At 41.5% G+C, this 72,089-nt stretch overlaps 1 protein-coding gene across 1 annotated transcript; it reads right to left on the bottom strand.

Moving 5' to 3' along the window:
• Nucleotides 1-37,597: 37,597 nt before the first annotated feature.
• Nucleotides 37,598-70,672, bottom strand: NDUFA9 (NADH:ubiquinone oxidoreductase subunit A9). The gene is made up of 11 exons (XM_036908610.2): nucleotides 70,536-70,672; nucleotides 65,844-66,014; nucleotides 65,390-65,487; nucleotides 62,148-62,239; nucleotides 60,917-61,058; nucleotides 57,104-57,206; nucleotides 54,217-54,284; nucleotides 52,997-53,073; nucleotides 49,361-49,456; nucleotides 40,494-40,560; nucleotides 37,598-37,895 (listed from the first exon to the last, which is right to left on the bottom strand). Exons 1-11 carry the CDS (start codon nucleotides 70,582-70,584, stop codon nucleotides 37,725-37,727), a joined length of 1,134 nt encoding a protein of 377 aa, XP_036764505.2. The 5' UTR covers nucleotides 70,585-70,672; the 3' UTR covers nucleotides 37,598-37,724.
• Between the last annotated feature and the right edge of the window lie 1,417 nt (nucleotides 70,673-72,089).

Here is a 72,089-nt window from a genome sequence, read left to right as displayed (position 1 = left end):
CTTTTTCCATTTTTCTACCTGAATATGTCTTCTCTACTCTTAGCCTCCAGGTTAACTCCTACCTGTTTTTTACTATATATTAGTTATCTTCTTTAAGGTAGATTTCTTGATCTCAAGATGTTATATGTCATTCAGCTGGTCCATGATAGCATATGGGTATCTTATATTAAGTTTTCAGACTGTTTTAAAAATAATTTAATTAGCTAATGAAATTTAGAAATTGACATACTTCACATTCATACAAAAATCCAGATTTACATCTTCTTTTGAAAAATTGTATCTCATCAATTACCTGTATGTGTTAGACTAAAATGGCCAACATATTCTGACACTAAATAGAGTCACTCCCTTTATGAAAAACATACACACTCTAATTTGGCAAATTCCCCACCAACTATATTGTTGTATACCAGACCCCATCATCCATTACCTTGTCCCTTTAACTTTATAGTCACTGACTATATCTTATATATCCTATATAGTCATGACTTATATTGTGAAAAATTGCAGAAACCATTGGATTCAAGGAAAAGGGCCTTAAGAAGTGGCATTAATTGTGCCAGCAATACTGGTAATTTTATTAACAACCCTACACTGATTTTTTTCTATTTATGGTTGGGGTGAATTGAACCTCTAATAACATAAATAATCTTCCCAAGATCAGACAACTAATAGGTGATAGTCTTTAGTCAAAATTCAGATATATGTAAATCCAAAATATATAATCACCCATCTATACTTGGCTCATTTCAATAACACTTCCACAAAAATATAAAATAATCTCTGTCTCCCTCATAGAAATAAACAAAGGAAAAGAAGAAAAAGATTCTTTATCAATGTAATATTTCTTTTTCTAAACCAACCAATAATGCTAATGTTATTTCTAGCAAGATATGAACAGATATGTGAAGAATGTGTTGTCAAATCTGCTCTGAAACTTAGGTGGATAGGAAAGATCTGAGATATTTTAGGAAGGTGTGAACAATGTAAGACTCAAAATCTTTTGATATTTAGTGTCCCATAAAAGAAGGTGATCTCAAGATTCTCTGAAAGAACCTTGAATTTGAATCTAAGAGATAGTTCTAATCTTCTTATACCACAAATTAAATGTATGGCCTTTACATAACTAGTAGTCCAACTTCCTCATACAAATAATGAGAGGTTAGAATAGACCATCTCAAGTTTACTTTTTAGGTATTGTGTTTTCTGTACATTTTATAAGACATTTTTAATTAGTATTATGACCATGTTCTCAAGTCAAAACATTTGTTTTGTGTTAAAGTTAATTTTTTCTGATATAACTATTGTTTCCCCAGACATTTTTCACTTTCATTTTTGTTCATACTAGCTTTAAGTGATTGATCTACTATACTTACTATATGTTTCCTTTTTTCACATAAATTTTTCCTTTCTGAATTTTCTTACTTCTAGTTATGGCCTTTTCCTTTCCACTTCCAGAAGTCTGTTCCACATTTCTTGTAAGGCCAGTTTAGTGGAGCTTAGAAACCCTCTAATATTTTTTTTCTTGGTCTGGTAAACTCTCTCTCTCTTTCACTTATGAAGGACAACCTTGCCTGGTAGATAATTCTTGGTTGTAGGTTTTTCCCTTTGGCATTTGAATAAATCATGCTACTGTCTTCTGCCTGCAAAAGTATCTACTGAAAAACTAGCTGATAGTCTTGCGGGGTTTCCCTTATATGTAACTAGTTGCTTTTCCCTGGTTGCTTTTACGATTCTCTTTTTATCTCTAATTTTTGAAATTTTAATTATTACATGTTGTGAGGTGGACCTCCTTAGATTCATCTTGTTTGGGGTTCTCTGTATTTCTCTGCACAGACCTACATGCCTGTTTCCTTTTCCTGGTTAAGGACATCTTCAGCTTTATGTCTTCAAATAAGTTTTCTGGTCCTCTCTCTCTCTCTCTTCCCTTTCTGGCACCTCTATAATTTGAATGTTCATACACTTCATGTTATCCCACAGGTCCTTTAACTTATCCTCATTTTTAAAAGTTATTTTTTCTTTTTGCTGTTCAGCTTGGATGATTTCTCCTACCCTGTCTTCCAGATCACTGATCTTTTCTTCTGCATCTTCTCACATGCAATTGATTCTCTCTAGTGTAGTTTTCATTGCAGATATTATATTCTTTAGCTCTGACAAGTTCCTTTTTATTTTCTATCTTTTTGTTAAAGTTCTCACTGAGTTCATCCATTCTTCTCTCAAGTCTGGTGAGCATCTTTATGTACATTAATTTAACTATTTATCAGGTAGATAACTTATTTCCATTTTGTGTAGTTCTTTTTCTGAGGTTTTGTCTATTTTTTTCATTAAGACATATTCCTTTGTCTCCTCATTTTGTCTAACTCTCTGTGTTTGTTTCTGTGTATTCAGTAGGTCGGCTATGTCTCCTGGTCTTGAAGGTGTGACCTTCTGTAGGTTTCCTGTGGAGTCCAGACACACCCATGGTCACCAAAGCTAGGCACTTCAGGGATCCGCTGTGTGGGCTGTATATGCCCCCCTGTGGCAACTGGGCCATCATGCTGCAGGCACATGGTGGGCAGGGCTAGCCTCCAGTGAAGCTGCTGAGAGGCCTGACCACAGTGCTGTAGGTATGCTGGTGAGTGGAGCTTGCCCCCTTCCAAGGCAGGGGTCACTTCAGAGAGGCACCAGAGAGCTAGGGCTGCCTGCCAGGGGTGGCAAGACTGCATTTGCTTTGGTGTGATGCTGATCCCAACTGAGCCTGCCAACTCGGTGTAGTATGGTAGGAGCTTCTTGAAAGGGTACCTGACTGGGTGGGGTACATCTACAGTGGGATGCCAGTGTGGGGTGGGGAGAGTAGTGCCAGCAAGGTAAATAGTAAGCATCAGAGCGGGCTCCCCCCAGCATCTGGCCAGCTACAATAAAGGAGAGGAAAAGGGCACTTGCCAGGCCTTTCATTCCCAGAGAAAGTTCCTACTGATTCCTGCCCCTCCTGCACACAACCCAAAATTAGCCAATAAATTTCCTTCATATATAACCCAGACGCTTTAGAAACTATTGCCTCTGTACTGGGTCTCAGGCCAAATGATGAAGAGCAGAGTCTCAGTTTACTGCAGGCTTCCAGTTCCCCTGGAGTTAAGCTCCACTGATTTTCAAAGCCAGATTTTATGGGGCTTGTCTTCCTTGTACAGGTCCTTAGGGTGGGGGCTTCATGATACGGGGCTTAACCCCCTAATTCCTCAGGGAGGATCTTCACCTGTGTGATGCCCATCTTGCTTGGGGCTTGCCAGGCTGGGGCTTTGGTTCCTGACCAGGTCTCTGCCTCTTCTACCCTTCTCAATATGACCCTTGTCTTTATATCTTTACCTGTGGAATGGAAGTTCTGCTAGTCTTCAGGTTGCTTTCAGAGTGACTTGAATTATATGTAGTCTTAGCACTGGTGTGTCTGTGGGACAAAGCAAGCTCAGGAGCCTCCTACTTTGACATCTTCCTTATAATCCTTTCTTTTCAGTTTTAACTTCTCATGGCGCATGCTAAAGTATTAATAATCTCCATTCTTTTTTTCTAATATATGTATTTAAGACAATCCATTTTTATAATGCAAACATTTAATGTTATATATAATTCATTGAAACATATGGTCCCCCATTTGCCAATGTTTTCATTGAATTAAAATCATGTAAGGATCTTCCAAATTTTTGTTAGTAATTTCTATTTAAGATCCAATGGGGTTAGAGAATTTGTTTTGATAATGGATATGTCCTAATCCATTTAAAAAAATGTGGCTACTGAGCAACACACTAGAACAGATGGACCTAATAGACATCTATAGAACTCTACATCCAAAAGCAACAGGATATACATTCTTCTCAAGTGCACATGCAACATTCTCCAGAATAGACCACATACTAGGCCACAATAAGAGGCTCAGTAAATTAGAAAAGACTGAAATTCTACCAACCAACTTCTCAGACCACAAAGGTATAAAACTAGAAATAAATTGTACAAAGAAAGCAAAAAGGCTCACAAACACATGGAGGCTTAACAACATGCTCCTAAATAATCAATGGATCAATGATCAAATAAAAATAGAGATCAAGCAATATATGGAAATAAATGACAACAACAACACAAAACCCCAACTTCTGTGGGATGCAGCGAAAGCAGTCTTAAGAGGAAAGTATATAGCAATCCAGGCATATTTAAAGAAGAAAGAACAAACCCAAATGAATAGTCTAACATCAAAATTATCAAAATTGGGAAAAGAAGAACAAATGAGGCCTAAAGCCAGCAGAAGGAGGGACATAATAAAGATCAGAGAAGAAATAAATAAAATTGAGAAGAATAAAACAATAGAAAAAATCAATGAAACCAAGAGCTGGTTCTTTGAGAAAAATAGATAAGCCTCTAGCCAGACTTATTAAGAGAAAAAAGAGAATCAACACACATCAACAGAATCAGAAACCAGAAAGGAAACATCATGACGGACCCAATAGAAATACAAAGAATTATTAGAGACTGCTATGAAAACCTATATGCTACGAAGCTGGAAAACCTAGAAGAAATGGACAACTTCCTAGAAAAATACAACCTTCCAAGACTGACCAAGGAAGAAACACAAAATCTAAACAGACCAGCAAAGAAATTGAATCGGTAATCAAAAAACTACCCAAGGGCAAAACTCCCAGGCCAGATGGATTTACTGCAGAGTTTTATCAGACATACAGAGAGGACATAATACCCATTCTCCTTAAAGTTTTCCAAAAGGGAATACTTCCAGACTCATTCTATGAAGCCAGCATCACCGTAATAACAAAACCAGGCAAAGACCCCACCAAAAAAGAAAATTACAGACCAATATCCCTGATGAAAATAGATGCAAAAATCCTCAACAAAATATTACCAAGCCAAATTAAAAAATACATCAAAAAGATCACCCATCATGATCAAGTAGGATTTATTCCCGGGATGCAAGGATTGGAACAATATTAGAAAATCCATCAACATCATCCACCACATCAACAAAAAGTAGGACAAAAACCACATGATCATCTCCATAGATGCTGAAAAAGCATTTGATAAAATTCAACATCCATTCATGATAAAAACTCTCAAAAAAATGGGTATAGCAGGCAAGTACCTCAACATAATAAAGGCCATATATGACAAACCCACAGCCAACATTATACTTAACAGTGAGAGGCTTAACATTGGGAACAAGGCAAGGATGCCCACTCTCCCCACTTCTATTCAACATAGTACTGGAGGTCCTAGCCAAGGCAATCAGACAACACAAAGAAATAAAAGGCATCCAGACTGGCAAAGAAGAAGTTAGACTGTCACTGTTTACAGATGACATGATATTGTAAATAAAAAATGCTAAAGAATCCACTCTAAAACTACTAGATCTAATATCTGAATTCAGCAGAGTTGCAGGATACAAAATTAATACACAGAAATCTGTTGAATTCCTATAAACTAATGATGAACTAGCAGAAAGGGAAATCAGGAAAACAGTTCCATTCATAACTGCAGCACAAAGAATAAAATACAGAGAAATAAATCTAATGAAAGAAGTGAAAGACCTATACTGTGACAACTACAAGACACTCATGAGATAAATTAAAGAAGATGCCAATAAGTGGAAACACATCCCATGCTCCTGGATAGGAAGAATTAATATTGTTAAAATGGTCATCCTGCCTAAAGCAATCTACAGATTCAATGCAGTCCTTATTAAAATACCAACAGGATTCTTCAATGAACTAGAAAAAATACTTCTGAAATTCATATGGAACCACAAAAGACCCTGAATAGCCAAAGCAATCCTGAGAAGGAAGAATAACCTGGGTGATTATGCTCCCCAACTTCAAGCTCTACTACAAAGCCATAGTAATCAAGACAATTTGGTAATAGCACAAGAGCAGAACCATAGATGAATGGAACAGACTAGACAGTCCAGATATTAACCCAGGCATATATGGTCAATTAATATATGATAAAGGAGCCATGGACATACAATGGGGAAATGACATCCTCTTCAACAACTGGTGTTAGCAAAACTGGACAGCTACATGCAAAAGAATGAAACTGGATTACTGTCTAATCCCATACACAAAAGTAAACTCAAAATGGATCAAAGACCTGAATGTAAGTCATGAAACCATAAAACTCTTAGAAGAAAACATAGGCAAAAATCTCCTGAATATAAACATGATAAAGTTTTTCCTGAACACATCTCCTTGAGCAAGGGAAACAAAAGGAAGAATGAACAAATGGGACTACATCAAACTAAAAAGGTTTTGTATAGCAAAGGACATCATCAACAAAAAAAAAAGTCATCCTACAGTATGGGAGAATATATGTGTAAATGACATATCTGACAAGGGGTTAACATACAAAATATATAAAGAACTTACACACCTCAACAAACAAAAAGCAAATAACCCGATTAACAAACGGGCAGAGAATATGAAGAGACAGTTCTCCAAAGAAGAAATTCAGATGGCCAACGAACACATGAAAAGATGCTCCACATCACTAGTCACCAGAGTAATGCAAATTAAAACCACAATGAGATATCACCTCACACCAGTAAGGTGGCCAGCATCGAAAAGACTAAGAAAAACAAATGCTGGCGAGAATGTGGAGAAAGGGGAACCCTCCTATATTGCTGGTGGGAATGTAAGCTAGTTCAACCATTGTGGAAATCAATATGGAGGATCCTCAAAAACTAAAAGTAGAAATACCATTTGAACCCAGAATCCCACTCCTTGGAATATACCCAAAGAATACAACTTCTCAGATTCAAAAAGACATATGCACCTCTATGCTTATTGCAGCACTTTTTACAGTAGCCAAGATACAGAAGCAACCTAAGTGTCCATCAGCTGATGAATGGATAAAGAAGATGTGGTGCATATATACAATGGAATACTATTCAGCCATAAGAAAGAAACAAATCCTACCATTTGCAACAACATGGATGGAGCTGGAGGACATTATGCTCAGTGAAATAAGCCAGGCGGAGAAAGACAAATGCCAAATGATTTCCCTCAATGAAGCAAAACTGAAGGAACAAAATGGCAGCACACTCAGAGACTCCAAGAATGAACTAGTGGTTACCAAAGGGGAGGGGTGTGGGAGGGCGGGTGGGGAGAGAGGGAGAAGGGAACTGAGGGGTATTATGTTTAGTACACATGGTGTGGGGGATCACGGGCAGAACAGTGTATCACAGAGAAGGGACATAGTGGATCTGTGGCATCTCACTACACTGATGGACAGTGACTGCACTGGGGTATAGGTGGGGACTTGATAATATGGGTAAATGTAGTAACTACATTGTTTTTTCATGTGAAACCTTCATAAGAGTGTATATCAATCATACCTTAATAAAAAAAAAGAAAAAAAGAAGTCTGCTGATAGCCCGATGGGGTTTCCTTTATAAATAATCATTTTTCTCTCTCTGGCTGCTTTAAATACTCCTCATCCCTGATCTTTCCCATTGTCATTATATGTCTTGCTGCTGTCTTGCTCGGGTTCCTTTTGTTAGGGTCTCTCTGTGATTCCAGGACCTGAATGTCTTTTTCCTTCCCCTGATCAGGGAAGTTTTCACCAATTATTTCCTCAATGAAACTTTCTACCCTTTTGTCTCTTCTCCTTCTGGTACTCCTATTATGCAAATATTATTTCATTTGGATTGGTCACACATCTCTCTTATCATTCTTTCATTCCTAGAGATCCTTTTTCTCTCTGTTCCTCAGCTTCACTGTGTCCCTGTTCTCTAATTTCCATCTCATTGACTGTCCCCTCTACTTGCAGTAATCTACTCTTAAATCCCTCCATTGTATATCTCATTTCAGTTACTGTATTCTTCAGCTCTGAGTGACTCTTTTTCAGGTTTCCTATCTCTTTTTGAAGTCCTCCCTGAGATCTTGAATATTTTTCTGTAAATCAGTGAGTATATTTATAACTTTTACTTTGAAATATTTACCATGAAGATTCATGATATCCACTTCATTTAGCCCTCCTTCTGGTGTCTTGTCCTGTAGTTTTGTTTGGAACATATTCCTCTCCCTCCTCATTTTGTCAGAGTTTCTGTGTTTCTTTCTTTGTGTTAGTTGGATCAGCTATACTTCCTGGCCTATAGAGTAATAGCTTTATGAAGGTGTCCTGTGGTGCCCAGAAGCTCAAGACTCTTTATTGTTCAGTGCCTGGTTCTACTTTCCAGGAGCCCCAAGTGCTGTTGATGTGCAGTATGTGGAGTCATCTTTCTGCTGGTAGTGGTCTGAGTCAGCAGAAGAACAGTTTGCTTCAGTCACCTTTATGATCCACGCAGAAGCTTCTTCTGGAATCACTGTGGATGAGCTGCCCTCTGCCTGCCCTGCAGTGATGGCCGGCTGCAGGGTAATGGGATGGGATGGGCCATTGTGTAGCTCTTGGGCAGGGAGGGATGAACAACGTCACTGGGCTTGGACACCTGCAGGGAGGAAGGTGCTCTTGGGACTGGCTCCTGCAGGCACCTCCCTGGTTGGGCTGGAAAAGAGCCAAGGAAGCTAGAAGAGTCCCCCTCTGCCTACCAGGTAGCAAAGTCTGATGCTGATTCTGGGCTGAGTGGGTTGGCTCACCAGCCATGCACACAGGGAGGCAGCTGGGGGCTGAGTTGCCAGAGAGAGGGTTGGAGCATTTGGTGCTCCTGAGAGTTCCTGACTTGTTTGGCTGAGAGAAGACTGGGGATAAGGCAGTGCCAACTGGTATCTATCTGCCATTTCCCCTGTGGAGAGAGTCTGTATAACCATTGCCCCTTTGGCACCCATCCAACTGCTGGAAAATCTTTCAAACTGCCACCTATGCTTTGGGTCTTAGGTCCAATGGCATGTGTCCATCCTCCACCAGCAGCTGGAGTCTCAACCTCCCAGAGTGTTTCACCTGTCCCTGGTATGCAGTCCTGCTAATCACCAGAACCCATTGTAATGTAGACCTGGGCTCCCAGAGCAGATCTCCAGGACCAGGTGTGCAGTGTGCCTGTGCTCCTATCCCCTCTCTGATCGGTTCCTCTTTAACCTGTGAGCTGGGGTGGGGAGAGGGTTTGGGTCCCTCTCATCACAGCTCTGCCACTTTACCATTTTCTGTGTGGTCTTCCTTTCTTTTCCAGGTGTTGGTGATCTGTTCTTCAGTCTTCAGGTTGTTTTCAGGTTGAATTGTATTTTCTGTATTTCTTCTTTTATGTGTTTTTGGAAGGAAGTTTCTGCCTTGCCTTCCTACTCCACCATCTTTTTCTCCACCCTTCTCAATAGCTCATTGATTCTTAGTGCTGAATAGTATTCCATAATTGGGTGTACTACAGTTTATTTACCCATTCATCTATTAAAGGACATTTTGTTGCTCTTAAGTTTTGACAATGATGAATAAAGTTGCTATAAACATGTTTGTGTGGATGTAAGTTTTAACTCATTTGGATAAATATCAAGGAGTGCAGTTGCTGGATAGTGTGTGAAGAATACATTTAGTTTTCTAAAAAACTGCCCAACTGTCTTCCAAAGTACCATTTTATGTTCCAACTAGCAATCAGTAAGAGTTTCTGGTTTTCCACCTTTTTGACAGTTTTGGGTGTTACTGGTGTTTCAAATTTTGGCCATTCTAATGGGTGTATAATTGTATCTTATTATTGTTTTCATTTGCAATTCCCTAATGCATATGACTTAGAACATCTTATCAGATCTTTATCTGCCATTTGTATATCTCCTCTGGTGAATTATCTGTGCAGATCTTTTGCCTCTTTTTGATAGGGTAGTTCATGTCTTATTGTTGCATTTTAAGTGCACTTTGTGTATTTTGGGTAATGGTTCTTTACCTGATACATCTTTTGTAAATATTTTCTGCTAGTCTGTGACTTATCTTCTCATTCTCTTCACATTGTATTTTTCAAGACAAAGTTTTTAATTTTAATGAAGCCCAGCTTATCAATTACTTCTTTCATGGATTTTTTGGTGTTGTATTTAAAAATTCATCAACAAACCCATGATCTTCTAGATTTTCTTTCTAGGAGCTTTATAGTTTTGGATTTTATATTTAGGTCTATGATCCATTTTAAGTTCATTTTCGTGATGGATGTAAGATATGTAATAGATTCTTTTTTACATACGGTTGGCCAGTTGTTCCAGTGCCATTTGTTGAAAACACTTTTCCACTTTATTGCCTTTGCTCCTTTCTCAACGTTCAGTTGATTATATTTATGTGAATCTATTTCTTGCCTCTCTGTTGTATTACACAAATATATTTTTTTGCCAATGTTACACTATCTTTACTAGTATGGCTTTATGGTATAAGGTAGAATCAGGCCTCCTACTTCGTTTTCCTCCTTCAATATTGTGTTGGCTAATATGGGTGTTTTTGCCTCTCCATAAACACTTTATAATCAGTTTATCAAATTTAGATTTTATTTTATTGTCTTTTTCTAGTTTCCTAAGGTGGAAGCTTAGAGTATTGATTTTAGACATTTTGTTTTGTGTGCCCTCAGTGCTATACATTTCTCTCTAAACACTGCTTTCACTGCATCCCACAAATTTTGTTAAATTCTATTTTCATTTTAATTTACTTCAGAGTATATTTTAGTTTCTCTTGAGATTTCTTCTTTTACCTATATGTTAGGTAGAACTGTGATGTTTAACCTCCACGTATTTGGGATTTTTCAGCTTTCTTTCTATTTTAATTCCATCATGATCTAAGAGTGTATATTACATGATTTCTATTATTTTAAATTTGTGAATTTTCATGGCCCAGAATGTGGTCTACTTTGGTGAATGTCTAATTAGCTCTTGTTGGATGAAGTATTTTATAGATTCTCTGCATCTGCCTGTCTGACACTTCAATTTAGGGGAAAAGGTTTGCCCTGTGACATCAATTCTCTGAAGGGTCTGAGAAGAGTTTATCTGATTGTTAGTTTATTCAGTTTTTTACTTCTTGTTAGGACTCAATGACAATTTCTAAATTCCTTCCATATTTTACCAGAAGCCAGGAATTTCACCTAACTTTGCAATTAAAATTTTGGTGGAACACATAAATGGATTGTCAATTGCTGCTTTTCTACTACAAAAGCACATTGAGTAGTTGTGACAGAGGCCATGTGGCCTGAATGCCTAAAATATTTACTATCTGGTCCTTTACAGAAAGTTTGCTGACCCCTAGGCTAGATGACAAAAAGACAAGGCTCAATAAATTCTGCTTCTAAGAGACATGTTTTAAATATAAAGACACAAATAGGTTGAAAGGAAAAGACTGAAAAAAGAAATACATACAACACTAAGCATGAGAAAACTGGCATGGCTGTGTTCATAAGACTTCCAAACAAGGAATATTATCAGAGATCCAGAGAATTACAACAATGAAAGTTGAATGGGTCAATCAGTCAGGAAGACATAAGAACCTAAATGCACATGAACCTTATAACAGAGCATCAAAATACATGAAGCAAAGATTGACAGAACTGAAGATAAATACTAGAGAGAATAAGTGATAAAACATTTAAAGCAAAAAGTATGTATATTAGTTTTCTATTGCTGCTTAACAAATTGGCACAAATTTGGTGGCTTAAAACAACACAGTTTTGTAGGTCAGAAGCCAGGATGGTCTTAAATGAGTTCTCTCCGAAGAGTCTCACAAGACCAAAATCAAGGTACCAGCTTTATCTGGGTTTTGTAGCTTCTGGAGAAAAATTCACTTCCAAAGTCATTCAGGTTACCTTGGAATTCAGCTCTTTGCTGCTGTAGGTCTTAGGTCTCTGTTTCTTCTCTGGCTGTTAGCTCAGCTCCTAGAAGCTACTTGAATTTCTTGCCACCTGGCCCCCTCCATCATCTAAACAAGCAATGTTGCATTACTTCTTCCTCATGCCTAAAATCTCTTTGATTTCTTCTTCTGCTACCATCCAGAGAAAAATGTCTGCTGTTGAAGAGCTCATACAAATGGAGAGGATCCATTAGGATATTCTCCCTATCTTTAGGTCTGCTAATTCATAATTTTAATTGTGCAGGTGAGGAAAAAACCTCCTCCCTCCACTCTTCTAAATTCTGGGGTCCCTATAACAATATACAGATTAATAAGAGAAAAACAAACAAGTTTATTAACATGTATAGCTCTTGGGGCAATACTCAAGAAAGTGAGTAACTCTCAAAGAGTGGCTTATAATTCAGGCTTATATATCATCTTTAACTGAAAACAAAGAAATAAAGGTGTGGCTAGGGCCAGTTTGCAGAGTTATCAGGAAAAATTCTAAATAAAAGTAAGATTTGTTACGTAGATTTAAGTTGATGCCTTCTCTCTTGTGATGTAGTCGTCCTCTTCCAGGTACAGAGAAGGAGTTACCCTTACAAAAGGAGATTCCATTTATAACTTTAAATTTCCCTTACAAAGGGTTAACTTCTTCTCTTCTGTTTCTCAAAACAATCAGTTCTTAATATGCCAAAGAAGCATACTTTGAGGTAGCATATTCTAGTCTCCTACAATTGCATCTGTAAAATCTTCTTTTGCCATGTAACATAATTTAATCATGGGAGGAACATCGGAGAATGGAGATCATAGGGCTCGTCTATGAAAAATTCATTTAAGTCACCTTGAAATGAAGATGAAGTTTTATTGAACCCAGCTGTGGACTTATATACCTAGAAACAATAACTCCTGTGAATAGGAGAAGTCTCAAGGAGTCCAAGGCATACAAATGTATTTGTATCCTCAGATAGACATTTGAATGAAAGACAAAATTTCAAAAGGGGTACTGTAATTCTGGGGAAAAATATGTTCCCAGCACAGGGCTAATAACCTTTGAAGCCAAAATTAAAGGGAGAAATAAAGTGGAAGAAACTCGTTTATTGCTTATGAGCAATCATCTACTTCTGCTTGCCCATGTCTGTCATGACCCAGCTGCAAAAAAAGGCCCCACCAAACCTCTCAGGTCCAGATATGCCCTCACTCTCCCAACTCTTGTAATCACCTATTGATATGGAGATGGGCTACTTCTCTCCACCACTTGGAGACACCTATTGATATGGAGATGCACTAAAACCAGACAAGAGATTCTGGAAATATTGCAAGTTTACCCACAGTCCACCCCTCCAGAAATCTCACCTCACAATCTACTCACTCCCCATCTTCCGCAATGGCCCCTGGGCAAGAAAACTGGAGCACTGTAACCAGACTAATAACATACAATAACAACAACAATAAAACCATGATAATCCTCAAGATGGAGGATTCAGCTAGGTTAAAAGTCCTATGCAGATTAAGTCCACAGCTCACCCATTCCACAGGTGTCCAGTAGCTGAACAGGTAGAGAGTTCAAAACAACCATCACAAGACAGCTGCAGCCATGGGCTGGTCCAGGCCACAGGGACTCTAGAATAAAATAATCTTAAAGGCAATAAGATACATGTTTTAATGACACCAGCATAGGCAAATCTTGTCCATCAGGTAGGATACATGACAGAGAGTGGTCCTGTGACAGGACAGTGGCAGGAATGGGATCTCATCCTGGTCTAGTGTACCAGACTTTCACCCCCCTCCCTGCGGGAATTACAGATGGGTCAATATATAGAGCTATGGGAGGTACGTGCACTGGCCATAAAGATAAAACACAAGTTCCCCATAAGATGCTCTTACCTCCTGGACGTTTTGGGTACACTACCATGATTTTGGGGGGCCATTGTGCTGTTACTCCAGGAACACGCAGGAGGCCAGATTCCAGGCCTTTTCCCCAAGGTGCCAGAAAGGCCAGCCAGCGCTGGTGCATGTGTCAAAATGTTCCGGGCCATGTCCACTCAACAAAGTCTCCAGGGTTTAATGCTGATGGGGCTGGCAGCAGGATGTGGCTCTGCTGGACATATCCTGGCTTCAATAACTCCTCTTTGGTTTGTACATACAGTTGTATTGGAGAGGCAGAAATGTGTGTTAACATACCCACAGGACTCAAGGCTCCTTTTTGGGGCTCCTCACTCAAATGCTGTAGCACTGTCCATAAGCAAACTGAACAGCCCTGTAGACTATTAGTGTCTGACTTCAGGCCAGATTTCAACAAACTGTTGTGCCTCACTATCATGCCTGCCCTGGTAGGGTTATATGGTACATGAAACCTCCACTTTATTCCTAATTGCTGCACCCGTTCTTGTAACATGTGTCCAGTAAAGTTGGTGCCTTGATAGCTCTCAATCACCTGTGGCTGGCCACAGGCTGCAAAGAGATGCTCTAGGCCCTTTTTGGTCATTTGCTGATCTGCACAACATGCAAGAAAAGCAACCAATAGCCCGGTAGTTGTGCCCACACAAGTCATGGCATACTGATATCCTTCTGATATGGGCAGAGGCTCAATATAGTCTATCTGTCACCTGACAAGGGGTATCGGCCCCTTTACTATTGTCTCATATTGCTGTGGGGCTCAGCATAAGTCCTTCTTAGAGTGCACAAGGCACTCTTTCTGGGCTCTGCTGACTTCTTCAAAGGCCAATGGTGAGCCCCACTGATGGGCTACAGCCCACATTGTCTTTTGCCCCATGTGCAACAAATGCTGATGTAACCATTGGGTTACATCAGAGGTCTTTCATTCCAGCTAACACACCTGAGCCAATGTATCTGCTTCATCATTCCCTGGGGATGCCAAAGGCAAATGGTCACTCACATGATATATGGTAACTGTCTTAGTCTGAGCAGAGGACTATAGGTCTGGCCACAACTCTTGCTCCCAAAGGGATCCATGACCAACCATCCAGCTGGCATGGTACCATGCCAGTAGCCACAGGGTCAAGCCCCAATAAGTGGCCCAGCTGTCAGTGAAGACACCTATAGGGGAGGCCTCCTGGGTGATCACAAGCCATACTGCCTGCAACTCAGCCCATTGACTGCTCTTCCCCTCTCCATCCTCCATCCATGTTATCTCAGTCTTAGGATGGAAAGCCACAGCCCTCCACTTCCAGGGCTGCCCACAGCTGGAGCTGTCTGTATAGCAAGCATCTTTAGGTATAGCGGCTTTTCCCTCCTGATAAGGACTCTCTGCTACCAATGGCTTAAAAGCAAGTTCTTCCTGCTTCCACGGGTATATGTCACTGGCCCAGTAAGCATTAGAGTTCTCCACTTAAGGAGCTAGTGGAAAGAGCACAATACTGCTGTAAATGTGTGCCCCATTTGGCCAGTGTATGCGTCTGTGCCACACTGCTCCATGGTTTTTGGGCCCCCTCTAGAACCTACCCCACAATGGGATAAGTAGTTATTACCTATTATCTAATAACCAAGGTTATTGCCTTGGTCAGAGCTATTCTGGTGATGGGCTCCATAGCCAGCAAGGCATGGTACACAGCAGCAGGTTGCTTCTCTATCAAGGTGTACTGGACCTCTGTTCCTTTCCATAGTTGTGACCAGAATCCAATAGTTTTCAAGCTGCTGCCACAGGCACCATCCATAACCATTTTCAGTTAAATGAACATCCAGCCCACAGGGCATTGATGAGTCCATTACACTCAAGGCCTGTACAGCCTTGACTGCTCACTTAGCAGCAGTAAAATCAGGTGCACATGTTTCATCTCAGTCCCACCTGATGCCCTTTCATACCAACTGGTATAAGGGCTTCAGAATTTGTGCCAAGTGTGGGATAAACACTCTCCAGTAGCCCAAAAGACCCCCAAATTCTTGTAATACTGCCACAGTGGTAGGGATGGGGAAAGCCTAGGTTCTGTCTATGACTGATTCTGGGATAACTTTGGTTTTATCTGATGAGTCAACCCACAAGAACTTTATGGACAAACCAGCTCCCTGAACCCTGGTGCTGTTCACAGCTCATCTTCCTCCTGTAGATGTTACATCCATCTAGGAACTGCCCCTTCTAAATCTGCAAGAGAATCAGATGTGAGCATATCATCAAGGTAATGATACAGCTGCACCGTTAGTGGTTTCTTCCCTGTGGCCAAGATCTGGGCTACAAGTCTGTGACAGATGGTGAAACTGTGGAGATATCCCGGTGGAAGGATAGAGAATGTCCAATGCTGGCCTTCCCATGTGAAGGCAAACTGTTCCTGACTTCCCTGTGCTATGTCAATAGAGAAGAAAGCATTATCAAGGTCCACAACATAATGATACGTCCTTAGTTCACGACTCAGGGTGTCCATAAGGGCTGCTATAGAGGGGACAGCATCATGCAAATGGGAACTAAAAGGACTATGGGTGGGCTTTATGATGCCCACCTTCTCCAACTCCTGTGAAGTTTCTCCAATCTCCTTGTGTCCCTCAGGCAATTTATATTGCTTAGCATTTGTCACCCACCAAGGTACAGGCAGAGCTACAGTTGGGTGCTTAGCATGTCCCCTCAGAACTGCCTTAACCACACGTACCCTTAGTCTGAACTCACCTGTAGTGGTCTGTAACCACAGGCCCTGCAGGATATCAACCCCCAAAATATATTCAGGAATGGGAGAAATGTACACAGTGTACTCCTTGGGGGGTAAACACCCTAGCCCCAATGGGATTTGGGCTTTCTTCACTCTAATTGCCTTACCCCCATAGCCATCTATTACAGAAGGGGTCCCAGGAGAACATTCAGCGTTGCTGTAAATCAGGGAACATTCAGCTCCTGTGTCCACCAGCTTCAGGACACATTGTATATTCAAGGGGGAACCAATGAATTGCTAATTCTACATGTGGCCTCTGGTCCCCACCGTGTCCCATAAGGTGGGGCCTTGACCACCCCCTCAGTCAAACCACAGCACCCAATCGTCCTCTTGTGGGGGTGAGGGCCCAGATGGAGCCTGGGTACTGTCTCCCAGGAAGAATTGCAGGGACACAGGCTGGACATGGGGCATTGCGTCTGGCTTGCATATCCTGGACCTCAGTGGCTAGAACTGCTGCTCTAACTTTAATTGGTGCCACAGTTTCTAACAAGATCCTATTGGGCTTCCCATCAAGTTTTTCTTTCACTACCCCCACCTTTATCAAATCAACCCACATCTGTGTCCTTAAGACCTTCACAGGGCCCTTTGCACGTTTCCTTTCAGTCGTAGCCCATACTTCCTTCCAGGCTCTTATTGTTTCAACCTCCCCCAGATCTGCTAAAGTACAAGCAGCCTCGCTTATGGGTTGCCCTGTGTGAGGGGCAAGAATAGTCACTAGGGACCCAAGAGAGATGGGGGAGCTGTACGGAGCGCTAGATTTCTCATTCCTACAGTGAATGACTCTTCATTAGGGCCCTGGGAATCTGTATTATAGATGATATTTTTCATGCCCAACTTCCATAACACCTACTGGAGTTCTGCATACATTTTCCAGCTAACGGGTAAGTATGGTGAATCACCCTGATTAGGCCAAACTGCCCTGATGGCTGCTGTCAGCCAATCCAGAAGCGCCTGATTCCCTGAGGTGCGAGGGGCATTTGCAACCACTGCCTGAGGGAAGGGTGAGTCATCAGGCAAGCCAGTCTACCCATTTCAGAACCCGATGTAAAAATGTTTTCCACCCCATATCCCAGAGGCGCAAAAGTCACATAGGCAGAGGTTCCAGTGGCTTCTGCTGAAACCTGTTGCTCATGTCCACTAGCTCATATTGCGTATAGGGGTGGAGCATAGGGTACTCCAGAACCTGTGGAGTGGCTGCTCCTCCCCCCCCTGAGGAGCCCGAGGTTGTCGCATTTTTATTTTCTTAATTATAACAGGGCAGACCTTTAAGACTGGACGGGCTGGTGCCTCGTGCTGTGGCCTCGGCAATAGTTCTGCCCTCGGCCCCACCCCCTCATCCTCCCCCAACATCGACCATCTCCAGGCCTGAAGGCACCGCTCTTTCCTCTCCCTCCCCCTTGGCCTCCTGGAATGCAGACTCTCCTGCTGCCTCCTTCCTCGCTGCTAACCTACCTTCCGGGAGCACAACCCATCTTCTCAATAACTGTCTCCCACAGCTACATTCCATTGACATAAAATATGCGATGCTAAAGGAAGGGCTGGGGTTGACACACATCTTGGCACCAAAGGGCATTAAGGGGAAGGGCAACATTCTTATCTTCTTATGTGCAGGAATCCAGACAGCAAAGGAAAACGGATATGGTATTACATGTTTTGCTTAGCTTTTGACTTAGTTTTAATTAGCAGATGTTATCATAGAGATAGAAAACTCAAGTTTTCAAGGGTGACCATTTTGGGGCTCAAAGAGTTAATGAAATTTTCAATCCTTAGGCCTTAGATGTCTTTTTGGTGGTCTCTGCTATGGTGGTCGCTCTTCTTTTTTTTTGCAGGCCCACCTTAGAGTCTTCCTACCACAGTGATGATGTCGAAGACCTGAGCAGTGCGCTCACCGTGGCCTGATTGGCATTTACAGAACACTCACTTACAAAAGCTGATCATAGACCTCCACTGTGACCCAGTGACTCCACCCCAAGAAAAATGAAAACTTATGTCCACACATAAATTCTTTTATAAGAATATGCAAAATATTGTATAATTAACAAAATAAACATTTAAATGAAACAATCATACAACTCTTCATAATAAAAAATAAAGGCAGTTAGAAACTCCAGGAAATTTTCCTTTTTCTGAAATCACTGAAGAAATGTTAAGAGAGCCAGAGAGACTGCTAAATAAATGTTTGAGGTGACATCCTAGTGTCCCCCTTCTTTCCTCCTTCCATGGGAGCTCTTAGTTACAGACTTTGGTCTAGTAGTCACCAGACAGTTCTCGTTTCATCCAAGTGTCGTCAGGCAATCCAAACCAGGAAGACCTCCCTGCACACTAGGTGAGACTTAGCCTGGGAAAGCATTCTTGACTCTGATTAAGAAAGGGTTCATGAGCAGGTCGAGCAGGTGATGCTGGGGTTCTTGTTCATGAAGCCGAAGAATGAGCTTCACAGTCAAGGTAGGAGAGCAAGGTACAGGCTTTTATTTAGAGAAAAAGTGAAAGAACAGAGCTCCCGGCTTACACCAGGAGGGGCCAAGAGAGTCTGTAGTGGTGCGATGTCTAGGGGGTTTTATAGGTAGTTGAGGATTTTTTAAGAACACGAAAAAAATTAAGGGTGGGGACTTGTTAAGTGGTCCCTGAATATTAAAAATTAATTTAACTGTAAGGGATTTCCTGCCTTGATTTCTCTCTGGGACACTGGAGCCTTGGTCTGGGAGCACATCAAAAGGCTGCCTGCCCAGCCCCCAAGGTGGGCCGAGGTATTGTCTACTTGCTAAAGAATCTTGCCTCTTGAACTTCCTGGGTGCTAAAATGCAATCTTATCTTTAAGATGGAATTCTTCCTGCCTTTAACCATGCCTTCTACAGCTGGGTCTGCATGCTAAGTTAGTTGCTCAGTTTGCAGAATTACCTTGTCAGATCTGAAGGAGGAAAGACAGCACATAGGCCTGGGCCTTTTAGTATGCTAAAGTGAATCTTACACATGGTTACAAATGATTAGCATAATAAAACATGTGCTACTCTTCTTTATCTGGGGAGCATTAACTGATCTCACTGAAGAATGATTCTAGAGCTCAATGTTTAACATAAAGTTTTGGCAGGGGGTGTTTCCTTGCATGTAGTTGCATTGCTCTGACTGCAGATATCCCACCCTGCCCCCTCCGGAGGCCTCAGTCTATTCTGACTACATCTAAGGTCACTGTCTCTCAGGTACAAGCAAAGAGTGTTTAATAAGGTGAAGTACACACTCCAGGAGGGAGTGGGGTGTCCCCAGAGGGCAGTCGCACAGTGGGGTTCTGGTCCGGTGGTCCTTCAGCTGGATTTCAAACAGGGGGTATAAAATTCACTGGGTATGTGGGGATTCCTCAGCATAGGGAGGGGATTTCCAAGAATTCCCTGGAATAGGTGACACCCTCTTTCTGTCTTTAGATGGTCATGGTGCCAAGGGATATGATTTTTAGTAGGCTGATGAGTGTATAATGTATTTTGAGGTGAAGTCAGGGTCAGTTTCTCCTCCATGTTGGAACAAGTCAGTTTTGGCAGGTCTGCCTCCCTCTCCACATCCCATGAGAAGTTTACACGGAATGTTTAGCTTATAAACAAGCACCTAACTGAATGTAAACACCGACCAAAGTCCCCAGTGCCCTCCCCGCTCATGTCTGGCTATCTACCAACACTAACACAAAGTTGGGACGATACACACTTTAAGGCAGGAAAGAGACAGACAGTAAGATAAACATCCACAGGAGGACTCCACATGTGTGGGGGTGATGTGTGTGTGTGTGTTTTTGTGTGATGGGGTGCATGAGCTTGCTATATCCATAAAGGGCTGGAGGCAGCCCAGGCTGTGAGATGCTTCTGGGGCAGTTCTTACTACTGCAGTGACTTCTCGTAGCCACTTTTAATACGGCCACAGTGGGATTATTTTTGGGGTGGGGCTGGGGGAGGGAGGGACATGTTTGCAAAAACCTACTCAGGGATTTTGTCACATTTCTAGTTCTCTGGGAATAGACTCTTCCATCTTCCCAGCACTACAGCGTATACATTTTCTCATCCTTCCTTAGCAAGGCAGTATGAACCAAAGTAGAGGCAGCCTATTATGTATATGTTTTAGTTGTGTGTGTGTGTGTGTGTGTGTGTGTGACTGGTGTTTCTGCCTGATTCTAAATCTAGCTGTTTCATTAGGGCAAATAATGGCATTGTTAGGCTGGAGGAAGGAAAAACAAGGACATGCAAACAGAACAGAGAGATGCCATAGGGGGAGAACAGACCAGACCCCAAGGTCCATGCCTTATATGGAAAGGGGACAGCTCTTCCTGAATTCCATCCTTCTGATGTGCCAACTAAGACCCGGATGTCAGCCTCCTCCCTCTTGGAAGGGAAAAAAGTTTCTAATTGTCTATTATGTCACCTTTAGCCAATCATACCTCTCCACGCCCCCTAGGATAGCTTGCCCACTCCTCCCCCTCCTAATCCCTTATAAGCCCCCACCTCCTGACCCGGTGTGACTTCCCCGGTCTGTAGTACCCAGACTGCGGAACATCACCTGGGAGGGGCATTCAAATAAACTACCTGGCCCTTTGTTGCCTCTCTTCGCCTGCTTATTTCGGCTAAAATTTATCTTACAGGCATGACTTTCAGACTGGAAATGTCTCTGCTAACAGACTCTGTGCTTCAGGGTTGAAGTGGGTCCTAGGAAAGAGCTCAGCCCCCCTCTCTGTGCTCCTGCCACTCTGCTAGGCCGTGCTCTTTCCTGGCCCATTCCCCCCTATCCTGGGTTTGCCACAGAAACACTCCCTTGACAGTTATTAAAACCAAATTCTACCTCTCCAGGGAGTTTGACTGTTTACCCCTATTCCTCTAAGCCAGGAATTTTTCTAACTACCTCTGAGAAGTCTAGGGACTCCATGCAGATGTATTTGATGCTGATGTAAAGGCCAGAACAGACAACAGGCTAACAGAGCCCTTGACCCTCTATCCTCCTCACCACTTCTTGTTTCCACAAAGAATCTTGCTTTTATCTGTTTCATATAAAAGTTACTAGAAAAGGAAGATTTCAACTAAAGGGTTAGGCTGCTCCACTAAAAAATTGAAACCAATAGTCTAATGTTTGGAGATGGTCTTCCTAGAAGCCTTGTGAAGAGAACCATATTTCCAGAAGCTTCTGCACTACAGCTTATCTTCCCAACCATATGTGCTTATTTCCTTATTTAAAGAATCTTTTCTTTCTCTTGGACATAATACTTAATTCTTACCTGTGGAACAACTTCTGATTAGAGCTTTGTCACAGAAAATACATAAATGCATAAACACACATGAAAAAAAAAAATGTTTACAATTTCAGCTGATTGACGGGCCCCATCCCTGTGCTTCAGGCCCTCCTTCCTTCCTTGACTGACAGGCCCCCACCGGCAGTGGTGTTTTAACACCATCAGACTCTGGCAATGGTCTTTTGAAATAAATATTACTGCTTTTTAAGCTTTTGATCTGTTATTATTTGTTTTATTATTATAAAGTAAAACATTTACAGGCTCATGGCAGAAACTTTATAAAATAGAAAGAAGGAAAATGAACACCTAAAACTCCTATAATCCCAACACTTGGGGAGGATCAGAGATGACATTTTTTTTTCTTTTTTTTTTTCCTTTATTTTTGAGAAATGACTTTTTTTTTTTTAATAATTATTTTTTATTGAAGGGTAGTTGACGCACAGTATTACATTACATTAGTTTCAAGTGTACAACACAGTGGTAGAACATTTATATACATAATTCTAGGTTCCAGCTATCACCCTACCAAGCTGTTACAATATCTTGACTATATTCCTTATGCTATACCTTACATCCCGGTTACTTATTTATTTTACCATTGGAAGCCGGTCTTTTTTTTTTTTGTGAGAGCATCTCTCATATTTATTGATCAAATAGTTGTTAACAACAATAAAATTCTGTATAGGGGAGTCAATGCTCAATGCACAATCATTAATCCACCCGAAGCCTAATTTTCGTCAGTCTCCAATCTTCTGAGGCATAACAAACAAGTTCTTACGTGTAGGACAAATTCTTACATAATGAATAAGTTACATAGTGAACAGTACAAGGGTAGTCATCACAGAAACTTTCGGTTTTGCTCATGCATTATGAACTCTAAACAGTCAGTTCAAATATGAATACTCACTTGGTTTTTATACTTGATTTATATGTGGATATTACATTTCTCTCTTTATTATTATGATTTTTAATAAAATGCTGAAGTGGTAGGTAGATACAAGATAAAGGTAGAAAACATAGTTTAGTGTTGTAAGAGAGCAAATGTAGATGATCAGGTGTGTGCCTGTAGACTATGTGTTAATCCAAGCTAGACAAGGGCAATAAAACATCCATGTATGCAGAAGATTTCTCTCAGAACAGGGGGGGTGAGGTTCTAAGCCTCACCTCTGTTGATCCCCAATTTCTCACCTGATGGCCCCCCTGCGACTGTGCCTGTCTTAGGTTGTTCCTCCCTTGAGGAATCTTACCCATCTCTGGCTAACCAGTCATCTTCCGGGGCCATACAGGGAAATGTGAAGTTGGTAAGTGAGAGAGAAGCCTTATTGTTTGAAAAGGTTAGCTTTTTACTTCTTTGCATATTTATGCCCTGTGGCTTCTATGCCCAGCATTTGTCTTGAGGTATCTTTACCACTTGGAAGAATTATGATACTCGGTAAATTTGATATGAGGCACGAATTCTATTTAAGGGTTGTAATTAGGAAGGAAGAAGAAAAGCTATAGAAGTAGCAGGCAGAAGAAAACATGGGAAGATTGATTATTTCTTTGACATATCTTCTTGTAGAGTACTTCAGCATATATAGGTTTTAAGCTACTACTTAAATTGCGCACACACATTAACATAATAGGAGTATAGTTACATAACCAAAGCATATCTGTAATTACCAGCCATCGCCAGTGAAACCAAGAAAACCAGTTAGGCACCTTAGGCATTTGTGAAAACTTATCTATGATATGGTGGATATTGTCCAACTGAACTTGAACAGTCTGAGAGAAATCAGACAAATTAAAACAACCCATTCCTGGGGACTGTTCACATGCCATATGTTCTTTTAACAGTAAGTAGTCTGTAGTTGTAAGACTTTGGAGCGCTACAATTTGCACTTCTCCAAATTCTTGGTTGAGTTCCAACAGTATAGATCCAGTCAAATTTGTTGTTTTACTGTATGCACAGGCCAGCTTACATATCTCCTTCCTCATTCCATGGCAAGTCCAGGAACTGGTGGGATGAGTGCATCTACAGCTGTAGCAGTGCGTGGATCTTTGTTGGGGTTTTTTGATGATCATCTTCTGGCATGAGTCTTCCAGAGAGTGCAGATGTTGGAAGTTCTTTTTCATATCGTATCTTAGTTCATTTTCGGGGAAGCCAAATTAAGCTTTGATCCTCTGTATAAACACAAACAGACCCTTTGCCTACACTTTTATATGCCCTTTATACCCTTGTGTAGAACTCGTTGGAGGTTACCACACAGGAACTGCCCTTTTTTTTTATTTTTTGCTTTGTTTTTGGTATCACTAATCTACACTTACATGATGACTATTATGTTTACTAGGCTCTCCCCTATACCAGGTCTCCCCTATAAACCCCTTTACAGTCACTGTCCATCAGCATAGCAAAATGTTGTAGAATCACTACTTGCCTTCTCTGTGTTGTACAGCCCTCCCTTTTCTCCTACCCCCCCATGCATGTTAATCTTAATACCCCCCTACTTCTCCCACCCTTATCCCTCCCTACCCACCCATCCTCCCCAGTCCCTTTCCCTTTGGTACCTGTTAGTCCATTCTTGAGTTCTGTGATTCTGCTGCTGTTTTGTTCCTTCAGTTTTTCCTTTGTTCTTATATTCCACAGATAAGTGAAATCATTTGGTATTTCTCTTTCTCTGCTTGGCTTGTTTCACTGAGCATAATTCCCTCCAGCTCCATCCATGTTGCTGCAAATGATTGGATTTGCCCTTTTCTTATGGCTGAGTAGTATTCCATTGTGTATATGTACCACATCTTCTTTATCCATTCATCTATCGATGGACATTTAGGTTGCTTCCAATTCTTGGCTATTGTAAATAGTGCTGCAATAAACATAGGGGTGCATCTGTCTTTCTCAAACTTGATTGCTGCATTCTTAGGGTAAATTCCTAGGAGTGCAATTCCTGGGTCAAATGGTAAGTCTGTTTTGAGCATTTTGATGTACCTCCATACTGCTTTCCACAGTGGTTGAACTAACTTACATTCCCACCAGCAGTGTAGGAGGGTTCCCCTTTCTCCACAGCCTCGCCAATATTTGTTGTTGTTTGTCTTTTGGATGGCAGCCATCCTTACTGGTGTGAGGTGATACCTCATTGTAGTTTTAATTTGCATTTCTCTGATAATGAGCGATGCGGAGCATCTTTTCATGTGTCTGTTGGCCATCTGTATTTCTTTTTTGGAGAACTGTGTGTTCAGTTCCTCTGCCCATTTTTTAATTGGGTTATTTGTTTTTTGTTTGTTGAGGCGTGTGAGCTCCTTATATATTCTGGACGTCAAGCCTTTATCGGATGTGTCATTTTCAAATATATTCTCCATACTGTAGGGATCCTTCTTGTTCTATTGATGGTGTCTTTTGCTGTACAGAAGCTTTTCAGCTTAATATAGTCCCACTTACTCATTTTTGCTGTTGTTTTCCTTGCCTTGGGGAGATATGTTCAAGAAGAGGTCACTCATGTTTATGTCTAAGAGGTTCTTGCCTATGTTTTCTTCAAGAGTTTAATGGTTTCATGGCTTACATTCAGGTCTTTGATCCATTTTGAGTTTACTTTTGTATATGGGGTTAGACAATGGTCCAGTTTTCATTCTCCTACATGTAGCTGTCCAGTTTTGCCAGCACCACCTGTTGAAGAGACTGTCATTTCGCCATTGTATGTCCATGGCTCCTTTATCAAATATTAATTGACCATATATGTCTGGGTTAATGTCTGGATTCTCTAGTCTGTTCCATTGGTCTGTGGCTCTGCTCTTGTGCCAGTACCAAATTGTCTTGATTACTATGGCTTTATAGTAGAGCTTGAAGTTGGGGAGTGAGATCCCCCCTACTTTATTCTTCTTTCTCAGGATTGCTTTGGCTATTCGGGGTCTTTGATGTTTCCATATGAATTTTTGAATTATTTGTTCCAGTTCATTGAAGAATGTTGCTGGTAGTTTCATAGGGATTGCATCAAATCTGTATATTGCTTTGGGCAGGATGGCCATTTTGACGATATTAATTCTTCCTAGCCACGAGCATGGGATGAGTTTCCATCTGTTAGTGTCCCTTTAATTTCTCTTAAGAGTGACTTATAGTTTTCAGAGTATAAGTCTTTCACTTCTTTGGTTAGGTTTATTCCTAGGTATTTTATTTTTTGGATGCAATTGTGAATGGAGTTGTTTTCCTGATTTCTCTTTCTGTTGGTTCATTGTTAGTATATAGGAAAGCCACAGATTTCTGTGTGTTGATTTTGTATCCTGCAACTTTGCTGTATTCTGATATCAGTTCTAGTAGTTTTGGGGTGGAGTCTTTAGGGTTTTTTATGTACAGTATCATGTCATCTGCAAATAGTGACAGTTTAACTTCTTCTTTACCAATCTGGATTCCTTGTATTTCTTTATTTTGTCTGATTGCTGTGGCTAGGACCTCCAGTACTATGGTTAAATAACAGTGGAGAGAGTGGGCATCCCTGTCTAGTGCCCGATCTCAGCGGAAATGGCTTTCAGCTTCTCGCTGTTCAATATAATGTTGGCTGTGGGTTTATCATAGATGGCCTTTATTATGTTGAGGTACTTGCCCTCTATTCCCATTTGTGCTGAGAGTTTTTATCATGAATGGATGTTGAACTTTGTCAAATGCTTTTTTCAACATCTATGGAGATGATCATGTGGTTTTGACTTTCTTTTTGTTGATGTGGTGGATGATGTGATGGACATTCGAATGTTTGTACCATCCTTGCATCCCTGGGATGAATCCCACTTGGTCATGGTGTATGATCCTTTTGATGTATTTTTTAATTCGGTTTGCTAATATTTTGTTGAGTATTTTTGCATCTACGTTCATCAGGATATTGGTCTGTAGTTTTCTTTTTTGGTGGGGGTACTTGCCTGGATTTGGTATTAGGGTGATGTTAGCTTCATAGAATGAGTTTGGGCGTATCCCCTCCTCCTCTATTTTTTGGAAAACTTTAAGGAGAATGGGTATTATGTGCTTCCCTGTATGTCTGATAAAATTCCGAGGTAAATCCATCTGGCCCGGGGGTTTTGTTCTTTGGTAGTTTTTTGATTACCGCTTCAATTTCGTTGCTGGTAATTGGTCTGTTTAGATTTTCTGTTTCTTCCTGGGTCAATCTTGGAAGGTTATATTTTTCTAGGAAGTTGTCCATTTCTCCTAGGTTTCCCAGCTTGTTAGCATATAGGTTTTCATAGTATTCTCCAATAATTCTTTGCATTTCCGTGGGGTCCGTCGTGATTTTTCCTTTTCGTTTCTGATACTGTTGATTTGTGTTGACTCTCTTTTCTTCTTAATAAGTCTGGCTAGAGGCTTATCTATTTTGTTTATTTTCTCGAAGAACCAGCTCTTGGTTTCATTGATTTTTGCTATTGTTTTATTCTTCTCAATTTTATTTATTTCTTCTCTGATCTTTATTATGTCCCTCCTTCTGCTGACCTTAGGCCTCATCTGTTCTTCTTTTTCCAATTTCGATAATTGTGACATTAGACCATTCATTTGGGATTGCTCTTCCTTTTTTAAATATGCTTGGATTGCTATATACTTTCCTCTTAAGACTGCTTTTGCTGTGTCCCACAGAAGTTGGGGCTTAGTGTTGTTGTTGTCATTTGTTTCCATATATTGCTGGATCTCCATTTTGATTTGGTCATTGATCCATTGATTATTTAGGAGCGTGTTGTTAAGCCTCCATGTGTTTGTGAGCCTCTTTGCTTTCTTTGTACAGTTTATTTCTAGTTTTATGCCTTTGTGGTCTGAAAAGTTGGTTGGTAGGATTTCAATCTTTTGGAATTTTCTGAGGCTCTTTTTGTGGCCTAGTATGTGGTCTATTCTGGAGAATGTTCCATGTGCACTTGAGAAGAATGTATATCCCGCTGCTTTTGGATGTACAGTTCTATAGATGTCTATTAGGTCCATCTGCTCTACTGTGTTGTTCAGTGCTTCCGTGTCCTTACTTATTTTCTGCCCGGTGGATCTATCCTTTGGGGTGAGTGGTGTGTTGAAGTCTCCTAGAATGAATACATTGCAGTCTATATCCCCCTTTAGTTCTGTTAGTATTTGTTTCACATATGCTGGTGCTCCTGTGTTGGGTGCATATATATTTAGAATGGTTATATCCTCTTGTTGGACTGAGCCCTTTATCATTATGTAGTGTCCTTCTTTATCTCTTGTTACTTTCTTTGTTTTGAAGTCTATTTTGTCTGATATTAGTACTGCAACCCCTGCTTTCTTCTCACTGTTGTTTGCTTGAAATATGTTTTTCCATCCCTTGACTTTTAGTCTGTACATGTCTTTGGGTTTGAGGTGAGTTTCTTGTAAGCAGCATATAGATGGGTCTTGCTTTTTTATCCATTCTGTTACTCTGTGTCTTTTGATTGGTGCATTCAACCCATTAACATTTAGGGTGACTATTGAAAGATATGTACTTATTGCCATTGCAGGCTTTAAATTCGTGGTTACCAAAGGTTCAAGGTTAGCCTCTTTAGTATCTTACTGCCTAACTTAGCTCGCTTATTGAGCTGTTATATACACTGTCTGGAGATTCTTTTCTTCTCTCCCTTCTTGTTCCTCCTCCTCGATTCTTCATATGTTGGGTGTTTTGTGCTGTGCTCTTTCTAGGAGTGCTCCCATCTAGAGCAGTCCCTGTAAGATGTTCTGTAGAGGTGGTTTGTGGAAAGCAAATTCCCTCAGCTTTCGTTTGTCTGGGAATTGTTTAATCCCACCGTCATATTTGAATGATAGTCGTGCTGGATACAGTATCCTTGGTTCAAGGCCCTTCTGTTTCATTGTATTAAATATATCATGCCATTCTCTTCTGGCCTGTAGGGTTTCTGTTGAGAAATCTGACGTTAGCCTGATGGGTTTCCCTTTATAGGTGACCTTTTTCTCTCTAGCTGCCTTTAACACTCTTTCCTTGTCCTTGATCTTTGCCATTTTAATTATTATGTGTCTTGGTGTTGCCCTTCTCAGATCCTTTCTGTTGGGGGTTCTGTGTATTTCCGTGGTCTGTTCGATTACTTCCTCCCCCAGTGTGGGGAAGTTTTCAGCAATTATTTCTTCTAAGATACTTTCCATCTCTTTTCCTCTCTCTTCTTCTTCTGGGACCCCTATAATACGGATATTGTTCCTTTTGGATTGGTCACACAGTTCTCTTAATATTGTTTCATTCCTGGAGATCCTTTTGTCTCTCTCTATGTCAGCTTCTGTGCGTTCCTGTTCTCTGGTTTCAATTCCATCAATGGCCTCTTGCATCCTATCCATTCTGCTTATAAACCCTTCCAGAGTTTGTTTCATTTCTGCGATCTCCTTTCTGGCATCTGTGATCTCCTTCCGGACTTCATCCCATTTCTCTTGCGTATTTCTCTGCATCTCTGTCAGCATGTTTATGATTCTTATTTTGAATTCTTTTTCAGGGAGACTGGTTAGGTCTGTCTCCTTCTCTGGTGTTGTCTCTGTGATCTTTGTCTGCCTGTAGCTTTGCCTTTTCATGGTGATAGGAATAGTCTGCAGAGCTGGGACGAGTGACGGCTGGAAGGACTTCCTTTCTTGTTGGTTTGTGGCCCTCCTCTCCTGGGAGAACAGCGGCCTCTAGTGGCTTGTGCTGCGCAGCTGCGCGCAGACAGGGTTTCTGCTTCCTGCCCGGCTGCTATGGAGTTAATCTCCGCTGTTGCTGTGGGCGTGGCCTGGCTCGGGCAGCTGCTCCAAAATGGTGGAGTCGCGTTGGAGCAGGAGCTGCTGGGAGGCTATTTATCTCCGTAAGGGGCCTCCCTGCTCCCTGCAGCCCAGGGGTTAGGGTGCCCAGAGATCCCGGATTCCCTACCTCTGGATTAAGTGTCCCGCCCTGCCCCTTTAAGACTTCCAAAAAGCACCCGCCAAAAAGAAAACAACGCCCACCAGAAAAAAATAAAAAAAAAAAAGAAAAAAAAATTTTTAAATAAAAAAAAAAAAGTTTTTAATTTAAAAAAAAAAAAAAAAAAAAGGGTGGTCGTTCGTTTTTCTTTATTCTCCGGTGCCAGCCTCAGGCCTCTGCTCACTGGTCTTTCTGCCCTGTTTCCCCAGTATTGGGGTCCCTATCCCTTTAAGACTTCCAAAAAGCACTCGCCAAAACAAAGCAGCAGAAAAGAAAAAAAGAAAAAAAAAATGGTCACGCGCTTTTCTTATGTCCTCTGTTGCCCAGCCTCCAGTGCCTGCTCACTGTTCTTGCTGCCCTGTTTTCCCAGTATCGAGGGCCCTGCACTCTGGCCCGGATGGCTGGGGCTGGGTGTTCGGCAGTCCTGGGCTCCGTCTCCCTCCCGCTCTGCCTGCTCTTCTCCCGCCGGGAGCTGGGGGGAGGGGCGCTCGGCTCCCGTGGGGCCGGGGCTTGTATCTTACCCCCTTCGCGAGGCGCTGGGTTCTCTCAGGTGCGGATGTGGTCTGGATATTGTCCTGTGTCCTCTGGTCTTTATTCTAGGAAGGGTTGTCTTTGTTATATTTTCATAGATATATGTTGTTTTGGGAGGAGATTTCCGCTGCTCTACTCACGCCGCCATCTTCCGCCCCTCTCCTCGAGAAATGACATTTTTATTATGTCCTTCCAGTCACTTTTTCAAAAGGTTTTTACAATAAAAAAAAAACCAGATCACGTGAAGTTTTAACTTGCTTTTTAAAATGTAACAATATATTTGAATACCTTTCCCTGTCACTGAATACTCTTCAAAGCATTATTTTGAATGGTAGAACAACAGAATTTTACCACAATCATACATCCAAGCCTTAATTGCTGGCACTGATTTTCAATCTTTTACTACTATGAACAATGCAACAATAAACATCTTTAAAGCAAAATTTAATTCTTTGCCTAAATTTTCAAGATTAGTTCCCTTAAGTCCTCTAAGTTTTCTTTTCATACATATTCCCGAATTGTTCTTCATTTAATTTTATATACCACCACCCCAGTTTCCCAGAAATATAGAGGATTGTCCATATTTCCAATCTTTGCAAACTCTGTTTTATTATTATTATTCACTAATGTTATAGGTGGGAAATGCCTTATTTACATTCACACTTGTTATTTTTTTGGTTGCTAATTATATTGACCTTTCTCATAGGCTCCTTCACAGACAAACTCTTTCTGCTTTCTGGATATTTCTACTTGGATGCTCCACAGGCACCTCCAATTTGATATATATGAAAGTTCATTTCTCTTCCTCCCCTTGTAAATCTGCTCCTCTTCCAACATTCGGTGTCTTGGTCAGTGGGACACCAACCAGCCAGATTCCCATGCCAGAAACATCCTTGGTTTTTCACTGTCATCTTCCACATCCAGTTCATCACCAAGATGTGCTGAGAACTTTCTAAATATCCCCCAAGCTGGTCCCCTCTCCTCTCTCCACTCCTCCCCCCATGTCTTGCTTAGATGATTTCCCCAGAGCCAGCGGGTCTCTCTGCTCCCAGTTCGGTCCCTCCACAATCCCCTCTACACAGTGCGATCAGTGACCTTTCCACAGCACAAATCTGATGCTGCTGTTCTATGTCAAACTCTTCAGTGGCTCCTATTTCTAGCTGGATGAGGTCCATGTGTCCTACGTGTTGTACAAGGCCTACATCACTGACTTCTGCTGCTTGTCTAGCCACACTTCTTCATAGCACTGTGTCTCTGCTTCCCCTTTTCTTTGACTTCACGGTGTAGCCAACTCTTACTCATCCTTCGAAGTCTAGTTTAAACATTACCTTCCACCTGACACTTACCCTGACTCCCCCTGTGTACCTGTGGTGCTTTGCTTGTATCTTAGAAACAGCATTTCCAGACTGGGTTTCAACTTATCTGTTTACATTCCTGTCTTCCCAATGAGTCTTCAGTTTCTTAAAGACTGAAAAAATATCTCTTTCATTTCTGATTTGCATAGCCTCGCAGAGTTGGACGTAGTAAAGCTTCAATGAAGTTGAATAGAAGAATTAATAAATAGATGAAACTATACAGTGAGCTCATGAGTCTTCAAAAGTTTTGAAGATCCAGATCACTATGTTGAATACTTGAAAACAATATAATGTTGTGTATCAACTATACTTTAATAAGAAATTTTTGTTTTAATCCAAAATGTTTTCTTAAAGAAAACTCATTCTTCCTTTCTTTCTCTTCTTTTTTTTTTCTTTCATTCAACAAAGACTTACTGAGCTTTGATGTGCCAGGTACAGGTACCGGGTATTCCACAGATAATAAGATAAACTCCCTGGCTTACTTGTGGACAATATTTTCCTTTAAAAAAAACCTAAGTGGGGAAATGTGTTTATCTTTGACAGAGACAACACAACTTCCCACAGTTCATGAAAAAGAAAACTCATTCACAGATCCTCAAATTTGGACGACTGTGGTGATTTAAAGAACATTCTGCTGTGCATTTTACACTTTGCATTGCTCTCAGTTAACCACAGTTTACAGCATTGTAAAATAGCTCCTATAGAATCAGAATCAGATAGCCAGGAAGGGCAAGTTCTCTTACAGAGTCTAGATTCCAGACCGTGCATAGTTTTTCTTTGAAGCGCAAACTTCCTCCAATACTTCTATTTCTAACTATTCTATTTATGGACTGCCTGGCCCCAGAAGGGTTTGTCCACCCTGATCCCAGAGAGTTGTCATTTCTCTTCTTTTTATTCAGTTTCTTCTATTATGAAATGTGGAGATTGGGTTAGATAATCACTAAATCCCCTTAAATTCCTTAATTTGAATGTCTTAGATCTGCTTCCGTCCAACACTCCCAGCCCACACACACATCACCTCCATAAAATATTCATCTTCATTCAGCCATTCAGGTCCTTATCAGTGAGGTGTAGCTACTTTAATCTGTGCTAAGCTGCAAAGGTGGTGTTTTATTAATATAATACTTTATCCTCTGCAACATCTTCCATTACCATCACAGACCGTCTCACTTTCATGAAAGCACCCACAAGATTCGGCTTTAAATACCTGCTGCCAAGAAGGCCCAGGCACCTATCTGCCAGCGAAGACGCTTCTCCCTGACACTGGGCCCTTTTCCCCACCCGCCTCACCCTCAGCCCATCCTGGAGAGAGGACAACTTCCACTGGTAAACTGGGGATGAAGATAAATGAAGGCTGAGAAAAGTAGTCCACCACACCATCTTCCTGGACTTCTGGGAAGCAGAGAGGAGATTTAGGCTCCCAAGGTGGAATTTTACTTATTCCAGGAGACTGGGCATCCTCATGACCAAAATGAGCCTACTTGAGGCTGCATTACAAAATTGAAATTTTTATCACCTGAACAAGACCAGAAAAATTTGGGGTAAAAAAAAAAAGTGGGTGCCTAGCCCTAGTCTCGGGTGTTGGGGACAGAGCAGTGGATATGCAGAAAAGTTCTGCTTTCATGTGGCTCACATTCTCATGCACAGATTTTAAAGGAAAGCTGAGAGACAAAAATGGAAGGTGCACTTTGAATAAGTTGGGGATAAGTTTTGTTTAATGTATGCTTTCATATTAGTATTATCAATCCACACTATCCTGAGGCTAATAATCCCCGTTTTTGCTCTGAATTCCATCCCTTCCGTGTCCTCAGGACCAGGCACCACAAAGGAGGCAGGCGTCATATCAGAGCACATCCAATACTCAAAACTTTGCATCCCCCGATCCAGGGGCATTACCGTCCCCACGGCCTGACTGGACTTCACACAGGCTTCTTCCTGATGCTGGGCCCTTGATCTCCCTTAGAGCATTTTCTTTAGGAAACTTACAGACTTTCTCTGGTTCTTCGAGATGCAAGTAAATATTTCCTAAAGCCTCTTGTCAAGATTACAACCCAGGAGTGTCTTTCTTAAGGACCTGAGAGCCATCCCTTCGAAGTGTCCGCATCAGGAGAGAGCACCCCCACCTCCCCACCTCTGTGGGAGGGGAGCAGCCCAACTTCATGGGCACCTCGGTCCAATCTGCAGCACCACCTCCTGACACACACATAAGCGCAGTTTATTTTTCCTGCGGCTAAAGCCAATTAGCAGACACAGATGGCCTCTGACCCCCCTCCCTCCCTACCCCCTCAGAATCTCATAGCCAGCACCCTCCACAGCTTCTAGACCAGCCACCCTGGTTCCAAAGAACATCCCACCCTCTGCTTCTGCAGAATTGAGCGCACACTTCTGGTCTCTCTTTTTGATTGCAGCAGTCTCTTCCCTCCCTTACATATCATGTTTTCTAATAAAAGTCTCTCCTTACTAAGCCTGAATATTTTATTTGGTATCCCTCATCCTGCTTTGTTCTCATTCTCTTTCCAGTCTTTCCTTTACCAGAAAGCTTTCTTCAAATATGTCTTCCATTCCCTATACCTCCCATTCATTCCCAGCCTTCTAGAATGCAAATCTGATCATGTCTTTCTCCAAAGCATCCTTAAGTCCTCCCTAGAGCAAGGTATCAGCTGTGAGCCAGATAGACCCAAGTCAGAAAACCAGCTCAGCTACTTACCGATGGGGTAATTTGCCTTCTCTGAGCCCCTTTTTCCATTACTTACAAAATAGGATCACTCTCTCCCTCAAGAAACGTAGCTATTACTTACAAAGTTAGGAAACAAATGTATGGACCCAGACGGCCATGGTAGGTATTTCCCAGGTCAGAGTAACAGCTGACTTAGTACTCACTGTGTGTCAGGCTCAGCATTTTAGACGCCGTATCTCATTTAGTCCCTCACCACAGTCCTATATAATGTAGTTATTTTTATTACTATTATCATCTCCATTTACAGACAAGGAAATTGAGGTTAGAAAGAAAGGTTAGGTGATTTGTCCAAATCTCACAGCTATGAAGGGCTGGAGTTCATGTAGAGCCCGAGTCTGTACAGAGCTTACCCACTAAGCGCTCTGCATCACCTCCACGGTGGAGGCTGAACCCCCGCCTCTCGCCTCCCCCAGCGCCAGCTCTGCCCGCCGCCGCAGATGGCCACCGCCACTGGCTCTCTCAGCCCCTGAGCGCTCGCTCACGAGGCTCTCTTCGCGCAGTCACTGCTTCCTGCTCACCTCCCACCACGCACACACGGATTGCTAGGCATGCTCACACGTTTCACCTGGTTTTCCTCAAGACCACTTTAAAACTCCATTTTCTAAGGAGTTTTCTCAACCCCTTTAGAGACAGCCTCTTCCTCATTCTCTCGGGAGTTGTTCACAGGAGACTGCACATGCGCTTCCGTTGTAGAACTTAACATTTGTCATTAGGATAAAGTAGGCGAGGTGACCTTACAGCCAAGCAAAGCTGAAACAGTCACACAGGAAGGTCCAGGAAGAACATGAAGAAATTTAGAGAAGGGTCAGAGGTCCATGGGTTTGGTGTATCATGGAAGTGTAATTGAGGTAAATTAATTATAAATGACAATGTGATGGTAAACGCCCGGCGTACAGTCTTACAGGCTGGAATGGACTGTGATGAACAGGTAATGTGCAATGGAATTCGGAGAACATTGCTGCACGTGAGTCCCCAGGAGGGCATGATTTGAAGTCCCTACAGGAAAGTTCCCTTTATAAATGAACACCCAACAAGTTCCTCTTATTATGAAAAGAATCACCCTGGATCTGAATGGCCCAGATCCTGTGTCCATGGCACAGTCCCTGGTCACAAGTCATCCACACACTAAGAAGGGATGCACTGTGGGCGAATAGAAGTGAGGTGGGAAGGCTGGGCTGTGTTGTGCCCTGGCCTGGCTGACAGGAGGGCCAAGGGGAGTGGTGTGTGCTTTTGTTGCACAACTGTCAGGTAAGTGCTGGAAATCTTGCACTTCTGCTCTTTCAGATTTTCAAAGCAAACCACAGGTCTCCTTGCCTGAACCCATCCCTCAGCCAGCAAGACAAGATTGCTGCGCAGTTTTCAAAGATGTCCACAGTAGAGTCATGGCAGTTCTCAGCAGGAGTGGTAGAACCCCCAAGGGAGCATCTGGGGAATCGCTTGGTCATCACAATGGTCCAGGGGTACCACAGGCACCTGGTGGGTGGGAACCAGGAGGGGCAGACACTCCACGGAAAGTCAGAGCACACAAACAAAGGGCTGAAACTCCTCACATGACTTTCAAAAACCCACTTCGAGTCATCTGAACTTAGAGTCTGTTTTAGATAGAAGGGACTTCTGATATGGGTTTAGTATATGCTGTTTTCCAAGAATGCAATTACTATATAAAGCTAAGGAGGATTATATTTTGCTTTGTTGTGAACTTTACAAGAAGTTGTTCACTAATTCAGAAGCTGACATCCTGCCAGTGCTCACGGTATGTAAATGGCCAATACAACTGTCCCTCCCATATCAGGCCAGTTTCCTTTGGTGCCTATAGTGACTTCAAGCCAATGCAACTGACAACTTCACAATGCCTTCAATGTGGTTGTGCTCACACATCAATATATGGAGAGTATGTGGGTTGTTTCATTATTTGTTGATATGATTTAATTTATTTACATAAGAGAAGGCATTATGTTTTGATTATGTTAAGTTGGTTATACTGGCTTTGACTTCCGTATAGGTTAGTAAAGGATGCATTACAAAATACACAAGGGGACATTGGGCCTGACAGGACAGAACTATCCTGGCGGAATGATGACTTTAGAGAAAGTATATAGCATCATGAGTTAGGATACAAAAAGAACAAGAAACAGCATTGCTGGAACATGCAGATAGAAGATGCTGTACATTCTAGAACGACTCTTTCTGCTCAAATCAAACCTGCCCACTGTGTGCCTACTCACTGGCTTACGGCCCAAAGGAATACCACATGTAACAAGAGGCATCTAAACTGAATTAAAAAGGTTAAGTTGGAGCTGAGCTGCACTCCTTTCCCTAGACACTGAGCTAGTTATTAGAACAGCCTGGCAAGTCAACTACAAATAAAATTTCCTGGACCCTTTCTCCCCAGTCTGATTCAGGTCAGGGGGAGGTTAGGGCTCAGCCACCCGACTGAACAACCCAAATCGCACTGCACGGATGCAGCATTGCTGTACACAGGGCCTTCCACGCTCATGTGCACAGAGCTCCCAGGGGCCCTGTAGGTACAGAGGTGCATTCACCAGGTCTGGGGTGGAGCCTGGGATCCCGTATTTCTAACAAGCTCCCAGATGATGCTGATCGTGGACACTTGAATAGCGCACTTTTGTCCATCTTAGGACAAAAGACTCTGGAGCACGCAGAGGACAGAGAACTCACCTTCAACATCCGCATGTCTGTGTACAGATGGTAGGATCAGACAGGCATTCCTGTGCCTGAACAGGGTTCCCACTGACGTCCCACCTTACAGACCAAAGGGCTGGGTTGCAGCGGCATGCAGTGGCCAACCTTGGGTCACCTCCAATGGCTTCCCCACAAATTACGGAAATTTTTAATCAAACTGTACCTGAAGGATTTGCCAACACTAAGCTGTTCATTCAGATCTTGGCTGCATGGGATATTAACAACTTACACAAAAAGCCCTAATTCCTAAGCAGAGGCATTACTGGAGAGGCTGCGGCACCTCCTCTGCACAGGGAGAATCCACCTGCACCCACGTGTCTGAACCCATCTAGACGCAGCCCTGCCAGCAGGGGCAGAGGCCTCGGGTGGGTCAGAGCTGAGCATGGGACCCAGAATGCTAGTGGAGACTCCACATCTCCAATGTTCTTATGTGTGTTACTTTTTAAGTGTAGGCAGATGTTACTGAAGTAAATTTTTAAAAAATACCTTAAGTGTGAATAAATTCAGATTAGTTTTAAGATACTGTAATTTCCTCAATCAACGGGTATTAAGTCATCACAATACTTTAACATTAAAAAAGGGTCCTTGTCTTCCAGAACATAGGCTAGAAGTGGCTTGGCCTAGGCAAGCTAAAATCCTTCAGCATTTCAGAGAATAGGTGACATACATGCCATTACTAAATGTATATACATTAAAGCAAACTCTGAGCAAGTCCCAAATGGCTGAATTTCTCATTTTATAAATCAAGAAAGAAAATGCTGCTGCAGACTTTAATCTCAGATATTTTAATGGGGGATCTTATTCACTATGTACAGGATTCTCTGATGAAAGTGGGCTGGTCACTAGCCAGGTGAACCAAAACACCAAAAACCGAGGGCAGTTCAAGGGCCACTAAATGTTAACAGTCTTGGCTGGCTTCACATCTTCAATTTCAGAAGACAGCCAGCGGTAAGTGCGGTGACGTCGCAGCACCTCTATGGCCTTGAGCTCCAGGGGTGTTGCCTGAATACTGAGGTCCTCCAAGCCAGGCAGATGAGGCAATGTCATGTCTGTGATGTGAACCTGTGAATAAACAAAAAACCACAGAGCTGAAAACCGACCAGGACATGAAGTGCTACCTTAGCAAACACATCAACGCTTAAGCTGGCCTGGGTCCCATTACCGAGACTAAATCGTTTTCCAAGGAGACCTGGAAGTCACTCAAAGTAGACCCCAGGAAAGGATTTAAGGGACAGAGACAAGGCCAGGAGTATCAGCGCACAGGTCCCAGCACTATTCGTGAGCACAGGACCGGCTCTAGGTGAGGCAGGGCACAGACTGAATCAGAAGTAAGCCCGGAGGAAGGTGCACAGCTGTCACGCTCACGGGCCCTGAGGCAGCTCAGGAGTGAAGTGGGGCCAGTGCAGGGCCAGCCCGCTCCCCAGCTCTCCCTTGGGCCTGCTCTCTGAGCACAGCTTTCTTCATCAGTTTTAACTGCTAAATTAAGGCGATAATTTGCATTTGTTCATTGCTCACTAAGAGATAATCCATAACCTTTTGACTAATGCTCACTCTAGGCCTAAATACCAAACCCATCTTGTTTATAGGGAAGGAGAATGACTAGGAGACTTTCAAAGATCCCACATTACCCAAAAGCACACAAAGGGAGTTCGTGTACAGAGCAGCAACGATCCTCTGTCGTCACCCCTGGTGGAGTCGGCCGTTCTCCCACCAGGGCTATAAAGCAGTCTCCAAGCCGTACCCGAAGCCCGCTCGGCCTACTGGGTCAACACTCCCTCAGTTATGAATTTAAAAGGCACATGACGACACTGACGTATTCTGACAATTAGTTCTGCTGAATCTTTTGTGGACATAGAAGGAACACCTTGGAAACAGTCTCAGCTTTCCAGACAGGGCCTGTCAGAAGGGAGGGTAATGGCTGCCAGTTCACATCTCTTCCCTGAGGACTATTTTTTCATTTTTCCCTACATTTTAGCTTTTAGATGACCTTCAGAGGACAATCTGGCTGCTTCTTGTGGATAAAAGGTCATTAGGTCTTCAAAGGTAGAGATGGTATAGTACTTTTATTTTGTATCTTCCCTAGAAACAATTCTACATGCGGTGGGCAAACCATCAGTGAGGGGGACGAGCGTGGGGGAGAGCAGGATGGAAGAGCGGGACTCGAGTCCACCAAACTGTAGAAGGAAGGAGGAGCAGGAGGAGGCCAGGAGAGTAAGAAAGCAATGATCTGCCCACTTGGAATACAGTGAGTACAGTGGGGGCAATGAGTTCCCCTACTTTTCTTTGAGCCGAAAATTCTCAATACTTTTATAAGCATTTTCATAGTGAAAGGTTGAATAAAAAGGCAGGAAGAGGGGGAGGTAATATCTGGCAGGTATTCTGAGGGCTTCTCCAATAATACTTGCTGGTGGCCTAGACCTACACTGTACAATATGGTAGCTACTCGCCAAATGGGGAATTTAAGTTTAAATTAATTAAAATCAGAATCCAATTCTTATTTGTGCAGTTGCACCAGCCGCATTTCAGTGTTCAATAATCCCATGTTGCTAGTGGCTACATTTGAACACGGTAGATCACAGAACATTTCCATTACTGCAAGTCATAGCAGGCAGTACTGGTTTAGGTCTGGACTGGGAAGGCAGAGGAGCAACTCAGGGGGATTCTTAGCTTCTGGGCTTGGGCAACAGAGAGGAGTGATATCATGAACTGAGATGAGAGAGGCTGGGAGTGAAGCAGATTTGCAGTTCTATTAATGGACATGTCATATTTCAGATGACTGTAATGTAACTAACAGACGTGAGAGTCTGCAACCAGGGTGGGGGACAATTCAGGGCTGGAGGTAAAGTGGGGGCCATGAGCTTACAGGTGGCAGCTGGGCATGGGGTTAGGTGAGGGTCATTTGGAGAAGCAGCAAAGATAGAAAAGGGCTGAGGACACAGCCTGTGGGTCCCCCCACATTCAGAGACCAGGAAGAAGACAGTGAACCAGGAAGGGAGACTGAAAAGCATGGCCTAGTGAAGGAGGAAGAGCAAGAGAGTGCGGACAGTCAGAAGACAGGGGGAATTCAGGGTTTCAAGACAGAGAGAAGGGGCCCCCCTGACAAATGCTGTTCACAGATGGCGTGCGATGGGGTCAGAGAACTGCCTGTGGGATCCCACGGAATGGGGAGAAGAGGTGACCATGAAATGAGCACTTTGGGGAGACAAATGGGAATAAAAGCCTAAATGGAGTGGGTTACAGGAAGAGTGAGGTAAGCAACTGTCAGCAGCAGGGACAGACAGCTCTTCTGAGGAGCTCAAGTGCAAAGGGACACAGACACCAGGGCCAGAGCTAGGACATGGCAGAAAGGGGGGGGGGGGGTTGCCTTTAAAAAACAATGGAGCTCTTAAGGCATGTCTGCATGCTGATGGGAATGACCCCCCAGACAGAAGAAAACTGAAAATGTCAGAGAGGACGGTGGAGGAATGACACCCTGGGGCAGGCCGAGAGGGGACAACTTCAGTGCACAAGGGGAGGGGCTGGCCTTAGACAGAAGGAAAGACAGATAAGGGCATGAAAATAACCCAAGCAGCAAGCAAACAGAAATCAATTTGAACTTAGTGTCCCTGCAGCTTTCTGCCCAGCATCCACCAGGCAGAGGGTCACCACACTTGGACTCACCCGCTCCACTTTATCCCTCGTTGTCCAGGGCTCAAATGGACTCATTTCAAAGAGTCGTGCTAGCAGTCTGGAGAAAGGAATCAATATGGTACATGTGGTAAGTGTCTCTATGCCCCACATTCAGGCTGGCCTATGGGAACCACAGGGACACAGGCTGCTGCTGACGCAGGAATCCACGAGGTACCTTTCTAAGAAAATTACCAACAACCACTTTTGAGCTAACCCAGTCAGACCTCTGTAACTGCTGGCACTCCTTGTTCTCCACCAAAGGGATGATGAATCTTAAAAATTATAATAAAGCCACCACCACTGACAAAACAGATCCAACATTCAGTGAAATCTGTCAAATTTAATCTAATTTCAGCCTGAAACACCCAAATACGCTTCTGTTAAGGACCCAAGGCAAGCCGAGCAGTGTGCAAGAGATAAATCACAACCCTTAAAAGCAGGGGCCCCAAGGGAATCAAAAAATCCCAAAGGAGAGAAGCCTAAGCTCTAAGACTCCAATCAGGACGCAAATACAAACCCTAAAACAAGAGGGGCTCCTGCTCTGATTAATGCCTTTCCTTCACTCTCAAGAAAACTTGAGTTTCTTTATCTGTCATCAAGTTCCTCACTTAGGTATCCTCAGGGCAGTGGGCATTAGGCATCTGAGGTACCCTAGGAATCCCTGGGGATCCCCACAGAGGACTGGGGCAAAGGCCGGGAGAATAAGCTCTGAGCATCACCCATCACTACAGACCAGCTCTGCTTCTGATTGACCTAGTGGGCCTATATGTAAAAAGTCGCTGAATACAGGGTTCCACAGCTTTTTAAAAACCTGGAAAACATCCCAAGTCACAGAAGAAATGAAAAAGGAAGCCATCGCCTGCTCAGAAGCACTCCAGAACATAAAAAGCTTCTGACTGCAGACAACCTGTTCTGATGGCAGAAAAAGGCACTTTATTGGGCTCACATAGCTTAATAAAAACACCCTGTACAAACCTTCAACACCGTGCTCTGGTTCTACATCAATCGATTACTTCTGGTGTCTACACTAGTGTCCCCTGTGGGCCACGCCATGTGCATATGCAAAGTCCACTCTAACTGAATTTTCTGCACACCCAGGGAAGCAGCTCGCAGCAATGCGGCTTACACCCCTCTGCTGCGCGGGACCACTGCCACAACGCCCTATTAACTCTGGATGCTTTCTAGTCCCGTATCTTATCTGACTTTTCTGCAGCATTTCACTCCACAAATATTAACAAAGTGCCTACTGTGTGCCAAGCATTGCATGAGGTGCTGCAGATACCGATGTGAACAAACAGCGATGCTCTCCTCCAAACAGTCACCCCCTCCTTAGCACATCCCTCCCCGCTGGTGTCTAAACTTCCAGTCTCTTCATCTTCACTTAAAGGACTGATGACCTTCTTCAGTCTCTGATAAATTTCCCACACTCTGCTCGTCCTGTAAGTGACAGTACTCCTCACACTTGTCCTCAGCCCCCATCTTCCACGCACACCCTGCTCTTCCCTACCTACCTGAGTTACTACGAGTACCAAATGAGGACAAAGTAGTTTGGAAAATGGAAATCTCAATAAATATTAGCATCATACTGCATTGTTTTTCTGACACCTCTGACAGATCATAAGCATTGTGAGGATTTACTGTAACTCTTGAGTCCCCAGAGCATTGACTGAGACATAGTAGGCACCCAATAAACATCTAAGAATGACTGACTGAGCAAACAAATGAAGGAGGGAACTGTCCTGGTGGTTCTTTCTTTTTTTATCATGATATACAATCTTACGAAGGTTTCACATGAACAACATTGTGATTTCAACATTCATCCATATTATTGAGCCCTCACCCCCTCAACTGTGGTCACTGTCAATCAGTGTAGTAAGATGCTATAGAGTTATTGCCTTCTCCATGCTGTACTGCCTTCCCCGTGACCTACCTATATTGTGATTGTAAATTATAATGCCCTTTAATCCCCTTCTTTCTCCCCACCCTCCCAAGCCCTTCCCTTTGGTAACTGCTAGTCCCTTCTTGGAGTCTGAGTCTGCTGCTGTTGTTCCTTCAGTTTTCTTTCATCGTTATACTCCACATATGAGTGAAATCATTTGGTACTTGTCTTTCTCTGCCTGACTTATTTCACTGAGCATAATACCCTCTAGCTCCATCCATGTTGTTGCAAATGGTAGGATTTGTATCTTTCTTATGGCTGAATAGTATTCCATTGTGTGTATGTACCACTTCTTCTTAATCCATTCATCTACTGATGGGAAAATTAGATTGCTTCCATATCTTGGCTATTGTAAATAGTGCTGCAATAAACATAGGGGTGCATATGTCTTTCTGAATCTGAGATCTTGCTTTCTTGGGTAAATTCCTAGGAGTGGAATTCCCGGGTCAAATGGTATTTCTATTTTCAGTTTTTTGAGGAACCACCACATTGCTTTCCACAATGGTTGAACTAGCTTACATTCCCACCAGCAGTGTAGGAGGGTTCCCCTTTCTCCACATCCTCGCCAGCACTTGTTGTTTCTTCTCTTTTCGATGTTGGCCATCCTAACTGGTATGAGGTGATTATCTCACTGTGGTTTTAATTTGCATTTCCCTGATAATTAGCGATGTGGAGCATCTTTTCATGTACCTGTTGGCCATCTGAATTTCTTCTTTGGACAACTGTCTGTTCATATCCTCTGCCCATTTTTTAATCAGGTTATTTGCTTTTTGGGTGTTGAGGCATATAAATTCTTTATACATTTTGGATGTTAACCCCTTGTCAGATAAGTCATTTACAAATATATTCTCCTATACTGTAGGATGCCTTTTTGTTCTGCTGATGGTGTCCTTTGCTGTACAGAAGATTTCTAGCTTGATATAGTCTTATTTATTCATTTTTGCTTTTGTTTCCCTTGCCCGAGGAGATGCGTTCAGGAAAAAGTTGCTCATGTTTATATTCAAGAGATTTTTGCCTGTTTTCTTCTAAGAGTTTTATGGTTTCATAACTTACATTCAGGTCTTTGATCCATTTCAAGTTTACTTTTGTGTATGGAGTTAGACAGTAATCCAGTTTCATTCTCTTAATGTAGCTATCCAGTTTTGTCAACACCAGTTATTGAAGAGATTGTCATTTCCCCATTGTATATCCATGGCTCCTTTATCGTATATTGACCATATATGCTTGGGTTTATATCTGGGCTCTCCAGTCTGGTTCCATTAGTCTTTGGGACTGTTTTTGTGCCAGTACCAAATTGTCTTGATTACGGTGGCCTTGTAGTAGAGCTTGAAGTCAGGGAGTGTAATCGCCCCAGCTTTATTCTTCCTTCTCAGGATTGCTTTGGCTATTCGGGGGCTCTTGTGGTTCCATATGGATTTTAGAACTATTTGTTCTAGTTTGTTGAACAATGCTGTTGGTATTTTGATAGGGATTGTATTGAATCTGCAGACTGCTTTAGGCAGGATGTCCATTTTGACAAAATTAATTCTTCCTATCTATGAGCATGGGATGAATTTCCATTTATTGGTATCTTCTTTAATTTCTCTCATGTGGGTCTTGTAGTTTTCAGGGTACAGGTCTTTCACTTCCTTGGTTAGGTTTATTCCTAGGTATTTTATTCTTTTTGATGCAACTGTGAATGGAATTGTTTTCCTGACTTCTCTTTCTTCTAGTTCATCATTAGTGTATAGGAATGCAACAGATTTCTGTGTATTGATTTTGTATCCTGCAACTTTGCTGAATTCAGATAGTAGATCTAATAGTTTTAGAGTGGATTCTTTAGGGTTTTTTATGTACAGTATCATGTCATCTGCAAACAGTGACAGTTTAACTTCTTCTTTACCAATCTTGATGCCTTTTATTTCTTTGTGTTGTCTGATTGTCATGGCTAGGACCTCCAGTACTATGTTGAATAGAAGTGAGGAGAGTGGGCATCCTTGTCTTGTTCCTGATCTTAAAAGGAAAAGCTTTCAGCTTCTTGCTATTAAGTATGATGTTGGCTGTGGGTGTGTCATATATGGCCTTTATTATGTTGAGGTACTTGCCCTCTATATAACCATTTTGTTGAGAGTTTTTATCATGAATGTATGTTGAATTTTGTCAAATGCTTTTTCAGCATTTATGGAGATAATCATGTAGTTTTTGTCCTTTTTGTTGATGTGGTGGATGATGTTGATGGATTTTCAAATATTGTACCATCCTTGCATCCCTAGAATAAATCCTATTGAACATGATGGACGATCTTTTTGACGTATTTTTGAATTCGGTTTGCTAAAATTTTGTTAAGGATTTTTGCATGTATGTTCATCAGGGATATTGGTCTGTAATTTTCTTTTTTTGTGGTGTCTTTGCCTGGTTTGGGTATTAGAGTGATACTGGCCTCACAGAATGAGTTTGGAAGTATTCTCTCCTCTTCTACTCTTTGTAAAACTTTAAGGAGGATGGGCATTAGGTCTTCACTAAATGTTTTATAAAATTCAGTGGTGAAGCCATCTGGTTCAGGGGTTTGTTCTTAGGTAGTCTTTTGATTACCAATTCAATTTCATTGCTGGTAATTTGTCTGTTCAGATTTTCTGTTTCTTCCTCAGCCTTAGAAGATTGCCTTTTTCTAGATTGCCTTGTCCATTTCTTCTAAGTTATCCAGCTTTTTAGCATATTATTTTTCATAGTATTCTCTAATAATTTTTTGTATTTCTATGATGTTGATAGTGGTTTTCCCTTTCTCATTTCTGATTCTGTTTATGTGTGTAGACTCTCTTTCTTCCTAGGTAAATCTGGCTAGGGGTTTATCCTTTTTGTTTATTTTCTCAAAGAACCAGTTCCTGCTTTCACGGAATCTTTCTATTGTTTTAATCTTCTAAATTTTATTTCTTTCTGCTCTATATTATGTCCTGCCTTCTACTGACTTTGAGCCTCATTTGTTCTTTTTCTCATCTTTTTCTTAGTTTTGTTAATTGTGAATTTAGACTGCTCTTTTGGGATTGTTCTTCTTTCCTGAGGTAGGCCTGTATTGCAATATACTTCCCTCTTAGCACGGCCTTGGCTGTGTCCCACAGATTTTGCAGTGTTGAATTATTGTTGTCATTTGTCTCTAATATATTGCTTGATCTCTGTTTTTATTTGGTCATTGACCCATTGATTATATAGGAGCATGTTGTTAAGCCTCCATGTGTTTGTGGGCTTTTTCATTTTCTTTGCATCATTTATTTCTAGTTTCATACCTTTGAGGTCTGAGAAGCTGGTTGTTACAGATTCTACCTTTTTGAATTTACTAGGCTCTTTTTGTGGCCTTATATGCTCTATTCTTGAAAATGTTCCATGTGCACTTGAGAAGTATATGTATCCTGCTCCTTTTGAGTGGAGTGTTCTGTAGATGTCTGTTAGATCCACCTATTCTAATGTGTTGTTCATTGCCTTTGTCTCCTTACTTATTTTCTGTATGGTTGATCTGTTCTTTGGAGTGAGTGGTGTGTTGAAGTCTCCTAAAATGAAAGCATTGCATTCTATTTCCCCCTTTAATTCTGTTAGTATTTGTTTCATATATGTAGGTTTTCCTGTGTTGGATGCACAGATATTTAAAATGGTTGTATCCTCTTGTTGGACTGACTCCTTTATCATTACGTAATGTCCTTTCTCTCTTACTTTGTTTTGAAGTCTATTTTGTCTGATATAAGTAGTGCAACTCCTGCTTTTTTCTCCCTATTAGTTGTATGAAATATCTTTTTCCATCCCTTCACTTTTAGTCTGTATGTCTTTGCATTTCAAGTGAGTCTCTTGTACACAGCATATAGATGGGTCTTCTTTTTCATCCATTCAGTGACTGTATGTCTTTTAATTGGTGCATTCAGACCATTTACATTTAGGGTGATTATCGATAGGTATGTACTTATTGCCATTGCAGGCTTTAGATTCATGGTTACCAAAGGTTTAGGGGTAACTTCTTACTATCTAACAGTATAATTTAACTCACTTACTATGCTGTTAGAAACACAATCTAAAGGTTCTTTTTATAAAAATTTTTTCCTCCATTTTCTTCCTCCTCCATTCTTTATATATTAGGTATCATATTCTGTACTCTTTGTCTATCCCCTGACTGAATTTGGGGGTAGCTGATTTGATTTGATTTTTCATTGGTAATTAATTGTTCTACTTTCTTTACTGTGGTTTTATTTGCTCTGGTGACAGCTATTTATTCTTGGGAACACTTCCATCTATAGCAGTCCCTCCAAAATGCACTGTGCAAGGTAAACTCTCTCAGCTTTTGCTTATCTGGAAATTGTTTAATCCCTGATTCAAATTTAAATAATTGTGCTGGGTAGAATATTATTGGTTTGAGGCCATTTTGTTTCATTGCATTAAATATATCATGCCATTCCCTTCTGGCCTGTAAGGTTTCTGTTGAGAAGTCTGATGATAACCTGATGAGCTTTCCTTTACATGTGATCCTTTTTTCCTCTCTGTTGCTTTTAATATTCTATCCCTACCCTTGATCTTTGCCATTTTAATTACTATATGTGTTGGTGTTGTCTTCCTTGGGTCCCTTGTGTTGGGAGATCTGTGCACCTCAATGGCCTGAGAGACTATTGCCTTCCTCAGATTGGGGAAGTTTTCAGCAATTGCCTCCTCAAAGACATTTTCTATCCCTTTTTATCTCTCTTCTTCTTCTGGTACCCCTATAATGCGAATATTGTTCCATTTGTATTGGTTACACAGTTCTCTCAATATTCCTTCACTCCTAGAGATCCTTTTTTCTCTCTGTGCCTCAGTTTCTTTGTATTCCTGTTGTCTAATTTCTGTTACATTTACCATCTCTTCTACTACATCTTATCTGCTTTTAAATCCCTCCATTGTATGTTTCATTTCAGATATTGCATTCCTGACTGATTGAATATCAGTCCTAAATTTTACCCTGAGTTCTTAAATATTTTTCTGTACCGACATGAGCATGTCTATTTTTATTTTCAAATCTCTTTCATGAAGACTGATGAGTTCAGTTTCATTTGGCTCTTTTTTTGGTGTTTGTGGGATTTTGATTTGAACCAGGTTCCTTTGATGTTTCTTATTTGTGTATGGCGCCCTCTAGTGCCCAGAAGCTGTACTCTCTGGAGCTGCTCAGCCCCTGGAACGACGTCAGAGGCTGCAGGGGAGGGGCACTGGTGCCTGGGTGGAGGAAATAGCTGTTTCCTGCTTCCTGGCTGCTGCACCTGTCTCCACTGCCAGAACCAGTGGGCTGAGCACCCAGGTGTTAGCCCCTGTGCTTTCAGTTTGTAACTGCTGTGGGCGGGGCCTCTGCCTGGCTGGCCTGATGTCAGGGCAGGGGCTGCAGATTTGTGAGCCAGTGCCGGCTGAGTGGAAGGCACAGCAGGCTGCGTATCATGGTGGGGGGCCTTGGAGCTGTGTAGCCAGCCAGGGGGATGGAGCACCTGAAGCTCCTAAAAGTTCCTAACCTGCTGGGCAGAGTGCACCCAGACAATTTCATCCACCTGTTCTTTCTCGTGAGCAGCAAGCTCTGTGCAATCCTTGCCCCTTTAGCATGCCTCTCGCTGTTAAGAAGTTTCTCAGATTGCCCACCTTTCTTTTGTCCCAGAGTAGCCAGATGTGGATCCCCATTTTCCACAAGCAGCTAGATTCTCAATCTCTCCAAGTATTCCGCCTGTCTTAGCTTCCCAACCCCACCAATCTCCAGAGCACCATGCAATGTATGTTCATGCTCCACGAGCAGATCTCTGGGTGTTCAGCAGTCCTAGGTCTCCACCCCCTCCCTGCTGTGTTTCTCTTCCTCTGGCTAGTGAGCTGGGGTGAGGGAAGGGCTTGAGTCCCACCAGATCATGGCTTTAGTATGTTACACTGTTCCATGAGGTCTGTTGTTTTCTCCAGATGTATGCAGTCTGGCACAGCCTTCTTTCTTGTTGCTCTTTTAGGATTAGTTGTATTAACTATATTTTCGTATTATATGTGGTTTTGGGAGGATGCCTCTATATCACACAGCCATCTTTAATCTCAACCTGTTTTGCTTTGTTTTTATACTCCACAAATGAGTCAAGTCATTGGTACTTGTCTTTCTCCGCCTAGCTTATTTCACTGAACATAATACCCTCTAGCTCCATTCATGCTGTTGAAAATTGTAGGATTTCTTTTCTTTTTATGCCTGAATAATACTCCATTGTGTATATATACCACATTTTCTTTATCCATTCATCTATTGATTGCCCTGGTGGTTCTTAAGACAATCTCTAGCAAACGGGATGTGAAAGCTGACCTGACCAGACCACTGGTGGGACATGATCACCCTGAGATCTAAACCTACAAAGGGAAGAAGTGAACCAAGAAGCCAGGAAAGAAGAGAAGGCAACCTCAGGCCCTGTGAGTGTCAGCCTGTTCCTTCCCCCACTATGAGATCAGTCTGCTCCTTCCCCCACTATGTAGTCAGCCTGTTCTTCCCCAATTACATGGTAAGCAGCCTGCTCCTTCCCCCACTAAGTGGTCAGCGTGCTTCAATAAGAAAGGGGCCCTTTCCCAAGGCTGGGTGAGTGCTACAGAATGAAGGAAACCTGATTGCTCTTTTACACAACCTGTGAGCAAGACACTTCTTCAAATGAAAACTAATGGTTTCTAACTGGAGAATTTAAAGACTTGCAAATTTCACTTCTCAACACTCATTGTTTTTCTCCCCCACAGAATCTATGTTTCCCTTTGTTAGGCACCCCTCATTCTTTCCTGGACTAAGGTCAGGACTTCAGGAGTATCGGCTAGTTAGAGATTCAGAGATTTCACTGACATACTTTAATGGACACACTCCCTGTAGCCCTAAGTGAGAGCACCACCAAGTATACTGAGTTAGCTCTATTTCAGAAGGCCCAGAAAGAAGCACTTTACTTACTGATAGGCAAAACGTGGCAAAGGATATGGGAGGAAGGGTCTGTGAGCCACAGCAAAAATATATTGCACCAGGTCAAAAAGCACATATCGATTGGGCCTACAAAAAGAAAATTGACAGCTCTTCAAATGACTTGCTCCTTACAAATTTTCTTTCTTAATTTAACAAAATAATATTCTTTCTTATGAAAAAGGAAACATATGCAACATAGTAAATACAGATTAGCACAAAGAAAAAACCACCCATAATCACACCAAAGATACAGTTAATACATATATATCTTTCTCATCCCTGTAGATACACACATTTTTTTTATTTTTGTAAATATAAGGTTACGCAGGTCAGCCTATTCTGTAACATCTTTTTCACTTAACATTAAATCACAATTTTCTGTTACTAAACATTCCAGTGCATGTCTAATGATTGCACATATTATGTTGCACATAATTGTATTTTACTAATTGCCAGTTTTGAGATATTTAAGCTAGTAAAACTATTTTTCCTTTATAAAATAATGTCTTAATGAAGTCTTATAATGCATATTTGTACTTATCCATAAATATGTATCTGTAATACATTCTGGAAGTGCAACTGGCTCAAAGTATATTTGGAAATTTTAAGACTTTTACTGAATTCTTCCAAACTACTTTCCAAAAAGGTTGTATCAATTTATATCCTCACCAAAAATTAGTTTAGTCATAGAAAATAAGCAAACAAAATTTTACCAGTCTGCAAGGTAAAAAAGGTACCTCAACATTTTAATTCACATCATTGTAATACTAGAGTCTTCATATATTTTTGACCATTTACACTTCTTTTTCTCTTTCTTCCTCGAGTCCCTTTCTATAAATGATGTGAAAGAATCTTTTCTATTTTAATGATACGGTTGGAAATATCTTCTATTGTTTGTATCACGCCTTTTAATGTTTGTTTTGTGGAACACAAATTTAAACATTTCATTTAATCAAAACTACTGATTTCTTTTACTTTATAGTTTGGTCTTACATTTTTATTTAGAAAATCCCTCTACAGTCTCCAGTGACATAGACTTTCAAATATTTTTCCTAATGCTTTTGTTTTTGTTTTTTTAACACATAAAATAAGTTCCTCCTGCAACACATTTTTGTATTGATATAAAGATGTAGCACCACTTGCTGAATAATTGCCCTGGTGACATCCTTTTCCCATATAAGTGTCACCCACATCACATCCTGTATTCTTACATATATTTGAGACTATTTCTGGACTTTCTATTCTATTCCACTGATCCAAATAGCTCTGTACTGTTATGACAAAGCTTTATTAATTATCACTGCTTATAACACATTTAAATATCTCTTCATCCATTTTCCTAATTCTTTTTGCCTCAGAAAACCCAGGAAAACTGAGAGCTGAATGAAGGTGATATTTTCACTAAAACAAAACAAAACAAAACAAAAATGTCAGCTAGGGGAACTATCAGACAAAGCTCCCAAATAGCTTCCTTCAAATTCCAGAAGGATGTAAAAGAATCATTACAGGCATAAAATATATGCTATGCCGAACAATTTGTAATACAATGACAAGTGATGCTGGTATCATGGGTAAACTAATTACATGTAATACACTTGCTCTGCAGCTGTTCTAAAGCACTTTGTGTTCCATTAACTGTGACTCAAAGACTGCTTTTCATGTCATACCTAAAAAAGTGCCACTGCTCACAGAGAAAGCTATACTAAAGCCTGTGTCCCTCCCTGCTTGGACTTCATGGTTCGGCATTGTAGTCTGTTTTTGCAAATAGCCTTAGCAAAACCTTGTGCCCCAGACCTGTCTCAACTACTCTAGTGCAGTAAAACCCCTAGTCTGGTTAACCCAAGTATCCACCTTCTTTGTGCCTGAACCCCCAGCCAGTCAGAGTTGTAGAGAAAATAAAATACAACAGGGCTAACACCTCACCTTATATTTTTGATCACTGACTTCAAATGGGAGACTCAGTTCTGCTCTGTCACCCTACTATGCCCTCCTAGAAGTGCTCTTTTCCTGTCCTCTCAGGGAGTACTTCCTTATCTTCTGTCCTCAGATTTTCTGTCTACTGTTCAACCCACCCCACACTGCCTTCTAGCTGATGATCTCACTTGTCCTTTCATCATGCTCTTAACAGTGTCTTCAGAAGTATAATTTTTGTACTTTTGATGAAATCTAATCTATCTTTTTTTTCTTTTATGGAATATGCTTTCGATGTTATACCTACAAAATCTTTGCCTGACCCAAGGTCCAGAAGATTTAAAAATTTTCTCCCAAAAGTTTTATAGTTTTAACTCTTATATTTAGGTTTCTGATCTACTTTGAGGATTTTTCACATATAATGTGAAGTAAGGGTCTGCATTCACTTTTTTTCATGTGGATATCCCAGTATCATTTGTTGAAAAGACTATCTTTTCCCCATGTGACCTTTGTGAAAAATCAATCACCCATAACCATAAAGGTTGATATCTAGACCATCAGTTCTGTTTAATTAATCTATATGTCTATTCTTAAAGCCAGTCCCACACAGTCCTTCTAACTGTAGCTCCCAAGTTTTGAAACTGGGAAGCTTCAGGGCTCCAACTTTATTCTTTGTCAAAATGGTTTGGCTATTGTGGGTTTTTGAATTTAGAATCAGTTTGTCAATTTCTGCAAAAAGGCCTATTTCAATTTTCACAAGATTAAATTGAATACATAGATCAATGTAGGGAAAACTGCCATTTTAACAATGATGACTCTTCCAATCCATGAACATGAGATGTCTTCCCATTTATTTAGTCATCTTTAATTTCTCTCAGCAATGATTTACTTTCAGTAGACAGGTTTTATATCTCTTTTGTTAAATTTATACTTATGTATTTCATTGTTTCTGATGCTGTGGTGACAGGTCCTCAGCCAATTATGATGTGGATTTGGTACTTTTCAATTTGGCAGATTTAAGTCATAGTTTTTCAGTTTCAGTTAATTCAGGAAAAGGGTCAGGGACTTAGCTGTGACAGGATTCAGTAATCCCAGGTTAAGTCACACAGTTTACCTGTGCCCCATTCTTCCTGAAAGCAAATCTCACCAAAGAGGACACATGACAAGTGATCCATCTTGCACAGCACTAGTGACTGTACCCTAAACCAGCACCTCCAATCTCCTGGGGGCACTCGGAGAGGCCCCCAAAATAATTTCATTTTGCAATTGTACTTACTCCCCAAAGTGACCTATGTTTTAGAAGTTATTGTAATATCCTTTTATACATTAAAAACATCACTGGAACAGCATAAAACCATCCTTGGGGATCACTGGGCTAAGTATGTGTAATAGTCAAGGGCACTGGTTCTCAAACTTTGGGGACAGAAAAATCATTTATTAAAGCTGATTCCCAGGTTCCCTCAAATTCTGATTTAATGTAAGAATTCATGAAATTCTGATCGTGGTAGCTTTTGGACAGTTCTTTGAGACACACTGGCCTCAGGACTAAAGGGAGTAAGGCTTCTTGAATAAACATAGATGAAGAGAGACACTGTAAAAAATGCAACAGATTAATCTGTTAGTGATGTATTTAAAAATTTATTGTTCTTGTATATCAGGATAACCCTTTCATCTTAGCAGGGAGCACAACTTTAAAACTGAACTCTAGACACTTACCCAACAAAGGCAAAAGTTTTACCTCTGGCATCTGAATCTTTAAGGGTATTAACAATTCCTTTGGATACATCTACAACCTATAAAAAAATCGTAACACATGTCTAAGTAATTGCTGAAAGAGAGAAATGAGAGATGGGGGAGAGAAAAGAGGGAGGAAGGAAAGCAGGCCACAGCAATCACAACAAAAAAGCCTGATACATTAAACAGCACTGTCTATTTTCAGAACGCCCCTTCAAGAACCCACTTCTGAAGAGCTTAAATAATCTCCAACTGGAAGGCCTGCCAAGCACTGTCTCTAGTCAGAACACAGGCGTCTCCAGGTGGCTGTCAGGGCCTTTCTGGCTTGCCTCTGCCTGTCGTCTCTCCACTCTCTCCTCACATTACACTTCCTCTCCGTTACTGTGCTATCGCAAACTATGAAACTGAACCACTGCCAATATTCTACCTTTCTGATTTTCAAAAATTACAACTTTATATGGTTTTGGACCTGATGGTTTTCAGCTGGGACTGATTCTGGCCTCCAGGACACACTTGGCAAATAAATGCCCGGGCACACTCTAATCATCCCAAATGGTGAGGCAGTACTACTGCCATCTGGTGGCCGGAGGCCAGGGATGCTGCTGAACATTCTATGGCAGCCCCTAAACAATTAGCTGGCCCCAAATGTCCACTGTGCCACCAATGAGAAACCCCTGTTCAACACAATATGGAATCCAACACACTCTCCACCTCTGGGCCCTGTACACACTGTTCCCTAGCATGGAACACTCTTCCCCAATCCCTTCCATCTGATTTGCTCCCAGGAGGTGTCATATCCCCTAGGAGGCCTTCCCTGGCCCTCAGGTGTGGATTAGGTGTCATTCGGATATAATTACATAAAATCCTTTCCCTGACACAGCACTTCTTCACATTGTACAAGTGCTTTGCTGACCTGCCTCTGACTGAACCCACCTTGAGAATAGCAATTGTGTCTGTCTACTTAATACCTCTACATGTCCAGTGACATGGACACTTGCCTAGTTCATTAGGAGTTTGGTGCATTTTTTTAAATGAATGAACAAGTGAAAACTTAGAGAAGACATGCTCCACTTAGGTAAACTAAGAGGCAATCTGCTGGCGCAAGTTGACAAAGAAGAAATGACAGTTACAGGATTAGGATAAAATCAGAAAACTGAGCCTAAATCTGAATTCAGCCAAAGCCCTCCATCCAGGATACTTACATACACGGGCTGTTTCACTGTCTTCTTGCCCAAGGCAGTAAGAGGTACACCACCAAACCAACGAGCATCTGGCAGAAAAAAAGAGAACTATTCTTACCAGGTCTAAACTGCTGTAAGACCCACCAATCTCCCGCTCCTCCAGGTCAGCAAAGCACTTTGCATCATAGAAATAATGAAATAAATGTAGATGACTCTGAGGAAGCTGGTGAGCAGCCATTTGGTTTTCAGACAACACACATGGATGTAAAAAGGCCGGATATTTAAGGATATGGAGAGCAGGGGAAAGCAGTCAAATGGCTTGGCCACTTGTCTTCTATTCTACAATGCTAAAAGCATGGCTCCTGCCAAGCCTGGACTGCACTCCATTCAGTGGAGTAACAGAGGAATCAATAAATCAGTGATACCAGAAAAAAAATGCTCTTAAAAGTGGAATTTAGTATATGACGAATGCAGTGTCATAAATATGTGGGAAATGGAAATATTATTTAATATATGTTGTTGAGACAATCATTCTATTTGGTGGCAAAAAAACCCCAAATGGTTCATATATCACCATAAACCAAAACAATTTCAAGTGGACTGACTGTAAAGGTAAAAAAGCTTTCCCCAAAAAATTTCAAAGAACAAATTATTTATAAGAGCATCTAATAGAATAAAATATAGCAATAATTTAACTGAGTTGGCTAAAAACTGCATACATGGAAAGATGTCCTGGGTTCACGGATTGGAAGACAACATAAGATGTCAATACTACCCAAAGCCACCTATAGTTGGAATGCAATAACTATCAAAACCCCAATGGTGTTTTTTGCAGAAATATAAAAATTCCACCCTAAAATTCATATGGAATCTTTAGAAACCCAGAAAAGCCATTAACTATCTTGCAAATGAAAAACAAAGTTGGAGGTCTCACATTTTGATTTCAAAATTGATTACATACTATAGTAATCAAAATAGCACAGTTATCAAAATAATGGCATAAAGACAGACCAATGGAATAGAGAGAAATAACCCTTATATATATGATCAAATGATTTTTCACAAGGTATGAAGACCATTCAGAAGGGAAATAATAGACTTCTGAACAACTGGTGCTATATGGATATCCACATATAAAAGAATGAAATTGGACCCTTCCCTTACACCACATACAAAAAAGAACTCAAAAAGGATCAAGGACCTAATAATAAGAGCTAAGACTGCAAAACACTTTGGAGAAAACACAGAGGAAAAGCTTCATGACATTGGAGTTAGCCATAATTTCTTGGCTATGACACCAAAAGCATAGGCAACAAAAGTAAAAACAGATAAACTGGACTATATCAAAATGAGAAGCTTCTGTGCATTGAAAGACAGAATGAAAAGGCAACCTACAGAATGGGAAAAATATTTGCAAATCATAGATCTGATAAGGGGTTGCTGTCCAAAATCTTACAATAACCAAAAAAAAACCCAATTAAAAAATGAGCAAAGGACATAAAAAGACGTTTCTCCAAATAAAATATACAAATGGCCAACAAGCACGTGAAAAAATACTCAACATCACTAAGCATTAGAGAAATGCAAATCAAAACCACGAGATATGACCTTACACTCAATTACTATCAAAAAAATAGAAAATAACAAGTGTTGACAAGGATATAGAAAACTGGAACCCCTGTACTGTTGGTGGAAACATAAATTGGTAGAGCCACTGTGGAAAACAGTATGGCAGTTAAAAGGTTAAAAATAGAATTACTATATGATCCAGCAATCCTACTTCTGCATATTCACTCCAAAGAAATAAAAGCATGGTCTCAAAGAGATATTTGCACACCCACATTCATAGCAGCAGTCACATGTTACAACATGGATGAACCTTAAGGAAATTATGTTAGGTGAAGTAAGCCAGTCACAAAAAGACAAATACCATGTGATTCTACATATATGAGGTACTGATAAAACAGTATTTCATTAACTTTCTTAGTACTTCCAAGGAGAAAAGTCAGAATCCTCTCCCAACACATAAGCGAGTACATAGAGAGGTAATGTAATTCAGCAGAATCAGAAGCTAAGTTGGGTTCTTATCATAGACTTTAAAAATGTATTCTCTCCTCCTGCTCCTACAGAAATACAGGAAAATCATTTTTTCACCCCTCAAATCTCAGCACTTTGTCAAGAAGTCTGCTCTTCTCTGCCAAGACAAGTCTAATTAGTAAACAAAAAAATAAAAACCCTGAGAGTAGGCATAAACTACTTCCTACCCATGAAAGCAGTTTACATACTATTTCCAGTTTCACAATGGCCAAATTAATATTTATTAATCCCTAATCATGTTCCACAGAATTTGTTATTAACAAGGGAAGACCAAGTAAATGTATCTGACAAAGTACGATCCTGCCTCTTTGTCTTTCAAAATCAACATCTAACTGACTTGGCGATCCAACTAAAGGTTAGATGGCAGTTAGCAAAGGCTTCATGTGAAAAATACGGATGAAGCCAACACTTAAGCACCAGCTATGTGGCAGGTGCTGTGATCACGCCGCCTCACTGAGTTCACACGCCCCTCCTGCGGCAGGCGTGACCATCTCCGCTTTACCAGAGGACGACACTGCCACTCGATGACTTGCCGAAGTCAGAGTTAGTGAGTTCCGGGACCAAACTGGAAATCCAGGCCTCCCACTCCCAAACCCCTGCTCTTCGCATGAATCTAAGGTGCTGCTTCTGCTACAAAGATCATGAGAAGGACGGTGCTGACCAGGCAAAGATAACCTTTGTGAGAAAATGGCAGCGAAGGGAGAAAAAATCTAACCTCAGTCTATCAAGTCAGAGAACACTGTTAGCTTGTGCTTAACTTTAACTTGGTTAACGGGTATCCTTTCTTCTACTATTAAGAAATAAAACGTACTTGCAAAATAATTGAGAAATCTATCCTCTCTTCCAAAGATGTCCGACGGTTTTATGATAGTGGCTTCTGGAAATGCCTCTCTCACTTCTTTCTCTCCAACAGCCTAAACAAACAGCCAAACAAACAGGGCTCTGAGACATGTGAACAAAGCTTGCATTCTTTCCACTATCAGGACATCACTTGTATTTCAAAGACAGTATTTTCCTCCAGATTAAGGTATTATTCATTAAACTCAAATTACTAGAATTTTTTTTTTTATAACATATAAAAACACCCTGCCTCTTGAGCTCTAGTTGTGTTTCTTCCCATGTTTATTTGGTGGAAGCTTACACAGAAAAGAAAGGAGAAAAATGAGAGTAGAATTTTTCTAGCCTCCATTTTTCCTTCTAACCACAGATTCTCTGTGTCAACAACCTAGCCGTCTGCCAGGGAAAGGAGGGTGTGTCGGAGCAGGCTGCAGTAGTGGAAATGGCGGTGGTGCACACCTACCCAGAGGCGCAGGTGACAGGGTCATTACTCTTCCCAACCTCAGCTGTTGTACTACCCTCACTCGCTGTCCCCCACTCACCTCCTGACCAGGCCTGTGCTCCACGCAGACATCAGCGCGGAGGTCAGTACTCCCGCCCACACACACCTGTCACTAACCACCAGGGAAGTGCAGCTCAAAACCACAATGAGATCACCTCGCACCTGTCAGAATGACTAGTATCAAACAGACAAGAGGTAACAGGTGTTGGTGAGGATATGCAGAAAGGAGAACCCTGGTACCAACAGCATTATTTTAAAAAAGAAGGAAATCTTGCCACCTGGGACAATATGGTGGGTCTTGAGGACATCATGCTAAATGAAATAAATCAGAGAAAGACAAGTACTCTATAATCTCACTTATAGGTAGAATCTAAAAAAATTTAAAAATCCAAAAAATTGTACTCTATTTTAGATAAAGATTGGTGGTTGTCAGAAGTGGGCAAAATGGATAAAGGAGTCAAAAGGTACAAACTTCTGGTTATAAATAAGTCAGTCATGGAATGGAATGTACAGCATGGTGACTATACTTAATAATACTGTATTATATATTTGAAAGTGCTAAAAGAGTAGATCTTTAAAGTTCTCATCACAATAAGAACACATTTGTAACTATATTTAGTGATGGATGTTAACTAGACTTATGGTGGTCATCATTTCACAATATATACAAATATCAAATCATTCAGTTGCATACCTAAAACTAATATAATTTATATGTCAATTATACCTCAATCAAAAAAACATGTATTTTTACCACTGTAAGTTCATGTCATCAATTTTAACTGGGCCCTCAACAGTTCCCGGAAGTAGTGTTTTCTTCTAACTGGTTTACCTTCCCATCCTACAACTTCTCTAGTCTATTCAAATTTCTCCCTTTCTTTTCTCTTCCTTATAGTAAATGATTTCACCTTTTATTTCAAAGAGAAAATACAGCAGCAGAGAAAAACCACCTCATGTTCCCACTACTAAATCTAAAACTCAGGGGCATGAACCAACATTTTCTCCTACTTTTCTACAACAGAGTAGAGCCACCTCCAGGGCTCCAGGGCTCACCTCCACTTGCTCAGGAACCTGCTCAATTTACTCTCCTCTATCTTCAGTTGCACTCTCTATCAGTATTTAAATGTCAAGTTCTTCTGCCTTAAAGGAAAAAAATTGTCCAACTCCACATGTGCCTCCAGCTTCCTGCTCCCTCCATCCTCTTACCAAACCATTTAAAAATGCTGCCTGCCATGACAGCCCCGCTGCCTCAGCTCCTGCTCCCTACCTGTACTCGGGACTCTGCCCCGACAAGTGCACTCAAACCATTGCTGATAAGGTCACAGATGACCTCCGTGCAGATCCGAGCTGACCGTGCCGGTCTCACCTTACTTTGCTCCTCAGCGGCATTCCCAGATAAAGCCCCCCTCCTCGTAGTGCTGTCTCCCCTTGGCTTCCACAGCCACACGCTCTCCCGGGTCCCCTCCTGCCTCACCAGGCCCACTCCTTATCAGTCTTTTTGTTTTGTTTTTTGGTAGGTACCTCCTCACCTACCAGACCACGAATCACTGGTATTCCTCTGGGCCTAGTCCAAAGCTCTTCATCTACACATCCTCACTAGGCCATCTTACCCCCTCCCACAGCTTCAATTAACAACAAATGCTGGTAAAACATTAATATCCTCAACCAAACCTCTCTTTTGGGCTCAAGGATCATGAACCCCATTCACCACTGTCACCTGGCTGAGGGACACCTAAAATGCAGCCCAAGTCACATCCCCATCCATCCTCCGGAAAGCAGTGTTTCTCCGCCTTTGCTGCACACTGGAATCACCTAGGGAGAGTCAAACAATACCACTGCCCAAGTTCTATCCCCAGAGATGCTCTTTTCATTGGTCTGGGTGCAGCCTGGGCATCAGGACTTTTTCAAACCTTCCTCAATGGTTCTAATACGCAGCACAGGCTAAGAACCACTACCTTTAGCCTCAAAGCCTTATCCTTCCCCAGCGCCTCTCGCCTTCTTCAACAGTAGCACATCTACTCAGTGGTTTCAGCCAGAAGGCTGGACATCTCTGACTCTTCCCTCTCTTCCCCTTGACCCCAGCCCTTCCAAACAGACACAGAGTCAGATGATTCCAGGAATGCTAGGGCAGAGGCGGGCACCCTGTGCTCACCCTCGTTCCCCTCACCAAGGCAGAATGAAAATGCTGAGGCCCGAACGTGCTGTCAGCCAGTTCTAGGACTATGAGAAACAGAGCAAAAGTCCTGGTAAACCTTGGCACCGAGGTGGTTAGAGTTCCCTATTGCTACGTCTTTCAGATACCCAGGCCTATGAATTCCCTTTATGTTTAAGCCAGTTTACACTGGATCTGCTGATGTTAGAAATTAAATGCTCCTAACTGATGCTGCCTTCTTTCCCCAATCTGTGTTCATGTGGCACACCTGGTGCATCTGGAATCATTTTCCTCAATGGACTAGAAATTAGATGTGGGCTAAGACCATGTCTGTTTTATTCACTACTCTATCCCCAGTGCCTACTCCAGTATGTAGCATTTAGTAGGTGCTTAATAAATAATTTGTTTAATAAAAGAATGCAGTGGGTCAAAAAGTTGGAGCCACAGTCACGGAACTCTGTGGTCCATATCAGTCTGCCCCAAAGCAGGCTCCTGGTGGCAGAAACTAAATGCTGACTGCAGCCCCAGACACTGTAATCCCTGAGTCTCCAATAATAAAGACATTTCAGGTTATAGACTGACTCAAAACCAGAGTGGTCAATCCCTACATACAATCTGGATGACAGTGAGGCTTCTACAAGTATCAGAAGCCTATATACTGTGCGGACAGCCACTTTCCCTGGCCTTCACACCACCCCTTCAAGAGTGGCACAAGAAAATGACTATGCAAAGGGTCTGGGAAAGAAAGATGATCATTTAACCTGGGTGGGTGACACAGGTGTGACTCATTTGGCAGAAATCGTACTATACCTTTTATGATGTCTACTGTGTAATCCTATTATGCCCCAAGAAACTTTAAGCATCTGAGGGCACATAATGACATTGGTCTATCCATCTTTGAAGCCTCTTAGCATAGTTCCCTGCAAACAGAAGGCACTCAACCAAAATGTCAGAACACAACACACATACACACACACAAACACACCCACCCAATTCTGGATGTGGAGAATTAAAACCCTTTTTGATTCTGGCTAAGTCAAGGAGAAACCCTTCTCATTTAACTCATGTTTCAAAGGGGCCAAGAAACCCTAATTCTGTGAACCAACTTCCAAATCAACTTGTCACTTACTTACCTTATTTCTCATATATCTAGAAGAGCTTCTAATATCGGCATTCAGATGTGAAACATGAATGAATTTTTCAACTCCAGCTTCCTTGGACACTTGAGCAATTGTCTGGGGAATCTTCACAAAAACATCCTCAAAGTCAAAGTTTCTGGAAGAAAAAAAAGGGATCAGTTAAGAACACCTGACTCAGGATTGCAAAGCTTTCTGTGATAAGCTGGTTTTCATACCACTGCTAGAAATCATAACAGTTAAACTTTTAAACAGCAGTGACTTAACCCAAAGTCAAAATTAATATACATGTATTTTTTATTTTATTGTTGTCATTACTGTACATAATTTAAAGTTTACTATGAGTTATAAATCAATATACACAATATTCTCTGATCGCAAGGAATTCCAAGACTGAGGCCCTTTAAAAACATCTGGTTGGGTGAGAAGAGGTAAATGTCAGGGGCTGAAAGGAAAATCACCTCTTACCCCCAGGCCTTTGTTTCCCTCAGAGGAAAAAAAAGAACTAAAAACTCAGTCATCAGTTTAATCCAATAACATTAACCAAATGCTTACTCTGTACAAGGCACTGTGTTAGTGGGGGGGGATATGAAGTTGAGTAAGACCATCCAAGTCATCACAGAACTTAAAAATATGTGATGAAGCAGATACAGATAAATAAATCTAAGTCAAACTTTAATAAATGCTAAAAGGGAGGGTTGAACAAAGTGGTGTGGAACTACAGGATTAAAACATTATTTGTTGATAACTGACCCGCACAAAGGCTAAAAAGAACCATTCAAGCCAACACTGTTTAAACTGTTCACACAAAGTGCCATCTTTGATTAACAATGGGGAGAACAGATCTAAAACACTTTACCAATGTTCGGCTTACTGAACAGTAGGACAGGCAAAATCCTGCTACCTAACCACATCCCTGCTGGACAGATCTAAGAACAGGACCAACACCAGCCATTCCACCGCGTTGATAACACCAACCACACTGATATGATCTGCATGGGCTGTTTATGGGCAGCACTTCACACTGCTCATTTATAAGAGACCTACTGACAACTAAATCCCTTAAGGGGGGGCCAATGGGTCTGTAGGTGGTTGTTCAATCAACACTCATTGATGGGCAAATTGCAAATATCACAATTACAATGCCTGGCATCAGCAGGTGCCCAGTGATTATCTACTGAGCCCAAAGACAGCTTATGCAAAGAAGAAAGAGGAGTCAAAGACTTACTTCGTTTCCCATTCTCGCCCAACAAGATTGATGACCACGTTGCTGTGCTTCACTGCTCTTTGGATAGAATCTCTGTTTCTCCCATTCCACTCCTATAAAAGTAGCAGCCAGTCAAATGAGAACATAAGCAGCATTCCCTGGCACTTAGCAGTTTTGTAGGTCCTTCATTCCCCCTACCTCCTGGCCCCAGCAATTTTCAAAATGAGCCATCTGTTGCAATCATAATACAGTGCCATTTCATACAGTCTCCATCTACTAGAACACAAATGGTTCTGAGGTCTCAGACTCCCTGCTGATTCTCTGACTCTTCTGGAGATAAATAAGCCAAATTATATTTGATTCAGGTAATCAAATGAAAGAACTGGAAAAGACTCTATTCATTCTTAATGGGCCATATCTATCTTTGTCTACCCAACTGCCTCCTACCAGTCTGTAAACAAATCCAGTAATCAAATGTCCCTGAAATACAACCAAAGAACCAAGATCACTGCGGAGGTAATCTGACTCTCCCTTTTTTAGCAGCAACCAGTTACAGACTGAAGATGGGGCAGTATCTCAGAAGCTAACTGACGGGAGCATTCAGGACTATCTTCTTATTGCTTTTTAAATTCTTTCCTCTTTATAATCCCAGCTCTCATCATTTCTACTTTAAAGACATGAAAACAACACTCAGAGAGAAATTAGCTGTCTAAAACTTCTGGGTGAGCCAGTGGCAGACTTTGGGGCAGGACTTCTGCAGTCACTTAGGACTTCAGTCAGATTGACAATCCTTGTCCAAAATAGGGATTAAATAACCCCAGACAAAGGTACAGCACTTTCTACGTTAAAATAAAATAGAATTTTCAAACAGTCCCCTGGGAGGTAATAAGTATTCAGAATTTCTTAGGGTCAAATACTAGGTGGATATGCATGAGTGAGTCGGGTGGGACAGTGAGAAGGGACAGGGGAAGGGAAAAGAAAAAGGGAGAGAGACAGAGACAGCAGAGTGTACTAAAATGCTCATGCAATTCTGATGAGCGAGGAAGGGCCACAGAAATCAGACTCAAGAACAAGAGATGAAACCCTCAGAGGAGGAGCTAGTGACAACTGCCGATGGAGAGTGGAGTACCAGAGACGGCACAGGGTGACAGCTTTGGAGTCAGACAGGAGTGCAAATTCCAGTTTGCCACTTACTAAACTATGTACAAATTATCTCTGAAACATCCACATAAACTTTGAAAATACGAATACCTCATGGGGTTGCCATGGTGATTAAGGGAACTATACATAAAATCTGTAGCACAATGAGTGACATATTCAACAAAAAAAGGAGCTCTACACGTAAGAACAAGAAAAGGCTTTTTCAGAAAAGATGGCAAGGGTGGAGAGGAAGAATCCAAGAAGACTCAGACCGGAAGAGCTTGAGGTATAACTGCATGAACAGCCCAAGAGCAAAGCCTGGAGAGAAGGAATCAGAAGGAAATCAAATTCCCAGGGACAAGACCCCCCGGGCATGGTCAGCTCAGTAAACCAAGTGGCCTTTCAGACAGCAGTCTCTCAACAGAGACTAAAGGGGGGAATCAACACCTCACACCTAACATGGTCCATCCTTCTCAAAAATAAACAATAATATAGTAAAGTTCCTCCATTATTCCTTGTCTTTCATACACATATTATATTCAAAGTTATGTGTTTACTGTCTGTATTCCCTACTAAGACTGTAAGCTCCCCTGCAGTCTTGTTCAGCAAGACATGCTCAGAGCTTAGCTCAGTGCTAAACACAGAGCAGACACTCAATAAATACCTGCGGAAAGAATGGAATACATGTCGTATGGTGTAAACCCAGGGATTCCACATTTGCAAACCAGAAAAGCTTTCACCTATCATTTATGAAATACTTTTAAAGACTGACAAGACAACCAACAATCTTAATTCATAAAGAACTAGGAAAAAGCTATATTGTAATTATTTACGTAAAATAAAAAATATTCCCCCCTTTTTCTTTTATTGTAAGTACTATACCCAGAAGATACTTGAGAGTTAAGATTTTGGAAAAGAAAAACACTTTAAAAACAAGAAATTTCCATATAGATACTATACTTAGCTTGTGACCATTCAGTTAAGAAGAAATGAAAATGCCTTTAAAAATAAGTCAAAATTTAAATAGCTCACAATCTGTATGAATATACCAGTGATATTAAGGATGTTCACCAAACATTTTCTAAAAGGGGGAAATGTGGAAACAGAAGAGCTCAGTTCTATACAAGATGACAAAAGCAGGGAAAACTTAGCTGTAAGACCAGTGGACCAAGCATCAGAGCCCAGGGTGTTCTCACGAGGATCAGTGCAGGGATTCTGGGCACCGTAACTGTTTGTGAAAAGGGACTGCCCTGGGTACTGCAGGATATTTAGCATCCCAGGCTCCTACCTAATAAGCCAGTATGGTCTCCAGTCATTGTGATAACCAAAGGGCCCACACAGTTTTTAATCACTCCCTTGCACAATCTCCCCCTCCCCATTCTGCCTACCTAGTTTCCTTTGGGAAAAACCTGTCGATTAAAGAATGACAGGGGATGTTCAGGAAGGACTGTTCTAAAACATTAAGTCTATGCTAAGCAATCCAAGTTACAAAACACCTTATGTGTGATTTTCACTGTCTGCAGAGGCACCATCCAATAGAAACATAACATGAGGCCCATCTGTCATTCCAAATGTTCTACTAGTCACACTTAAAAGAAACAGGTGAAATTCTTATTCAATGATATACTTTATTCAACCCAATATATCCAAGAAACCTGGTATTTATTTTACACTTATACCACATCTCAATTCAGACAGCCACACTTCAGCACTCAAAAGCCACATGTGGCTAGTGCCTATCATACTGGACAGCACAAGTCTAGGGCAGGAGTTGGCAAACTATAAGCCACAGGGAAATCTAGCTTTCGGTCTAACTTTGTAAATAAAGTTTTCTTGGAACACAGCTACTCCCATTAATTTACATATCATCTAGGCTGCTTTCAGGATGACAAGAGCAGAGCTGAGTTATCATGACAAAGACCTTATGACCTACAAAAGCCGGCCGTTTACAGGAAAAGTTTGCCAACTGCTGGACTAGAGTTTACAAGAATGCCCTGAGAATGGAGGATGCCCTAGGGTCCACTCTGGGATGAAACCGCTCCCTTATTATACTGCCTCTCTCCTAAAAGTGACCTGAGTAATTTACATTTGTCAACTTACATAATCAGTCCTACGGCTCTTACCAGAAAGATAATCTGACCCAAGTCACCCATGGGACGAAGGTGCATGATGTCATATGAATCACACCGATAAGGTACGATCACCTGTGACCCCATACGTCCTGAAAATGAACGGATTGAAACAAGGATCAACATTAATGTAATACAGATATGTTAAACAACAGTGATTTGGTAAATATTAAATTCCAGGATGACACAATAATTGATATTTAACAAAAAGCCTGTTTTGCCATGCTAGAGATGCCATTAACTTTTCAGGGTTGCTTATTCTTGTTTTGACATCCTATACCAGAAGCATGGGTGTGCTCATAATGCACAGCAGATCAAAATTATAAAAATCCAAGACAGGAGTAATTTCATAGCACTGTTAAAATGAAAGAAACACAGCTTATGGCTGCTCATTAGTCAAGTCTAATAAATGGCACAGGGCTACACTGAACTCCTGAACTTTACTTACCAAGGTGGTTGACAACATAGCGGCCCAGGAATCCTGTTGCCCCAAACACAGTGGCCACAACCCCACTGACTGAGGACCGCCCACCTTTTCCATGAGGTATGAGGGCGTGATGAAGCTGGTGCTGGGGCGAGCCATGAAACCTGGATGTGGCTGTTGCAGTAATAGGAGAACCTTAAACAAAGCACAGAGTATACAAAAATGGCAAATGTTACTCTAAAAGTGACTATGAATAGTGTTTTTCCTAGGAACTTGTAACATTATTTTGCTATCAGTACTTTCATTTACTCAAGTTACTATTCAAATTTAACTTCTCAATTAAAAGTTGTAACTTAGGTGACAACAGCCAATGATAATCACAAACTATTGCAACAAAGAATCCACAGGACAGAAGAAAACATACAAAAATGATAAAGTAAACTCCTTGCCCTACAGGATATAATTTACCTAGCAAGGTAAATTACATTTTTTAAAAAGACACATTAAATAGTTACAAATTAAAGAGCATAAAACCTCTATGTTAAAAGAATCCGAGAGAATGCCAAGCAAGGAAGCAACAGATTAGACAATTATGAGGAAGGCTTGCTGAATAAAGTGGGGAGGGTTGGTTTTTTTTTTTCCAGTATTACTGAGAAATAACTGACATAACCATCGCTGTCTAAGTTTACGGCATATGGCATGATGGTTTCATTTACAGGTACTGTGAAATGATGACCCTAAATATCCATCATCTTACATAGATATAATGAAAAGAAAGAAGAAAAAAATTTCTCCTTGTGATGACAAGTCTTAGGATTAATTCTCCTAATGTTTTCCTGAGTATCATACAGCAGTGTTAGTTAGCTACATTCTAACTTGTGTTTCTCCCTATCCAAATGTCTGGAATTAGGAGGAAAAGCCTAGCCTCCAAAACAGTGACTGAAACCAGAGATTAAGAAGCAACACTGCAGATCAGGCACAAAATAACAACAAAATAATAATATAATAATAAATGATAATACAATATGTATAGTATATAATAATATATTATAAATATATATAATAAGTTTAACAGCTAAACTTACAAACCTCTTACCAGATGCCTGATATTATTCTAAAAGCTTAACAGCTATCTTATTTAATGCCATTTTTATGCAACTTTACTGATGAAGAAACTTACGTCCAGAGAGGTTAAGTGACTAGCCCAAAAAGCCAGCAAAAGAAATTGAGAAACAGCTAGCGAGGTTAAGAAAAAGAACACGCAAAATGGCATCCAGAAGCCAAACAAAGAAAGCGGCGGATGGAGACAGCAAACACTCTGCAATGCCGCTGAAAAGTAAGTAGGATGAGGAGAGAGGACCATCAATCTAGACAGAGCTGGCTGAAATGACCTTACTTCCTTCAGAGCCAGTTCATGGAGTGGGAATGAAAGCCTGGCTGGGGCGGGCAAGGGAGTGGTCAGAGCAGCATCAATAAGTCCTTTTCTGAGGTGATAAGATGCAAAGTGCCAAAGAAAAATGGAACGAGAGGAACATGAGGACAAGGAAGGATTTTTTAAAAAATATGAGACACTGTAACATATTTAAAGGCTGATAGATGTAACCCAGTAAAGGGGAAAAATTAACAGTTCAGGAGAGGGCATGAACAGGTACAAGAGGACGGGACTGAACGTAAAAGTGAAGGAACTGGCCATAGATCAGAGCAGGAGGAGGTTACTGCCTGCGGGAGGGAAGGCAGAGGATTTCCACAAGTCACCTACTACATCTTTATGGTGGGAAAAAGAGCATGGTCTCATCTTAATTCTTAGATTTTTCTGTAAAGGTGAGATGAGACAAAAGCACATGTTAGAAGTTTTAGGAGACTACCAATGTTATACAATGATTATGGAGAAAGAGATGGGAACTTTACTAGGAAAATGTAGTGCTGAAAGTCTGCCTGAGAACTGTATTCATCTATTTAAAATAAGGCCAGTCAGGTAGTTTGGAGTATTCCTTAGCTCGGTTCTCCACTGCTCAGGAGCAGGCAGAAAATATATGGAAAGCCTGGTTTCATCAGTGTTGTTTATTATGACAGTGGGAGATGGTCTGGAAGTTGAGAACGTGTGAAAAGGAATGATCAGAATAATGAGTAAGAAAAGACGTGAGGACATCAGGTAAGGACAGATCGCTAAAATGGGAAGAATAACTGGAGTCAAGAGATTAATACTTCAAAGAATTGTTATGGGAATTAAATGCATTTAGCACATTACCTCACACACATTAAGCACTCCATGAGTAAGATGACTTCAGTTACAATTACTTTGAAATTCCTCAGAAGGTAGTATGACACTTACATGGGTGTTTTTTGTTTTTGTTTAACAACTATGGATCAAGCACTCATCTTAGAACTGTCGACTAGCATAGTAAAAAAGTCAAAGTCCCTGGCCTCATGGAGCTTACATTTTAGAGGGTTGATATGAGAATTAATAATATATAGGTAAATACTTATTACAGCACCCTGCACATAGTAGGTGTTCAATAAATATGTTATTATCCTCTTTGGCTCCAGCCTGTCCATTTTCTTCCATTGATTAGGAACAACCTTAGAAGAGTCTTATTTCTGATTCATCTATTCCTCTGCTCAAAAACCTGCAGTATTCCAATTGTAATATCCAAACCAACAGTCTCCAAACATATTTCCTTGCATACTGAGTTCATTTTTAAAAGGACTTTATAGATTACATACGTGCTCTGTGTAGTACCAATGTTACACACATTAAAAACATATTAAAGCACTTAGAATAGTGTCTGGTATAGTTTGACCTATGTGTTAACTATTGTTTGCTATTATTATTGAAAACGTTTTTTAGAAGTTCTAACACTGTATTTTTATATCCCACTGATTCCTCTTACAAAATCCACTTTGGAGACCATTGGTTTAAACTCGTCTTGATTTCCAAAGGCCTCCATTATCTGATCCCATCAAAGGTATTCACCCTCCTTTCCTAGGATTCCAGATCTACAGGAATTTCACTGCCTGCTAAGTATTTCATGACTTCCTTCCCACTGCGTGTCCTTGCCAGTGCCAGGAAAATGTCCAGCCTCTCTGACTTTCCACATCATAAAAACTCTAGAAATCTCAAGGGAAGCCCTGCAATTCTCCATTGGTCTTCCAATCTTCCTTCACTACTTCAATGATACTAATCTTTCCCTTTTCTGATTTCCAATGGTATTTAGGAGTCTCTCCACATTTCATTAGATATAACTGTTTTACACAATTCTGTTCTATAGTGTTTTGATTATGTTACACACTAGACTTGCCTCTCCAGAGTTTACCCAAAAGCTTACTTTACCAGAGACAATAAAGCAGAGTGGCTAAGAGCACAAGCTAGGGTGTCAGTTTAAAAAAAAAAAAGCTGGGGGGAAATTAAAGGGAAAAAAATGTATGAAAATACTGTAGCTCACAGACAGCAGGAACTGAATAAATAGCAGTTATTATCATTCACAATAGCCATTATGTCACACCGATGTAACAGTTTAACAAGAACCAGCAAACATCTTTGCAAAGAAGTCATGGCTACAAAATCTATACTATACTATGGTATAAAGCTACTATATGTGATGAGAACCAAGCATGTTCCCAGGGTCTGTAGCTCTACTCAAGATGGAAAACAAAAAAGGATCCTCCCATGCAAATTCACCCCCCGCTGAACATCAGAACTATCTGTGGAGCTTTTAAAATTGGAGGTGCAAGCAGCGAATCTCAAAAATTCTGATTCAATTACTCTGCAAGGAGACCCCATTTCCATTTTATATAAAGCTCTAAGAATGCCTGATATCCAGCTAGTTCTGAGAGCAAATGATTCTGTGATGACTAAAATACACTATGGAAAAATAAACTTTTCGAGATTGATTGAAGCATGTTTACGAAGGGGTGCCGGGGAAAGAATGACAACGAAGTGTAACTGTATTCCCAATTTCCTTGTTTTTCTAGCCTCTCTTGAGTAGGAGAGCAAATATATTCTTTCAATTTGTAAGATCATGCCAGCAGATCCAATCAGAAGAGAAGAGAAAATGAACAACGCTTAGACAAATCCTAAGACACCCTTTACTCCTCTCCCTTTCCTTTCCACTAAGCTCCTAATATTCTCTTTCCAGGCATCCCTTGCTGTCCAAGGCCTCCGCACCTCAACCTAACACCCTCTACATCTGCAGCCATGCTTTTGATTTAGAAAATGCTTCAGAGATATTACTTCACTTAAGCGTTTCAGAAACTCCCTGATGCGGTTTACCATTCCCGTTGTAAAAGGAAGAATCTAAGCTGACACCGATTAAAGGGTTGCACAAGGTCGTAAAGTCAGTCAACAAAGAACCGTTTCTCACTATCCTTTGGATTCCACCCCTTTCGGATTCCTCCCCGTTCCCGCCCGCCACACACAGGTATTTCTCACAATCCCAAACCCTATAAGAACTCCAATTTTCTCGATCCTTTACAGGGCCCCACTCTCTCTCCCTTCCCGTTGCTCACGTTAGCTCAGTGCAGACCTCTTCCTAAGTGAACAATTTATTATGGGAGCCGGGGACGGGAAGGGAGAAACTGTACAGAGAAAGCTCCCGACGCAGAAAAGCCAAGCTGCTCAGGGGGTCTGCGTGGCAGCTGCAGCACGGCGCCACTCCCCAAACTTTCCATCCCGGTCTCGGAATCCCGAACGGGGCCGCTGTTCCCGGTGACACTTACGTGACATTGGCAGGGCCCGGGCAAGCCGGGGGTGAACGGCGGCCGCCATTTTCTCCCACAATCCCCCACTGCTGGCGCTTCGGCGGCGGACTACGGCAACTAAGCTGGGTCAAAAGTGGTCGTCCGCGCCTGTTGCGCAGGCGCTAACCGGAAAAAAGAAGAGTCGGGTGGAGGGTACGGAAACGGGGACTTGGCAGGATGGATGGGAGGGAGCATGATGGAGAGGGACTGGAAGGGAAATAAAAAGAATCTTGTGGTCGGAATCTCAGATCCGGAACGAACTGTATGGGTAACCTCATGGCCGAGGAATCTCACGTTGAGAGGCAACAGGGACTGATTCAAGGGCAAACAAAATGTCAGACCCCGAGCTGCAGGAGCGCAGCTTTCCTGCCTCTCAGCCCTCTGTTGCCTAAAAATGTCAGATAGGGTAACCCTGGTGAGACGGGGGAAGGTGGCGTCGTGGCTCCTGCCCTCTGCAAGTTCTTCAAGGAGAGAACCAGTGCCCAGGGGAGGGGATGTGCAGAAAAGAACTGAGTGGGGCGGGGACGCAGAGGGGAGGCGTGGGGAAGAGAAGAGAATTGAGGATGGGCACGTCTAACTCGGCAAACATTCTCAGCTCGGAGCCTTTGCTCCTGTGCCCTTTTCCTGGTATGCTCGCGCAAATGTCTGCACCAGCTCAAGGCCCTGCTCATAGGTGACCACCTTAGAGAAGGGCTTCTTTAACATCCGAGGTGGTCATTATTCCACCCGTCTTTATGATTATTACTCATTTATCACAGCACTTATAACCACCTGATAGGAATCCAAGGATTCTTAATTTGAAGTGTGATTTCATGAAACATTTCCGTCTAACCTACGGAAATGTTACATGAAATGTACTGTGTGCCATCTGCATGTTTTTCCAGAAAGAAACTCGAGGTGGCTCTCTAGAGCAATGGTTTGTACTTTTTTTTTTTTTTTTATTCGACTGTGGACCCCTTTGAAGATCTGCATTTTTCTAGAATGAGGTATCTAGAGCATGTGGAAGTTCCAGGATGATAGAACACTCGCATTTTAAAAGTTTATTCTGGTCAGCCTCTCAAGATGCCTGAGTAGGAGGCTGCAACCAGCATCCTGTCCTAAGACATCTACCTTGGGCTATTCAGAAAACAAACTAGTTTAGGGACTCTTCCTAGGCTTGGTAATTCTTTCAGTGCTTTGTTTTTTCAAGAAGAAAAGAGCGTGCATTGCTGGGATGGACAAAAGACCTATAGTGAGTAGAGAGTTTGCATATAAGCCCTGTTAAGATTGACTGTTCCCACTCCATCCTTCTCCAGTTGACTGCAGTGTCACCTACTAGACTGAATTGGAAGAGGAACGAAACTTGAAAAATGTTATCAGAGAAGTTGAATAGTGCTACACTGTCTTATGTTTCTCAGCCTCATCCAATGTTCGGTCAGGACTTAAAATTCTGCACTGACCCCTTAGCTCTGTGCCCTCTGGAGCTTACAGACAGATCCTGGAGTCAGTATGAATATAAACGTGCTTTCCTGGTTCTGATAAATTGACAGACCC

Source organism: Manis pentadactyla, chromosome 14 (genome assembly GCF_030020395.1).
Source record: "Manis pentadactyla isolate mManPen7 chromosome 14, mManPen7.hap1, whole genome shotgun sequence".
Lineage (NCBI taxonomy): Eukaryota > Metazoa > Chordata > Mammalia > Pholidota > Manidae > Manis > Manis pentadactyla.
This window is presented reverse-complemented; position numbering and strand designations above follow the sequence as displayed.

Excerpts from the sequence above, each read along its gene's own strand:
- NDUFA9 (XM_036908610.2), bottom strand. The coding sequence starts at position 70,584 with ATGGCGGCCGCCGTTCACCCCCGGCTTGCCCGGGCCCTGCCAATGTCA. Across the intron at positions 66,015-70,535 it reads CCGGGCCCTGCCAATGTCAC|GTTCTCCTATTACTGCAACA; the intron begins GTAAGTGTCACC and ends GCTTTGTTTAAG. Across the intron at positions 65,488-65,843 it reads CTATGTTGTCAACCACCTTG|GACGTATGGGGTCACAGGTG; the intron begins GTAAGTAAAGTT and ends GTTCATTTTCAG.